Source organism: Solanum stenotomum, chromosome 5, assembly GCF_019186545.1.
Source record: "Solanum stenotomum isolate F172 chromosome 5, ASM1918654v1, whole genome shotgun sequence".
In the NCBI taxonomy this organism is placed as follows: domain Eukaryota; kingdom Viridiplantae; phylum Streptophyta; class Magnoliopsida; order Solanales; family Solanaceae; genus Solanum; species Solanum stenotomum.
This window is the reverse complement of record NC_064286.1, coordinates 46,072,763-46,144,851: the sequence shown is the minus strand read 5'-3', so window position 1 is coordinate 46,144,851 and position 72,089 is coordinate 46,072,763. Positions and strand designations below refer to the sequence as shown.

Genomic DNA, 72,089 nt, shown 5'->3' with positions numbered 1-72,089 from the left:
AAGTAAAGATTGAACAAGCAACTTTACGTGGAAACCTCCTTTCTCAAGGGAGTAAAATCACGACCTGTCTCAACAGGACTTTTCAAACTGCTTCCACTAATCTTCTCCAATCAAAAGTAAAAGCCAGTTTATAGAATGAGATTAGCCTGCTAATCTCCATACTAAGCAATACCTCATATCACTTAGCTGAGCCAGAGCAGATACCACACTGCCCACTAAGCTATCACCCCTAGATAACTTAGACTTTGCTAAGCGGATACCACACCGCCCACTAAACCACCTAGAATTTGACTAAGTAGATACAACACTGCCCACTAAATCATTTAACTTTAATCGACTTAGACCTTTTAGAAAACAAAACAAAATATCTGAATCCTTTATAGAATAGGAACAGATTTACAATGTAAGCACATAAGACACAAAGCTCTAAATATAACAAGATGATTTAGCACTCTATCTGGTCCTTTATTGATATGAGCAGTGTTCTTCTTTGAAGATGGACTTCTCTTTTCAAGCTTATGAATTTTAAGAGAAAATCCAAGTTTTTGTTTGCCAAATATTGAGTTTGTGTGTTGTTGGAAGAGACTATATTGAAAATGAACACAAACCCTCGGGACAGCCCATTGGCTAAGAGTCTGCCTTCTCTGTAAAGACGTGTACCTGTCACATCAGAAGTGACAACTTTACAGTTGTACTGTCGTCCTTTCACATACATAGTCTTGCAGGGACCAGGTCCCTTACAGACTTTTCTTAGTAAGTTCTTGAGAAGACGTGCTGGCTCTCTCCCCTTTTGAATGAATGAATTAGTTTGTTGTTTGTCATGTTGACTAAGTCAACCATAAAGAGTTAATACACATTGGACAAACAACCTCGTCCCTTTTGATTGGTGTAGTACTTCTGACGGCTTCACCAACTTCTAATGCGGGCAACTTTCCAGCTGTACCCCATTATAGATCTGGATGAGAAAACTCTGCTTGGGACCAGGTCCCTGCATTTGTGTGACACTGAAGCATACAATCTCGTCCGCTCTTCCTATTGGTGTAGGACATTGCACTTTTCACCTACCACCTGACATGACAGCTTTACAGCTGTACTCCATTTGTATCTGGACGAAAACACTTTGCCAGGGACCAGGTCCCTGCATTTGCGAGGATCATCAAAACACCTAGTATATAACACCACACACTAAAGTGCTAATGGAAATCTTTCAGTTGCTTTGATTAAAAAAAAGGAAGTATGATAAATAGAGGTCAAACTAATCAATTATTCATATATTTTGAAAAAATCAAACCTCACATTTATTCAAGGACATGTGTGTAACGACCCAAAGTATACCCTAGGTGTGGCATGACGTATAAGACCACGAGAGCTCCTACACAACCCATTTGACATACACAATGCATAAGGAATTACAACAAAAGATAGAGAGAATAGGTAAAAATTGTCTCATAATATAAAAGAAAGTTTCGAACATAAAGGCAGAATCATAACTATGTCTTGACAAGCTATTCTAAATCAACATAAGAGTGGTTGGTACATAACCCATACACCTCATACAAAGTCTCAAAGAAAAACGACAAAAGTAATAAAAGTCTTCATGACCTTGCCCTCGAATGTATGAGGACTCACCAACCTAATAGTAAAGTAGCAACCTAAGCTAGCCACGAGCGGAAGGAGAAGCGTCGGATCCTATATTATAAAACAATATTGATACAAGTATGTATTAGTACATGGATTATACCAAGTGGGGAATACATAAAAGACATAAACATGATCATACGAGGATTTAAACATGATTTGCATGACCAAACTAAAACTTGAGTAAAAACTTTTAAAGAATTGTATGTCAAAAACAAGGTCAATGAATTCTTAAAAGATAATGAAAACTTTCGTAAAAACAGGTAACATAGTTCATTTTGTGGGATAATTATCGTTAACCGACACTAAGACCATGCGAGCTACAACATGGAATTCGATGCAAGCCTAACATCGAAAAAGGGATTCAAATTTCCAAGGTAATCTCCGTAACATTCATTCATATTCTATTTGTGGATCCACTAGCTAGGCCATTTAAGACAATCCAAAGGGGGCACGTAGTTTGACACAAAAAGATTGCTTCTAGAGACCCAATTTCTACTAATGGGAGAGCTTCCATCTCAAAGTCCTTTCGATGCTAAGTAAAATTCCAATGAAATTAGTCATGATCATTTTCATAATATCATACTTGAAAAGACACAATTAAACTACCAATCCAATCATTAGTCATCGTAGAGTAGCTTCTAATAATCATAATTCATATATGTGTGAGAAAATCTTTCACAACTATGATTTCATAATATGTGAGAAAACCTTTCACAGTTTCATTTATACTTATCTCAAAAGCATCCTTAGTTCAAAAATATAATTTTCATAAAACTTGCATAGCTTTCCTAAATCATAATTCATAAGTTTATGAGTTTTCTTCATAAATTCATCTTCATAATCAAGTAAGCAGAATGCGTATATATGAAATCAATTGGAAATCATGTAGCTTAATTAAATCATGCCTAATAAGATTGAAATTGAACAATTGAAGCATAATCAAATATACTCATGGATATTGCATGAAACCCTAATCAAATTAGATGAAATTGACTTTGGAGATTGAGATTCTTTTGGGACCCAATGGATGAATGAAATCCATTGGTGAATTCCCACATACCTTGATAATCAAAGCCCTGAAATGCAAACAGAATAAACAATTGGAGCTTCAAACCCTAGATTTTCTTCCTTAAGCTTGAGAAAGAGAGTTGGAGATGATGAAATTGGATGGGAATTAGGCATTGGAGAGAATGAGAGGGTTTGGGTAGTTTTAGGAGTTGAAAGGTAGTTATAGGACTTAGAAGTAGGGTCAAAACGAAATAGTATGAGTATTAAATGCATAATAAAAGACCCAAATACACTTAAGAAATAATTACTGGAGTGACCTGCGGGTTGGACCTACGATCCATATGAGTTTCTACGGTCTGTACTGGTCAATCATAGAGTCATTTATTGGGGCCTAAAATCTATCCAACTTCTAAGAGACCTTCCTACCACTCGTCAACCTTTCTACGGCTCGTAGAACCAAAGTTCAAGCCCAAAATTTCACTAAGCCTGGAACACTCCTATGGAACCATCGACGACCAGTAATCCAAAAAACGATCTGTCATGTTCACTAGTAGGTCAATTTACAGGGGCTTGAAAATTTCAAAACTCAACCGTGATCCTACGACTTCCTTTCTATAGTCCATAGATTAGACTCGTGGTTCACTACTTTAGTGTTACAATGCACAATAAAAAAATACTCATTCAATTTAGATGCCACTATTGACATGTCCTACTTCGAAGGTGCTAAACTTGAAACATTGTTATACTCTATCAACGTATTAAAAATAAGTTATAGTGTGCCAAGTATAATCTCGAGATGCTTATTTAAAAAAATTATAGACTCAAAAAAAATAATCCAAATTAGGTGTATGGATTTTCAATCTCAAGAATCTTCAAACAAACACTTCTTCACTCCCCTTGTTTTCTATTTCTCTAAACTACTTTTTCATGAGTCGAGGGTCTGTCAAAACAATTTCTCTAATTTCAAAGTAGGGTTACTTGTGGGATTATCAGAAACATGTTGTTGATCTATAATTGTATTTGAACTAGCTCAACATAGCACCAACTTTAGCCCTAACATGTATATTCAATCCAATACAACACAGCAAAAACAAAATAATCCTAAAAATTTGTTGTGAACAGAAAGCTTACCAGACTGAGATGCTTCTTTTGGATCCAGCAAAGGGGTAGTTGTTTTCTGATAAATCCTTTCATTTTGTTTTCCTTTGCCAATGTTACTACCAAAATTGATCTTTTCACAATCACTTGTTCCGAATATTTGAACAATGAAGTGGTGATCATCCGGAACATAATGGAAAAGCAAAAATTCACCCACTTTTAGATCATGCTCAGTTGAAAATTTGTCCCATCCCAGTCGGATAGCAAGTGAACCATTATAGTTGCACACTGTTGCCATCCATCGTTGTCCACATGAGTCCTCCAAATAAATCTCCTGATCAGTTAGGTGTGGAACTGAACGAGCAAACTTTGGAGGAAAAACTGAAAAAATATTAATGAAATTATAACTAAGAATAATCTTGAACCTAGTGGGTATGCTCAAATGTTCACATTAATAAGCAGACAATTAATAACTATAATAATAGCTAATTACACATATGGTTATCAAAACCAATTATACATTTAAACAAGTACTTTAAACTAAGTAGGAAAAACAAAGTGTACACAAAGAATCACACTTTACCAGAACTTCCACGAAAATTTCTGCAATCATTACTTTAAAGAAAGAAATAACTCTCTTTCCATTAATCAACAAGTAGTGCTTCTTGCACTCATCATTGTATGCTTCCATCTTCTCCCTATGCGGAGTTTGTTTCCCCAACAACTTCTAAATCCTACAAAGGATATGAAAGTATTAATTATAAATTTAAGTTAAGAAAAATAATACTAATAAAAACAACAGATTAAATAGTTGACCAAAGCATATTAAGATGTCAAAAATAAATAATATAACACTATCTAGTCAACTTATTAAAGTTCAACTTGACTGTCCATCTCTCTTTTGCAAATATTTTGACAACCTTTATATTCTTAAGTACAAATGCACGTAGTCTAGATCGAACCTTATACTATACACACAACATTAATCACCAAATAGAACTTTAAACAATAAATGTTATCAATCGAATCGATGTGTTGATGCAACAATGATCCATTCATGTTTCATCACTTAAATCCGTTATTAACATTAGTTTTTTTTTAAATAACCCTATTTTTTCAAATCACGGCTATTAACTGTTGAGAGCTAGAATAAACACAAAGATTGATACCATCTGAAAACAGAAAAAATAACAAGCAAAACACCAAGATTTCCAATATATACACACATGAGGAGGATTGAAAATTAAAAAGGAAAACAAAGAAGAAGAAAAAATTAGTACCAGAGTGAGAGCAAGCAAAACTCTTTGTTGAGTCAGAATCAGTTTGCTAATTTGGTTTAAATAGCAAAGCTTTCTCCGTTGCACTGTCCAAAAAAAACAATTTTTTTGTTCTTTTTATTTGTCCATATACAAATGCATAGTGTTTATTAATTATGAGTTAATATCAATAGATTATAATAATCTCTACTTGTGATACACGTGCACCAATTCTATCAACAAGTGTGTTGTGTAAAACATGTGAAATTTGACAACACGAGAAAATGATAGTAAAAAATTAGAGTTTGTGTATGAAAATAATATAAATTGAGTCAATATTAATATCATCACGATTTTCTCTCTATGTCACACCCAATACACGTGCACAGCTTTTTATTGATGGTGTTTGTACATAAAAATTATGAAATTTGAAAAAAGAAAATATAATTGTATTTGTTTTTTAGTTGATAAATGATATTTGAACATCAGATTTGTTTATGAACATTATATATATTGAGTCAATATTAGTAAGATTATGATAATCTCTATTTGACACACCAAATACACGTACACAATTTTTATTAGTTGCATTTGGACATAATAATTGTGAAATTTGAATTTTTTATTTATTTATTTTCAAGTCAAAAATGATATTCTAAATTACAGTTGTGTTTTAACATAACATAAATTGAGTCAATAGTAGTAGAATTATAATATTGTCTATGTGGCACATTTAGTGCACTCGCACCAGTTTTATTGCTGGTGTTTGAACTAAAAAATTGCAAAATTTGAAAAAAAAATTGTTTTCAAGTTAAAAATGATAGTAAAAAGTTAGAGTTGTATGTAAACATGATACAAATTGAGTCTATAATAGTAGGATTAGGATAATTTGTATGCTGACCACCACCCATTATACCTGCACAACTCTTATTAGTTGGGGTTTGGACATAAAAATTGTGAAATTATAAAAAGAAAAAAATAGTATATGTTTTCAAGTTGAGAATAATAGTCGAAAATTACAATTGTATATGAACATAATATAAATTTAGTCAATATTAGTAGGATTGCCATAATCTATATGTTGCACGCCTAATATACTTGCACAATTATGAAATTTTAGAAAGAAAAAAAGAATTGTAATTGTTTTCAAGTTAAAAATAACAATAAAAATTAGAGTTATGTATGAATGTAAATTAAACTGAGCCAATATTAGTAACATTACGATAATCTCTATGTGGCACAATCAAAACAAATTATAAATTTTCATCAAATTGAGTAAAACGAATGACGTCTTAAATATTAACACTGATAAAATGTGTGTAGCTCTATTAACATTTACGTAGGTATGCTAGATGAGATTAGTGATTGAAGAAAGAAAATATACATCATACATGGTTGATGCAGAATCAACAACAATTACATCAACTCTAGGAGTTTCACCTGTAACTACATTTGTAAAATCAGAGAACAAAGAGGTGGCATGACATGAATAATAAAGATCATCATCAAATTTTATTTCTTATTGTGTTTTTTTTCACACCTTTAATTACTATTTGTACATTTTTGATATTTTGATATATTGATGTTTTTTCTTATTGTTAAGAAGTGTCAAAACACTGTGTTTCACTTTATCATCAAATTTTATCATGCATTTTTCATGAGTTATAAAAAATAAAATAAACGTAGACCTAACAAGCAATTCATACTTCGTTGAAGTTGGACCTCAGAAAATAAAGTCAAACAAAAATGTAACTAGGCTCAAAAAGATTTAGTCTTACAAACTTTTATGATTGAGTTGCAATTTTTTTTTGAATAAGTTCTCATGATTGTGAACCAAACTTAATTGAGATTGCAATTTTCAAATTTCTCCATGTTGAAATGACAATTTGTGAAGAGTATTAGCATAATAATTGCACAAAAAATGCAGCATCAAAATGATAATATAAAATATATGCCCCAACAAGGTAACAATTAAATTGGGGGACAGTTTTAATCTGAAGTTAATGGTGGAAAAAACCCTAATTTGGAAATTGGGATCATGGGTTGGTCTTGGGTTATTGAATTTGTTATAAATCGGGTAAATTGGACCTTAATTATTGATCCATGCATTAAATTATTCGTTTGTAGACCAAGAACAAGCGGAAAGAATCCAGAAAGGGAAGAATCAAGTTTCTTAGGAGGATTCAAGCTTGGGTTTGAGGTAGGTGATGGTTTGATTTCATGTTTGTGTGATGTATGTGGGTATTTGCTTCATTGTAACGCATGTATGTATGTGAATGTATCACTATTGATCAAACCTAATGTAAATGAGTATGAATGAATGATTGTATGCCATGAATTAACACTTGATTGTATGATTATGAGAATGTACATTGTGATTGTGATTATGGTATGATGATTGGACTGGGTGTCACGTTCCCACACACTAATTGGGATCAGATATCACATACCGACATACATATTGGATCAGGTGTCACGTTCTGACACACTAACTGAGATAAGATGTCATGTATCGACATACATATTGGATCGGGTGTCACGTCCCGACACACTAACTTAGATCGGGTGTCACGATCCGGCACACTAACAGTTTGGGTACCATGAGAGGACCATTGACTTGTCATATATGTGTATTGTTGAGAATGTGGAATTGTTCATTGCTCCTGAAATGATAATTGATATTGTATATGTTCGGTATATGCGTGTTTACTATGTTCTGACTGCTTTTATATATGTTTCACTTAGTAAAATAGCCACGTGATCCTACCAGTACATTGTGGTTGTGTATTGATATTGCACTTGCTCTTTCCTTGTTGCTTACAGGGCATCTTCAGGCGGCTACTGACAGACCTCAGCTAGGTGACTATTGAGTGTGACCAGATTCAAGGGTGAGCCAGTTTTTTCAGGCTGTCATGGATCTCTCTTGTTTAACTCCACTCTTTTCGGACTCAGGCTATTTGTTTAGGGTGTTTTGTTTAGTTACAGCCCCCTTTTCTTAGACTTGTTAGTTAATCAGAGTTTTGGTTCAGGTTCTAGGGGTTATTTTCGCATTAGTTGTTAGATGTTAGTTGAACTTTTGGAGTTTATGGGGACTCTATATTAATTATATAGTTATTTAAACTTGCTTGCGTAGCTTTAAATGAGTAGTACTTTGGTTAAGTTGATTAGTTGGGCTGTAGTTTTGGTTCTCCCATCGGAGGGTTAGTGTGAGTGTCAATTACGACGATCTGGGTCGTGACAATGCCACATCACTATCCTAACACCTAGCTTTATATTATATATAGATTTTGTCCTAATGCCACTACTAAAAATTACGCACGTGTATTGGGTGTGTCAAATAGAGATTATCATAATCCTACTAATATTGACTCAATATATATCATGTTCATACATAACTATAGTTTTTGAATATTATTTTCAACTAAAAAACAAATACTATTTCCCTTTTTCAAATTTCACAAAATTTATGTCCAAACACTGGTGTTTGACCATATATGGTAAGAAGTTTGAATTTTTTTTTATGAAAAATGATATTTGAAAATTAGAGTGATATTTAGCCATGAATACATATTAGAGTTGTTTTTGACTTTTTGTGAGTAATTTGGAGTTTTTTTTTAAAAATAAATTTATACCACTAGACAGGGCGTCTAGCGGTCTTTTATTAATAGTAAGATAAAATCCTCAACGTGAAAAAGTACAAGCAAGGGGGGCTAGGCCTTACCTTACCAATCCTAATGAGGTAACAAACCTCTACTAAACAAGCATGAATAAAATAAGAGCTAGAGAAAACTAAGTATTTTATGATCATCACAGAGTTTATTATACACTCTATGATGATATGACAAATGAAGATACTTAAATAATGCAAAAATATATACGTCAAGAAGAAGGTTGAGTTATCAACCTCAAATTTCTTTTTATATATGTGTGAACTAAAAAAGATAATTTGCCCATCTAGAGTAACCTGAAGTATTTTTCTCTTTTCTTCTTCTTCAAATTTGTCCAATAACACTTGATAGTTCATCACTTCTTCTTGGACTTATTGGATCTTGTCAAAGTTGTTGGGACTGTCATATGATTCTGCTTTGCCTGTCGCGTAGGTAGGTGCCTTGGAATAAATTCTTCAGTCACCTTACCATTCCAACTATGTTGTCTTCCATGTGTCTTTTTTTTTACTTCCACTTCTTTGTTGCCTAGGTGAAAGATCCCCATCCCTAGCCACTTTATCAAAACATATATCTAACATGTTATCTTCTTCGTCCTCTTCAAAGAATTCCTTTCCCAAATCAATACATTGGATAATTCTTGATGCTAAGGCCCCTGAATCATTCTTCTTTGCGATCACACTTTTAGGCACAAATATAGTAGACTCTGGGCTTAATTTGCTATTCAGAGGAGGAGGTGAAACTTGTTCTTCTTCATCAACCAAATCAGCCCACCTAGAAACACTTATCTCTCCTTGTTTTTCTTTAGAGATAGTCAAATCATGTGTCGATTTATCATGAGAGAGAGAGAGATGACATACCTTTCTCCATACAATGCTCTAGTTAATTTTTTCGAGTAGCCGACAATGGTTCAAACACATTTTGAGTTGGTAAAGTTAAATTAGGATCAACGCACTCAGTCGCACCTTTTTCATGACTTGAAGAATTACTTCGACTTGTCGAGGAACCAATACAACTACCAACTGAATTTTTGTGTGCAATCACAATCCAATTTCCAGATGCATTTTCTTCTCAATTGGAATTTTTAGCTTGTAATTCAATAGGTTTTGAAGCTGTGGCAATTTCAATATTAAGCCTCGCACTAGTAGCGCTTTGATTTCCAACACCATTGCCATTTAGTTGCTTCCCAGAATCGACTTGTGACGCTATGACCAAAGCTTTTGTAATCGTTTCACTATTGTACTCTTTAACTCCAACATCATCAACTATATAACCAATAACCACACCTTGTTGATTATTGCAGCCACCCGAAACATCCATTTGGTGCTATAGTATCTCTCTACTGGGAACAAGAATTTGATTCTCCGTTGTCGCTACAACATAAGCATTTAGTTCTGAAGTTCTAATTTCAGTAGGTTTGGTTATTTGATTTCCACCAGTTACCCCCGCAGAAATAGCCAAAGAATTATCCTTGTTCGAATTGATTTTCTCAGTCAATTGCTGCTCAATATTTTGATCACCTACATGTTTTTCAACGTCTTTTTGCCCAACTCTCTTATCATTCAAAAAATCACGTGCATCTCCCTTTAATTGCTCTGTATTGTTAGCCTCAGAATCAGCCTGCATAAGTGCAAAATCTCGCCCAACTTCATCACCTAATTGATCACCTTGAGACACTGTTTTCCTCATCAACAAGCAACATTTATTTTCTTCATGCCCTTGATGTTTACAATGAGTGCAATACATCAGAAGATTATCATAGACAATTTTATGATAATGTTCAACAATTTTACTCGATTCTTTCTCCAAAAATTGTAGTCTTACACGATTTGGATGCTTATATAATAAGTCTTGGGTTATCTTAACCCTAGCAGTACTTGGCCTGGTTCGATCTTGTGTTGTTTTATCCATCGCAATAGGCTTTCTTGCCGATGTCGCAATTAATCGATAATAAGGACCTCCTCGCAAAGAGATATGTAGGTAACTCTGGCAATGAAATCCATACCCAGGCTTTAGGTGTTTCCTCTTTAGGGTTGAATGATGGCGTCCACAGAAAAATTCTGAACAAATATTCTTCACCATCAAACTTAAAATATCCATAAGAATTTGATAGAACCTGTACAAAGTCCTCTTATAAATCAAACCTAATCAAAAGGTGAAGAAAATCAAGTTGTCAAATATTACACTTTCCTTTAGAATCAAATTGCTTTGGTAAAGCTTTCGCAACTCAGATGACACCGATTTTCCATAAGCAAATTTGATAATCACGGCTTGATGTAAACCTTCTTCCCTAACAAATTGTTCTATTTCTTCCATTGTAAATGTCACAGTGGGTTTTCCATGAATAAACTCAATGGACTTTGGTACGGTTTTAAACAGATTTTGGGTCACTTGTTGTGGTTTAAGGATTGCTGCATACGGTGCTTTTGTATTAAGGTTGATGTTTGTCTCTCCCATAACCATAGGCTGGGGAGAGGGCGAAGCAGCCATGGCTTCTATTCAAGTCACCATAGAGAGAGGGAAAGGAAAGAGGGGGGGGCTAGGGTTTTTGTCGAGTAATCTATCTATATATAAAAGGAGAAGAAAAAATGACACATGTCAACACAACAAAATTTTCAGAATTTTAAATAATTTTAAATATTTAATAATCAATAATTAAATAAATAAATATAGACACATGTCAATAATTAGAATTAGAATGACACATGTCAACATCACAAGAAATTTAACAATTTTAAAATTCAAAAATTAATTAAAAATGTTTTAATTATCTATCTTAAATTAACCAAAAAGAAATAAAGGTTACTGTTTTTAATTTGGATTTTAAAGGAATCAGTTTCCACGAAAACTATTTTTAAATTTGAATTTAAAATTTTTCTTTTTGAAATACAATTTTAAAATTGAAGTACAATTTAATATAATAATAATAATAATGATAATAATAATAATAATAATGATAATAACAATATAATAATAATAATAATAATCTATCTATATATCTATCTATACATAATAGGAGAGAAAAAAATGTCACGTGTCATTACCACAATTATTCTTAAATTTTAGTTTTAAAACTGATATTTTTAGTTAATTTAAATAATAAATTCAATATTAAAAACAAAGAACAATATAAAACATTTTTTTTTTAAAAAAACGTTTTGAAACTTAACATTTAAATTCAATTTTAAAAACAAATAACAATATAAAACTACTTTTAAAAAAAAATCTATTTTGGAAATTAATATTTAAATTCAACTTTAAAAATAAATAACAATATAAAACAATTTTTTTTTTTTTAAAAAAAACATACATTTTGCAACTTACCGTTTAAATAACACTAAAGCATATTTAAGCGATATACAAAATTGTAAAGAAATCTAAACCTATCTAATTATCTATTCTTTTTTAACTTTTTTTTTGTTTAAAAATAAAATAAAAAGAAACTTCAACTATAAATAATTATCCCTAAAATTCCTCACCCACTTACTTAACTTCCTTCCCAAAAAAACTCAACCGTATTAACTCACTAAATTTAAATACAGTAGTCTTTTCTTTAGTTTTTTCAAGAAAAAAAATGCATCTCAATAAAGAAAATTCAAAACAATAATAATCCTTACCATTCATGGAAAGGTAATTTTTATTATTTTTATTATTATCTTTTTCTTCTGTTTTATGTGGTTTACATTATCAATAATTGTACTTTATTTTGGAAGTTCTAAATGTTGAAGATGATCAATTGATGAAGTTACGATCAACCCATTTATGTGATGAATATATGTTGTTGTAGAAGGAGAAACTTTTTTAAGACTATATTCGATAACTATGCCAAGCATGTAATATTTTAATTTTTTTCATCTTATGTTTTGTTTTAAAATCAAACTGTGTTGATGTATTTACATATAATTTATGATTCTTTGCTTACTGCATATTTCATATTTATAATTCTTTAATCTTTTTTTTTTTTAACATGCAGTTAATGATGAAACTATAATGGAAATTTTGAATTGAAAGATTAGAAGTATTTGAATTAGAAGATATTATATTTTCAAAAGAAAAAAAAAATATTAACTTAATTAAAACTAGAAACTCATGTTTATAGAATTCTAAAAAAACTCTTACTATTTCACAAATTTATCTTTTCATATGTTAATAAATGTATTTAACTATATTTAATTTACATATAAATGAAGATAATAGTACTATCTCTCTATATTAATATAAATGAAAGTTGACATATATCTGCTTGCAATTTATTTATTTATCGGATGATGTTGAAAACGTTAATATGACAACGATTTCAACAACGACTACAATGATAATGACGACGACGTTGATGTTATCGATATTACAACAATGACGATTAAAGTGGACAATAAAAGAAATATTAAGATGACGAAGGAGATCAAGAAGAAGAAAAAGAAGATAAAAAAGGAACACACAATGACTGAAATGATAAAAGAAATACAACAAAGTATATCATCATTTTTCATTTTGGATCATTTCAAGATTATACCGGCAATGGTAAAGGAATAATTGATAGTTTCATTTCATCACCATAATGTGATGATTTGTATTTGTCGGACTATCACACTTCATTCGTTCTTTAAATGTCCAGGTAAATATATCAATGTTATGTTGAAAATTCATAAAGTAAAACATAAATATAAGTGATAATTTGTAAATCGTATAATATATAATTTGCATAAACTTTCTTTTCTTTATAATATGTAAAGAGATAAGATTTATTACCCACAAAAGTTTTATGTGGGTAATATAGATTTTCTTATGTGTTTTTTTTTTTAATTGTTGTTTGTTAGTTTGTATTAAATGTGTAAGATTTGTTTCTGAGTTCTAAAAATTACATTAAGTTATGGAGAAACATTTTATTTTGACAAATTTTAAAAGATCTAAAGAAAGAGGAATATTTACGAAAAATTACATATTTTTAAAACAAATTAAAAATAAATATATTTCCTTTTAATTTTTAAAACATTCAAAAATTTAAATTCATTATTTTAAATAATAATCAAGAAATGAACAATTCCATGTAATTCTAATCATATTTTCATCAAATATAGCTAGGATATAAGAATGAAAATTAACTTAAATTAAAATAAAAGCTAAGTAAAGACTTTCACTAGCTATCCATGAATTATGGATCCCATTAATATGAAAATTGGGAGTTTTAAATTTTTAAAAAATACGTTATAATTTTGTGTATAACTTTTTTTAAAAAATATGTTTTAAATTTGTGTTGCAAATTTACATAGGTGATAAGTTTGAAAATTAATTTAAATGGAAAAAATGATGAGTAAAGACTTTCACCAACTATCCACAAATTATGGAACCGTACTGTGAAAATTGATAGTTTTAAATTTATTTTATATTCTAAAAATATTAGCAATTTAATTCGTCTTTTTTTCTTTTTCTTTTTTAAAAAAGAGTTGTTCCAAATAGTTACAACTATACTTTCATCAAATTTGGCTAGGAGATGATTTTGAAAATTATTTTCAATTAAAATAAAATACGACATAAAGACTTTCACCAACTAGCCATGAATTATGGAATCCTATTAACTGTGAAAGTTGAGCATTTTAATTTCTTTTTTAAAATAAAAAACTGACAATTAAATCCTAATTTTAAAAATAAAATAATTTAAACAATTTCAAGTTATAATAACCATATCTTCATCAAATTTGTCTAGGAGATAACTGCACACACAATTTGAAATAATATCAACTCAAAATAAAGATATTAATGTTGTTATCTTTTTACTTTTTAGTTAATAAAAACAATGACAAATATAATAAAACTAAACATAAAATAAAATATTTAAAACATTAAAAATAATAATCAACCCATTTGGATTATTTACAAATATCCAAAAGAAAAAACTATTTTTAAAATTACCTCAACTATTGTTTCCTTTTAATTTATTTAAAATTAATTTTTCTAAAAACTAACAATCTCAACAATATGTCAGTTTTACCTTTATATTTGGTTGCTTCTTTTTAAAAAAAAATTACTTTCACTGGGGTTGTATTTATTAAGATTATTTTTACCTTAAATCAATTTTCTATCATATTCTAGCACAAATTTAATACAGATTTTTTTTTTTGTAAAATCTTTTGATTTTCAATAAAATATATATAGAAAATGTATCAACATACCATCTAATCTTTTGATATCAAATATTTCTTATGAAATGTTAGAATTAATAAATTAGTAACATACTTTTTTATTCAAACGATATGAATAAAGTACAAACAAATAAAACTATTTGAAGTATTTGATATTTGATCAAAGATATGATGATCATAAAATTAATAGTATCCTTACAAAGAATTTAACCTGATATATTATAAAACTAAAAGCGTAGCTGATATAGTTATAGTTAAAATAAATTGTGTACTAATAATATTAATTCAATGTGCTCAAATAAATAAGTTAATGATTTGTATTATTATTATATTATTATTATTATAACAAATTAAATATATTATTAAGTGCATAATATATTTTATTAATTATTTTTAATTATAAAATTATTACATTTTAAATCATCCGCGCAACGCGCGAGCACGTATACTAGTTTGGAGTTAAAAAGTGAAGAAAAAACTTTTTCCTTCTTTTAAAAATTCTTGAAAATTCTGAAATTCAACTTTGAGATGAATTTTAAAATTTTATGGCAAGATTTTGTATTTAGGTGTTTGGACATAAAAATTGTGAAATTTGAAAAGAGGAAAAATAATATTATTTTTTTCAAGTTGAATATGATAGTTGAAAATTAGAGTTATGTGTGAACATGATATAAATTGAACCAATAATAGTAGGATTACGATAATCTGTGTGTGGCCTACCCAATATACCTGCACAACTTTTATTAGCATCATTTGAACATAAAATTATGAAATTTGAAAAAGAAAACAAATTTATATGTTTTCAAATTGAAATTTATATTCGAAAATTGCATATAGTTGTGTATGAATATGATATAAAGTGAGTTTATATTAGTAGGATTACGATAATCTCTATGTGACATGCCCAATTTACTTGATCTGTGACATTTGGACAAAAATTGTGAAATTCTAAATGAAAAAATAATTGTTTTGTTTTTAAGTTGAAAAATGAAAGTAAAATTTGAGTTGTGTATGAACATATAAATTTAGTCAATATTAATAGGATTACGATAATATCTATGTAGAAGACTCAAAAAAGTTATGAATTTCATAAAATTGAGTCCACAACTAAGGGCCTAATAATAGTCACTTTAACACTGATGATGAAGTGTGTAAAACTTTATTAACATTCTTATACATAGAAGTATAAAAATCATAGGATAGGGTAACCATGCATATATCATGAGTCATAAAAAGAAATTTATCCTTCCTTGAAATTGGATGACAGAAAGCAAAGTTAAACAAATATGTAACTAGACTCATAAAAGTTTAGTCTCAAATTACTGTGAACGTCTATAATTGAGTTGCAAAAACTTTTAAATAGATTTTCATGATCGTGAATCGAACTTAATTCAAATTGTAAATTCCAAGTTTCTCTATGATGAAATGACAATTTAAGAAGAGTACTTGCGTAATAGTTGCAACAAAAGTTCTGCTTCAAAATGATAGTACAAAATATATAACCCAACAAGGAAACAATTAAATGTTTTTTAAAAACCATTAATGAAAAACTAACGTAGGTCTTGCTTCTATATGACTTCTTCCTCTTTAGATTATAAACCAAAGAAGCAATATTTCTTATTTGTAAAGAGAAACCTAACAAAATGTCTGCACACGTAAGAGTTGATGGAAATCCTTTAGTTGCTTTGATAAAAAAAAGAAGTATGATAAATAGAGGTCAAATTAATCAATTTATTCATATATTTCGGAAAAAAATCAAACCTCACATTTATTCAAGGAAATATGTGTCACAACCCAAAGTATACTCTAGATGTGACATGACGTATAAGACCACGAGAGTCCCTACACAAGTCATTTGACATACATAATGCATAAGGAATAACAACAAAAGATAGAGAGAATAGGTGAAAATTGTCTCATATTATAAAAGAAAGTTTCGACATAAAGGCAGAATCATAATTATGCCTTGACAAGCCATTCTAAACCAACATAAGAGTGGTTGAGACATAACCCATACACCACATACAAAGTCTCAAAGAAAAATGAAAAAAGTAATAAAGTCTTCATGACCTTGCCCTCGAATGTATGAGGACTCATCAACCCAATAGTAGAGTAGCAACCCAAGCTAGCCACGAGCGGAAGGAGAAGCGTCGGATCCTATATTATAAAACAATATTGATACAAGTATGTATTAGTACATGGATTATACCAAGTGGGGAATACATAAAAGACATAAACATGATCATATGAGGATTTAAACATGATTTGCATGACCAAGCTAAAACTTGAGTAAAAACTTTTAAAGAATTGTAAGTCATAAACGAGGTCATTGAATTATTAAAACATAATGAAAACTTTCGTAAAACCTTTGAAGGTAACATAGTTTGTCTTGTGGAATAATTACCGTTAACCGACACTAAGACCATGCGAGTTATAACATGAAATCCGATGTAACCCTAACATCAAAAAATGGATTCTACTTGCCAAGGTAGTCTCTGTAACATTCATTCATATTCTATTTGTGGATCCACTAGTTAGTTCATTTAAGACAATCCTAAGGGTCACGTAGTTTGACACAAAAAGATTGCTTCTAGAGACCCAACTTTTACTAATGGGAGAGCCTTCATCTCAAAGTCCTCTCGATGCTAAGTAAAATCCCAATGGAATTAGTCGTAATCATTTTCATATTATCATACTTGAAAATACACAATTAAACTACCAATTCAATCATTAGTCATCACAGAGTAGATCCTAATAATCATAATTCATACATGTGTGATAAAATCTTTCACAACTATGATTTCATAATATGTGAGAAAACCTTTCACGATTTCATTTATACTCTCTCAAAAATATTCTTAGTTCATAAATATCATTTTCATAAAACATGCATAGCTTTTCTAAATCATAATTCATAAGTTCATAAGCTTTCTTCACAAACTCTTCATCATAATCAAGTAAGAAGCATGAGTATATATGAAATCAATTGGACATCATGTAGCTTAATTAAATCATGTCTAATAAGATTGAAATTGAACAATTGAATCATAATCAAATAAGACCCATGGAGATTGCATGAAACCCTAATCAAATTAGGTGAAATTGACTTTGGAAATTGAGATTCTTTTGGGGCCTAATGGATGAATGAAATCCACTGGTGAATTTCCACATACCTTGATAATCAAAGCCCTAAAATGCAAGCAGATTGAAGAATTGGAGCTTGAAGCCCTAGCTTTTCTTTCTTGAGCTTGAGAGAGAGAGAGAGAGAGAGAGTTGGAAAGGATGAACTTGAATGGGAATTAGGCATTTGAAAGAATGAGAGTATTTTGGTAATTTTAGGAGTTGAAAGGTAGTTATTACAAGTAGGGTCAAAATATCATAGTATGAGTGTAAACTGCATAAGAAAAGTCTCAAATACACTTAAGAAATGATTGTTGGAGTGACCTACGTGTTGGACCTACAATCTACGGTCTGGACTGGTCAACCGTAGAGTCACTTATTGTGGCCTAAAATCTATCCAACTTCTAAGAGACCTCCTATGACCCGTCAACCTTTCTACGGCTTGTAGAACCCAAGTTTAAGCCCAAAATTACACTAAGCCTGGAACACTCCGATGGAACCCATCTACGATCCGTAATCCAAACAACGATCCGTCATTTTCACTAGTAGGTCAATTTACCCGGACTTGAAAATTTCAAAACTCAACCATGATCCTACAACTTTCTTTCTATAGTCCATAGATTGGACTCGTGGTCCACTGCTTTAGTGTCAAAACTGAACTTTTCTCTTTTAATCCATCCTTTTAATTTCCTAGGTGTTACAATGCACAAAAAAATAATACTCATTCATTTTAGATGCCACTATTGACATGTCCTACTTCAAAGGTGCTAAACTTGAAACATAGTTATACTCTATCAAAGTATAAAAAATAAGTTATAGTGTGCCAGGTATAATCTTGAGATGCTTATTTTATAAAAATTATAGACTCAATTTTTTTTAAAATCCAAATTGGGTGTATGGGTTTTCAATCTCATGAATGTTCAAAAATATTTTATAGTATTTAATTAAGCTCAAACCTATTCTGAAAAAACACATTATTTCCTCTATAACATATTAAATGAAAAAGTTTGATGGAAAAAAAAAATCTTAAAATGCATGCATCTTCAATGGTAAACTAAAGACACATAGTTGAGGGCGTATTTTAGGCTCATTTCCGTACTAATATTGACTCAATTTATATTATGTTAAAACACAACTCTAATTTTTGAATATCATTTTTTTACTTGAAAAAAAGTACTATTTTTTCAAATATTACTATTATTTTGTCCAAATGCCACTACTAAAAATTGCGCACGTGCATCGGATGTCTCAAATAGAGATTACCATAATCCTACTAATATTGACTCAATATATGTTATGTTCATACATCATTGTAATTTTTGAATATTATTTTCAACTAAAAAATAAATATTGTTTTTCCTTTTTCAAATTTCACAAAATTTATGTCCAAACACTGGTGTTTGACCATATATCGTAAGAAATTTGAAAAAAAAATATTTATGAAAAATGATATTTGAAAGAGTGGTATATAGCTATGAATACATATTAGAGTTGTTTTTGACTTTTTGTGAGTAATTTGGAGTTAATAAGTGGTAAAAAAAACTTTTTCCTTATTTTTAAAATTCTTGAAAATTCTAAAATTCAACTTTTTTTGGCAAAATTTTGTATTTAGGTACTTGGACATAAAAATTGTGAAATTTGAAAAGAGGAAAAATAATTTTTTTTTTCAAGTTGAATATGATAGTAAAAAATTAGAGATATGTGTGAACATGATATAAATTGAACCAAAAATTTGTAGAAGTTTCACCTATAACCACATTTACCGTTCATAGGATAGGGTAACCGTGCATATATCATGAGTCATAAGAAAAAAAAACATAGAACCCAACAAGAAATTCCTAGTTCCTTGAAATTGGATCACAGAAAGCAAAGTTAAACAAATATGTAACTAGACTCATAAAAATTTAGTCTCAAAATACTGCGAATGTCTATGATTGAGTTGCAAAAACTTTTAAATAGATTTCCATGATCGTGAATCGAACAAAACTCAAATTGTAAATTCCAAGTTTTTCTCTGATGAAATGACAATTTAAGAAGAGTACTTGCGTAATAGTTGCAACAAAAGTTCCGCTTCAAAATGATAGTACAAAATATATAACCTAACAAGGAAACAATTAAATGTTTTTTAAAATCATTAATGATAAACTAACGTAGGTCTTGCTTCTGTATGACTTTTTCCTCTTTAGATTATAAACCAAAGAATCAACATTTCTTATTTGTAAAGAGAAACCTAACAAAATGTCTACACACGTAAGAGTTGATGGAAACCCTTAAGTTGCTTTGATTAAAAAAAGTATGATAGATAGAGCTCAAACTAATCAATTTATTCATATATTTCGAAAAAATCAAACCTCACATTTATTCAAGGACGTGTGTGTCATGACCCAAAGTATACCCTAGGTGTGACATGACGTATAATCCCAATGGAATTAGTCATAATCATATTCATATTATCACACTTGAAAAGACACAATTAAACTACCAATCCAATCATTAGTCATCATCATGATTCATACATGTGTGAGAAAATCTTTCACAACTATGATTTCATAATATGTAAGAAAACCTTTAGCAATTTCATTTGTACTCAAAAACATTCTTAGTTCATAAACATCATTTTCATAAAACATGCATGGCTTTCCTAAATCATAATTCATAAGTTCATAAGCTTTCTTCACAAATTCATCATCATAATCAAGTAAGAAGCATGGGTATATATGAAATCAATTGGAAATCATATAGCTTAATTAAATCATGCCTAATAAGACTGAAATTGATCAATTGAATCATAATACCCATGGAGATTGCATGAAACCCTAATCAAACTAGGTGAAATTGACTTTGGAGATTGAGATTCTTTTGGGACACAATGTATGAATGAAATGCATTGGTAAATTCTCACATCTCTTCATAATCAAAGCCCTAAAGTGCAAATTGATTGAAGAATTGGAGCTTGAAACCCTAGGTTTTGTTCCTTGAGCTTGAGAGAGAATTGGAGAGGATGAACTTGGGTGGGAATTAGGCCTTTGAGAGAATGAGAGGGTTTTGGTAGTCTTAGGAGTTGAAAACTAGTTATAGAACTTAGAAATAGTGTCAAAACGATATAATATGAGTATTAAATGCATAAGAAAAGACCCAAATACCCTTAAGAAATAATTGCTGGAGTGACTACGGGTTGGACCTACGATCCATAGGAGTTTCTTCGGTCTGTGCTGGTCAACTGTAGAGTCACTTATTGGGGCCTAAAATCTATCCAACTTCTAAAAGACCTTCCTACGACCCCGTCAACCTTTCTGCGGCTCGTAGAACCCAAGTTCAAGCCCAAAATTTTACTAAGCATGGAATACTCCTATGGAACCCATCTACGATCCGTAATCCAAACAACGATCCGTCATGTTCACTAGCAGGTCAATTTACCAGGACTTGAAAATTTCAAAACTCAACCATGATCCTACGACTTCCTTTCTATAGTCCATAGATTGGACTCGTGGTTCATTGCTTTAGTGTCAAAATTGAACTTTTCCCTTTTAATCCAACTTTTTAATTCCCTAGGTGTTACAATGAGCAATTAAAAAAAAAACTCATTCACTTTAGATGTCACTATTGACATGTCCTACTTCGAAGGTGCTACACTTGAAACATAGTTAGTGCTAAACTTGAAACATAGTTATACTCTGTCAAAGTATTAAAAATAAGTTATAGTGTGCCACGTGTAATCTTGAGATGCTTATTTTAGAAAAATTATAGACTAAAAAAAAATTAATCCAAATTGGGTGTATGAATTTTCAATCTGATGAATCTTCAAAAATATTTTATAGTATTTAGGCTCAAAACTGTCCTGAAAAAACACACTATTTCCTCTATAACTATTTTTTCTATTTCTCTAAACTATATTTTCATGAGCCGAGGGTTGTCAAAACAGTTTCTCTAATTCCAAAGTAGGATTACTTGTGGGATTATCAAAGACATGTTGTTGATCTAAAGTTATATTTGAACTAGCTAAACATAACATCAAAAACATCATGCTTTAACTAATCCATTATTGCCTCAACTTTAAAGCCCTAATATGTATAGTCAATACAATACAACACAACAAAAACAAAATAATCTTAAAAATTTGTTGTGAACAGAAAGCTTACCAGATTGAGATTCTTCTTTGGTAGTTATTTCCTGATAAGTCCTTTCATTTGGTTTTCCTTTGCCAATATCACTACTGAATTTGATCTTTTCACAACCACTTGTTCCGAATATTTGAACAATGAAGTGGCGATCATCCGAAACATAATGGAAAAGCAAAAAATCACCCACTTTGAGATCATGCTCAGCTGAAAATTTGGCCCATCCCTGTCGGATAGCAAGTGAACCATTATAGTTGCACACTGTTGCCATCCATCGTCGTCCACATGAGTCCTCCAAATAAACCTCCCGATCAATTAGGTATGGAACTGAACGAGCAAACTTTGGAGGAAAACACTGAAAAGAAATTAATGAAATTAAAACTAAGAAATACATCATATTGATACATAACTCAAATGTTCACATTAATAAGCAGACAATTAATAACTATAATAATAACTAATTACGCATATGGTTATCAAAACCAACTATACATTTAAACAAGTACTTTAAACTAAGTAGGAAAAATAAAGTGTACACAAAGAATTACACTTTACCAGAACTTTCAAGAAAGTTTGTGCAATCATTACTTTAAAGAAAGAAATAACTCTCTTTCCATTAATCAACAAGTAGTTCTTTTTGCACTCATCATTGTATGTTTCCATCTTCTCCCTATGCAGAGTTTGTATCCCCAACAACTTCTAAATCCTACAAAGGATATGAAAGTATTAATAACAAATTTAAGTTAAGAAAAATAATGCTAATAAAAACAACAAATTAAATAGTTGACCAAACCATATTAAGCTGTCAAAATTAAATAATATAACACTATCTAGTCAACTAATTAAAGTTCAACTTGACTGTCCATCTCTCTTTTGCAAATATTTTGACTACCTTTGTATTCTTAAGTATGAAAGTATTAATAACAAATTTAAGTTAAGAAAAATAATGCTAATAAAAACAACAAATTAAATAGTTGACCAAACCATATTAAGTTGTCAAAAATAAATAATATAACACTATCTAGTCAACTAATTAAAGTTCAACTTGACTGTCCATCTCTCTTTTGCAAATATTTTGACTACCTTTGTATTCTTAAGTACAAATGCACGTAGTCTAGATCGAACCTTATACTATACACACAACATTAATCACCAAATAGAACTTTAAACAATAAATGTTATCAATCAAATCGATGTGTTGATGCAATCATGATCCATTCATGTTTCATCACTCAAATCAGTTATTAACATTATTTTTTTTACATAACCCTATTTTTTCAAATCAGGGCTATTAACAGTTGAGAGCTAGAATAAACACAAAGATTGATACCATCTGAAAACAGAAAAAAAATAACAAGCAAAACACAAAGATTTCCAATATATACACACATGAGGAGGATTGAAATTTAAAAATAAAACAAAAAAGAAGAAAAAATTAGTACCAGCGTGAGAGCAAGCAAAACTCTTTGTTGAGTCAAAATCAGTTTGCTAATTTGGTTTAAATAGCAAAGCTTTCTCCGTTGCACTGTCCAAAAAAAACAATTTTTTTGTTCTTTTTATTTGTCCATATACAAATGCATAGTGTTTATTAGGAGTTAATATCAATAGACTTGTGATGCACGTGCACCAATTCTATCAATAAGTGTGTTGTGTAAAAAATGTGAAATTTGACAACACGAGAAAATGATAGTAAAAAATTCGAGTTTGTGTATGAAAATAATATAAATTGAGTCAATATTAATATGATCACGATTTTCTCTATATGTCACACTCAATACACGTGCACAACTTTTATTAATGGTGTTTATACATAAAAAAATATGAAATTAAAAATAAAATAAAAATTATAGTATTTATTTTTTAGTTGAAAAATGATATTTGAAAATTAGAGTTGTTTATGAACATAATATATATTGAGTCAATATTAGTAGGATTATGATAATCTCTATTTGATACACCAAATACACGTGCACAATTTTTACTAGTTGCATTTGGACATTATAATTGTGAAATTTGAAAAAAAAAATAGTATTTATTTTTAAGTCAATAATGATATTCGAAAACTATAGTTATGTTTTAATATAATATAAATTGAGTCAATATTAGTAGGATTATAATATAATCTCTATGCGGTTGTGCTAGATGAGATAGGTGATTGAAGAAGGAGAATATATACCATATATGGTTGATGCAGAATCAACAATATTTGCATCAACTCTAGGAGTTTCACCTATAACTACATTTGTAAAATAATCAGCAGGGAACAAAGATTTAATAAGTGCATGCTTTGATTTTGTTTTCGGGGGTTGCGGGGTTGAATTTGAGAAGTTGGGTTAAAAGTAGGCACGTTGGGTCGGTTGGCGAGCTGGGTCGAGCTTACCGAACCACTCGGTGGTTCATCAAAGTTCCCCATCTCGCCTTTATTTCATGCTATACTTGAAGTTTGACTCAGTAACTTTCGGCGAGAAGCTTGAGGTCGCCGATGGCACTCAGCGACTCGCCGAAAGTCTTCTTGATCGCCCTTTGTCTGCACCCTTATAGCTTAAATTGGACTGTAACTTTCGGTGGGCTAATCCTTGCTCGCTGAATGATGTCGGTGATTCACCGAAAGGCCTTCCCATCACCGACTTGTCGAATTTTTCTGAGATTTTTGAGCCAATCCCTTCGGCGAGCCCGATCTAGCTCACCAAAGTGATTCGACGACTTGCTGACCTGTTTGGCAAGTATGTCTGCAATTATTTTTCAGTGTTGTTGATTGGAATATTTCTAACTTATACCTAATGTTTTGCAGACATGGTCAGGACCAACATTGACATGCCACCCCGGAAAAGAGTATATGGTATCACAATCAACGAAGAGGGATCAAATCCTCCAAAAAGAGGAAGGCAAGAACCTCTAACGGGAGGTCAGAACAGGGGCAAGAGGCCCATATCTGATAGGGTGACTACTGGTTCGAGGCTACTTTATCTGAGACTGAGGACGACCAACCTTTGTAGTCCTAGAGGGATGAGATTCGAGCTCGATCTCACCCTGACGCAGCCAGAGCCCCTCCAGCTCCTACACCAGCAGACTCGATGCCAGCTCCGACACCCCCTGTGGCTCATGTGCCTCCAGTAGTCCCTCCCTTAGGTTTCTGAACAAATTGAAAGGTGACAGTTTGCGAACCATTCTTGGGGAGAAGTTGCTTTCGATAGAAGTCCTGGAGGGCAAGTACTTAAATGTGAGAGACACCCTCCATTTCCACAGATTTAAGTAGTTCACCAAGCCCCGTGGACCCTATATTCTTTCATGGGTCTCGGAGTTCTATACAGCTTATGGTGACCTATTTCCAAAAAGCAAGAAGAAGTCCAGCGAGTTTAGATCAGTTAAGTCAGTTGTGGTCCGCGAGTAAGGAAGTTTAATGCAACAGTGAGTACATCAACACCGTAATTGACAGGGGGTATGACTTTGACTACCCCAACCTGACTACTGCCACATCTTCATTGGATGAACTTAAGGGCTGGCTGGCGCCACTCATCTCAGACACCAACCCGAGGTGGATAGAGGCAAGAGTCCTGCTTGAGAAGAGGGACTTAAGTGTAGCTGCACATTATTGGCTTGGATTTATCAGTAGCTCCATTATGCCTTTCCAAAATGAGTCTATTCTCCGTCATCCTAAGGCGGCTTGCCTTGGGACAACTATTTCTAGAAAGAGCATCGATTTGGGACTTATCATTGAGCAAGAAATGGCCATGAGGGACAAGCAGAGACAGGCTTCTCTACCATTTCCGGTACTGATCATGGAGTTATGCAGGCGTGTTGGAGTTCCTAGGGATCTAACTAGAGATACCGAGGTCACCCCTTCTTCCTCCACTGACATCCGGCGTTTTAAGACCGAGTACACTTGTGAGGAGGCTGATAGGAGGAGGGCAGCTCTGGTGGATACATCCCCATAGGTAGATATTGGTAAAAGTTGATTTCTATTATATAACTAGGCCCAAGTTATGGCGGGCTCTTTCTATTCTTATATAGCGTTAGCGTTGTTTGCAAGTCACGTCAGTGCAGGCGCAGCGTTTCGATACCTGCAGAGGCATCTTTGCCTACACCGGCCTCCGGGTCTTCAGGTACTTTTGCCCATTCTACTTCTTCATCGGTTTCGGGTACCTCCACTTCCTTCCAGTCGGCCAGGATTACTCAGGCAATGATCCTGAAGATGGGGCACCTGGCCTATTCAGCTGATGTGAGGGCTATCAGACTTGAGAGAGACATCCCTTGGATGATCGAGCGTGCCATCAATGCTGCACTGACCCCCTTCCAGACTTCTATTGACACTCTCACCAGGATAGTTGAGGCTTGTGAAAGCAAGTAGGGGGAGACCTCCGAGGTTACGGCTTTAAAAGGTGAAGTTGTTGATTTGAGGAAGGACGTAGACTATCTTAAGTCTACTGACTTCACTTCATTACTGGAGGCTACAAATGATTTGGATGTGCCCGAGACTTCAGAGTTTCCTCCGGCTACCACTGGAGATGGGCATTGGGATGATGCAGCTGTTGAGGAGTCGGATGCAGAGACCGATGAGGAACTGATCGAGATCAAGGAGGAGAACATATATAGAGACCTGTCGGACCTTGAGGAGAAAATTGTGCAATCGGTGATACAAACATCGTTGACAGAGACATCCATGGGTGGGTCCAGGGAGCTGGTCCTTCTGAGGTGAGTCTGGGTACTGAGGCCCGAGACCAGAGCACTACTCCAGGCACTGATACCCAAGTCTAGATTGATGCACCGGGCACTGATTCCCAGAAAAATGGAGTGATTGAGTAGACATGATCCTTTCTTTACCTCCTTCTTTGTCTTTCTTTATTTTGACTTTAGGATTATTTTGATTGCATTTGAGGACAAATGATTTTTATTTGTGGTTGGGGTGAGGCCCACCTTTTGTGACTCTCTTGTTTTGTGTATATATTTGGGTATTGAGCTATAATTGTGTGTTACACTGTTTTTGTGGACGATTGAGCTTGTGGCTCCTTGTTTTTAATTCCAAATGATTTTTGGACCCTTCCAAAAAAAATTGTGCCACCTCTTGTTTGTGTTTGAATGTGGTTGTTCTCTTGCAAATTTGAGTATCGGTCTTGATCAATATCGATGACTTGAATAGTGCCCATAATCAAACAAAAGTGAATGTGCGGCTACGATGAGGCCAAATGAAGTTGCATAGACAATATGTGAACTTTTTGCATCTCGTTGTGACTAGCCAAGTATCAAATTGAGTCTCTTGTGATGAACATTGCACAGTTGTGAAAGTGTGGAGTCTTGTTTGACATTGGTGTTTATGCCTTGTGTGATGAGCTTACTGTGAACCATGTGTGACGACACCTAAAATTTGCCCCGTTGGTCCGGTTGACTAAGTGATGCAATCTCTTGATATGATCTTAGGCAACTTTGAAGAGTGAAACAACTTGACATTATACATCTTTTGTGACCTACCTTGTGAGTGTGTGAATCCCATTTGAACACCCTTTGAGCCTTAGCCTTTTCTTAGAAGAAACTTGATAAAAATGTGACCTTTCTTGACCCATTACCCATAATCCTCATGATTTGCGGTTTCTGTGAATAGCCAACTTAGGCCAAAAGCCTAAGTTGGGGGTGTGGTGAAAAAAGAAGGTAAATCAATAAGTGTAAGAAAGTCACCTTTGACCCATGGTTTTGAGAAAAATGGAACCTTTCCATATTAAAAAAAGAGAAAAAGAAGAAAAATAATGATAAAGTTGTGAAAGTGCAAAGAAAGTGGGGTGTCCAAGCAATCCATGGAAAATGAAGAATGGGTGACTTTTGAGCTTGAATGAGAATGATAAATAAGAGGAAAAGAAGTGTTGTGCAGACAACATTTTATGAGGATAGAAGTCACTAAGCCTAAATGACCATACCTTTACACTCAGCCCCGTTACAAGCCTTGAAAAGACCTTTTTGATCTTGGGTGAGTTGAACAAGGGTTGATTCGAAAATACGGGAAAACCTATGAGTGAAGTCATGCATTGTGTTCATCTTTGCGAGTGTGAGCGTTGCATTTGATTCCAGAGCTTTAAAATTGTTAACTATTGTGTGTGAATATGGAATCATTCTTTGTGTGAGAGCATTTGAGTACCTTTGTTAAGCTTGAACTTGCATTTGAAGCAAGTATTGTGAGTTTGAGATTCTTTGATAATGGTGAGTCACAACTTGAATCTTTGAGTTTACAATTGATCTTTGCCTGAGTAAGTTGAGTCTTTTTGTGTGCATTCATGATTGAGTCTTGTGTGACACTGTTTGAGACATCCTTTTTGAACTACTGAACTTGAGTTTTACTTGAGGACAAACAAAAGTTTAAGTTGGGGGTGTTGATGAGTCCACGATTTGTACTCATTTAGACATTTATTTTAATAGATTTAGTGTCCTTAAATGCATATTTTATGCCAATAACTGATGTAAATCCTTAAATTTCAGGTATTTGGATTGAGGAACAAAGCATGGACACTATTGAGCAAAAAGGAACAAGGCAGTTGAAAGAACGAAGAAAAGAAAGCCTAAGAATCGCCTAACCCATTGGGTGAGTCACCGAACGGCCATGGTCTCCCCTAATGTTCCAGTGTGCCAAGCCCTCAAGGAGAAAATCAAGTCAGTGATAGAAAGGAGTAGTCGGTTTGTCGCCGAACGGTTCCGCGATATAGTGCCATATCGCCCAAAGTTACAGAGCTTGAAGTTGCTGAAGGCCAAAGCAAAAAGGCAATGAAATTAACCAGAGGACGGATCGACGATCCCAAATTATTACGCTGAATGGTCCTTCGCAGCACATTTTTGGGTGACTATAAATACGTTTTTTAATTCTTAATTTAGGATCTAACATTCAATAATTTTCATTTTTATTCAATTTTCAAGTTTGAGAGCTTAGAATTGAGTTTTAGAGACATTATTTCCTTAACTTTGAAGATTTCTATTTCTAAGAAATTGGAAGTGGGTGTTGAAGATTCTTCATCTTAGACCTTTGTAAAGACTATATCAGTCCTACCCAGTTGATAGAAACACAACTTGGTAACAATTTTTACCTTTTTATGATGTCTAGCTAAAACCCCAATTCTTGGGGTGCGATTATGTGATTATGAGTTGATTTAGCTGTTGGGTATTGTTAATTGATAGTGTAAATACTGTTTAAAAGTGATTTTGTTCTGTAATTGTGGTTGAAATTAATGGGTTGTAGTTGCAAATACAATCCTAACTTCGTGTTTTTGGCTTGCTCGACAAAGAGGTTTTAAAACCAAAATTTATGAATCGATGGTCTATGGGTATTCTCTTGTCATGGGTTCAGCTCGAGAGAGTGAGCCCTAAACCCTTTTCCACACATTCATCTCGAGAGAATGAATGGACTAAAGCGAAGGCTATTCTTAATTGCTGCTTATTGGTGTTCGAGAAAAACTAATTTTATTCGGGGTAAATTGTTCAAGAGAAAGTTTACCCCCATTAAAGTTGTCATGACCCGAGAGCACTCCCTAGTTGTAACCGGCGTACTCGACCTCTCGGAGGTCTAATACAAGCCTCTTAGCATTCATTCATCCCATAGGCACTAAAACCCACAAGGAATAAAAAACTTTCTTCACACGGGAAGAAACTTTCATCAAATAACAAGCGGAAGACTTTCTAGACTTTATACATGATGTCTCAAAATCTTCTAATACTTGAATACAACATTGGGACTAAGCCCACTCAAAACTATAACAAAACTTCAAGACATAAAGGAACATATTGGTTATTGTCCTCGAATCTATAAGGACTCACCAAGTCTTCATCTTCAAAACACCTCAGAAACCTATCCATCAACCCTGGAATATCAAAATCTCCAAATCACTACACTTTCGTCAAAAGGGAAAGAAAAGGGTTAGCACAATTAAGTACTAAATATGGAAACCATGCAAAAACATGCTAAAAAAGACATTTGGTTGAAAGTCATGCCTTATGCCATTTAGTAAAACTTCATGAAACTTGACATATTAGGCATATTATAGAACATAACCAACATATAAGACATTAACCACATTATAGACATACTCAACAGTTTCACCAAGTAACTCATTTCATCATCCAACGACCCTTATCTAAAATTACCCACTTGAGTGAGACATGAAGTGGCCGCCTATACAACCTCTTCATACACACCTAAGTTTTCCTCAAGGCTACTATAGACAAGAACCATCACGCTTCAAGGTAACACACTAAGTAACTCACTTCATTAACATACGCTATTCATTCAACAAATCATTTAGACAATAAGTCAACACTCTTCTTTAAAGTCATTCAAGACACGTTCATGCATTTAGGGGACTTCACACTTTAGTCATATAGACTTAGGGAACTCACTTTAGCACCTTCAAAGCCTACTCGTGCCATGTGTAGATAGCATCCCATACTACTACCTGCTACACGTTGTAGAACCTATCAAGTAACTAGAGTTCACACTAAGGGTATCAAGTTTTACATTTAAAGATCCAAGTGTCAAGAACGCTCATAGCACAAATTACCAAGAGATTCAATAACAAGGCTCGCCCAATATGTACATCATGTCTTCGCACCAAGCACACACAAGTATCAAGAAGGGTCGACGCTCTGTATCAAGAAGGGTCGAAGCCTAATAATCAAGAGAACCAAGAAACATATTAAAAATGACTTTCTAGTTCGTACTTAAAATGGACAACTTCCATTCTTAAGACGGACTAAAAATTCAGAGTCAAGATGGCAAATGATCCGAATCAAGAGGCATGCCAATAGTGACAAAGTCACATCCACAAGAAGGACAAGGTCCCAACAAGAGTGCCAAGGGATCAAACAATTCGTACGAGTGGGCGAGTTACACAAGCATCTTTAACGTTTTAAAGGATACCAACACGACAATGCAAAGTGAAAAGAGGTAACCAAGGTACCAAGATCAACTTTCAAATATTCCGACAGTTAAAAGAGTGCAAGTACAAGTTTATACATAAATCTCAGTACTTTAACAAAGAAACAGTCCACACAACTTTGCGAGTTCAGACTGTAGACCAACCAACGTTTCAAGGTCCTCAACTTGTTCACGAGTATATACAACCTTAAAAATACAATTACATAACTTGTTTAACTTCTATTAGCTCACTAATGTTGACATAAAACAGGATCATCATCACAAGTAAGCCTAGCATGTACAAATATAACTATGCTCCCAAAACAGTAAATTTGTCCAGCCTGGTACCTCAAGTAGCAAGTTAGATTTGAAAAGGAAAACGGCGAAAATAGACTCTATAACCTTCATGAAAGATGTAACTACATCTCTAAAGGTTGCAAACAAACAAGAATCAGCACAAAATAGATTTTGTACAAAAAGATATATTCAAAACACTAACAGCTGATCATACAAGATTTTAATTTCCGAAATCTGGGCAGAACTTGCCCTATGTTGCGTCTCATATTTCGTATCCATAATAGTTAAATTAGAGTTTTACATAAGCATAAGAGTTGTAGGTATACAAGTTAGCTTTCCAAATCATATTTATTCATTGTAAACAAAGTTATAGAGAACGAGATATGCATAAATTACTAAACATTACCCAACTCAGAAACAGATTTCATCACTTACTTGTGAAAGGAATGCCATTGCCAATCGATTTATATTCAACATAGCTTTTCATTTATCAAGAAGAGGACCTAAGTCTACCATGTCAATAGATGACATTCAACAATATAAGGCACTTCACATTCCATCATCTTCATTCATAAGTGTTAAGAGAGAACATTGTTTCAATCACAACACCCTTGCATTTACACATAATTACCTTTACTTTATTAGATTCTCATTCAACTCCTTCACATCACATTCACAACACAATATCATGGTAATACTCAATTATCATATAATGCCTTTAAGGCCATGATCATAATACATTCAATAAGTAAACACCTCCACCATAAGTGGATCACACATCAATCTATCACAATCCTAAATCAACTTTACATTAACAATGAAGTTAGGTCAACTTAATATACCCCAAAGCCATAATCACCTTTACTAAATTCTACCACAATTCACCATAAGATAGGTGTAGATGACAATAGAAACCAATAGTACAATTCAGTCTAAACATAATTCAATAATCATCATGAGGATTAATTCACAAAATGCCCATTCAAGGCTATGAACCCAATTACTCAATTCACTATCAATTCCACACAATTAGATATAGTTAATGGCATAAATCAACAACCCACAACAATCTAAACATAATTCTATTATCATCGAATCAAAATCAATATACCCACTTTATGACGAAATTTAGGAAACTTGGAAAGACATGGGTTCATGGAATTTTCTTTCTTAAAAACCATCAATAATAACATAAATCATCATTAAAAATCATTTAATGCAAGAACTCATGCTTAGAATCGAAATTTGGGTTTTTCTGTTTTTGGAAGAACTTTGAAATCATTTGGATTGAGCTCCTTGAAAGGAAGAATAATCAAGGATAAAGGATCCCCATACCTTAACCTTCATGAATCCCACGAATTTTGAGAAGAAAACACTTGAAACCTTCAACCCTAGCTTGATTTTGGACCTTGACCTTTAATGGAGTTCTAGAGAGAACTTTTAGGAGAGAGGGGTTTTGTTTTTGAGAAATATGAAGAATGAGTTCTAAAATACCATTTTAAATGTTTTAATACCTTTTTTAAAAAATACCTTAACCATGCATCTTGACCACACGAAATACCACCAACACTCAAGACGATCACAAACAAACACACGTTAGGCTCTAGTTACTCTAGTTTGTTTGTAGGGTCGTTACAGTATCCCCCACTTGGAAACATTCGTCCTCGAATGACACTTAAAACACAGTAAGGGTAATGACTCAAGACTAGCAGCCCACAATCAATCATGCAACCTCAATATAAGGCACATAACTAGGAGGAACATCAACTCCACATTATTAAGCTTAAAACACAACAAAAAGGTAGGAACTACATTTACAAACTCATCATGCATCAAAGCTTTACATTCTCATTTCATTGGAGGAGCTTCATTCTCCAAATAAACTCATGCTCACAAACAACTTCACTAGGCACATTATGCAATTCTTCATAAAAGCACAATTATGCAACATCTTTCACGAACCCATCTAAGCGTGCTCACATTTTCACCTCATAAAGCAAATAGACAAATGCTAAATGCACATTTAACAAGAAAAGTACAATTTATGAAAACTCATTTTTTTCTCATTAAACAAGAATTCAACTAAAACATGCATAACATAAGGAGACCATGGAACTCTCTTTCACACAAGACTCCAAAACATGCTACCATCTACTAGAAACTCTTTGTCTTAGGCTTGAATATGCACATAAAGAAGGAGGTAAGGATATCAACACCTGTCAACAACTTTACTACTCAACATACCATCCCCCACTTAAGGAAAAACCCAACTAAGGTCAACATAACATAACCCAAGAACCTCAATCAAGACATTCCCAACGAAACCATCAACATACCGGAGCTTTTAAACTAGGAAGGTCCTCATTAAGCAACTCTTGCTCATCTCAACCTTACTGACACCACTCAAAGGTCTCATATGAGTCTACCACATCGGGTCTAAACTCCACAACTCACTACACCTCTTAAAATAAAAACATCACTCAACCCTAACTCATGAACATCAAAGACACTCAAGGGCCTTACCACTACTAAAAAAACAGCGTTTAGCGATGGATTTTAGCGACAAATCAAATTCCGTCACTATATAGCGACAAATTTGTAACGAAATATCAATTTCGTTGCAAGAATAACAAATAATTTTTTGAGCTATGACATAGCGACGGATTGACGATGGAATATTTATTACGTCGCTAAATATTAGCGCGAAATTTTGGCGCTCTAATTTTCCTACGAATTTAGCAACAAAATAGGTGTCACAAATTCAATTAATATTTCGCAACGGATTTACTGACGAAAATGATGTTGCTAAACTTTTAAATATTTTTTTATAAATTTTATACTATATAGTGACGGAATAATCCGTCATTAAAATTTATTCTGGATAAATATATTTATTTGTTAGCGACGAATTTTATAATCCGTTGCTAATGTATTTTTATGTGCCATTTATTCTAGGGCTTAAATTCATTTGCATTGTTTTTGGTCTCCAGAACTAAGCTCTCTCCTTCTTCAATGGAGCTCTCATATGAGAACTGAGCTCTCTTCTTCTTCTTCTTCCATCCGTGATAAAGGATCAAGTAAGCCCTCTTCTTTTTCTTCTTCTTCTTCCATGCTCATTCTTCTTCACCTCTTTCTATCTATAGATCGGGGTTTATATTGAACTCATTTTTTTCACTTTATCTTCAGCAGCTCAACCTTTAAATTTTTGGAGAAATCGTCAATATTTTCTAAGAAGTAAGTACTCTTAGTTTGATGAATTAGTTACGAAATCAATGTTTTTTGTTTGGTTTTTATTTTTCTTTGAGGAACGTTATTTTCTTGCATAGAACAAGAACAAAATCAACTATTCAACGATTTTTATGTAGTATTTGAAATGGGGTTTTGTGAGTTTTTAACTCTCAACTCTTTCACTTCATTAAGCTCGAAGTGAGGTTGGGGTCTTTTTAAATTAGGGTTTTAGAAGTTTGGGTGTACTGAAATTAGGGGTTAGAGTTTTCTTAAAATAGGAGTTTCAGAAGATTGGATGCACTGAAAATAGGGGTTTTTAGAACTTAGGTTTTCAGGAAAAAAGGGGTTAGGGTTCTGATTTGGATGCATATTGCTGATTTGCTGAAAATAGGAGTTTTTAGAACTTAGATTTTCAGGAAAAAAAGGGTTAGGGTTCTAATTTGGATGCATATTGCTGATTTAATGAAAATAAGAGTTTTTTTTTGCGTGCCTGCCATAGTTTGCTGTGTTTCTCATCCAAGTGCACATGTACGTGCTCTCAGTACATCAGTTCTTCGTGACTTTATGTATGCTGGTTCGGTAAAACCAAGTGTGAAAGAAGTAGAAGATGTAAATGGCATCCACAATCCTGCTTATCAGTACCTTAGCATAAGCATCATTGACTAGAAAACAGATATTGGGAAGTCTTTGATGTGTGAAGCTAATAACCGGCTTGAAAATGGAATGTCTGCTCAATTTCTTGATACTGCTGCTAGGGAATTAAGATGTACTATATCAGTCTGAAAACACACTTTTCTGGGGCATATATTAGGTCTCGTTGTACCATACCTATCTTGTAAAAGTCACTTTTAGTTTAGAAAATATATTTTAGAGTTCTTTCACTCATCCGTGATTGTTGTACAATGACATGTAGATAGTCCCACTTGTTTTGTTTTTCATTTGGCACATATTATGTTTGTTGTACTTCCAAATACAAACATGATTGTGGAAATAAGTAGATGTAGTTGTCTAATATTTGAGAGACCTACAAAAGGCTGGCTCAACTTTAGAATTAAATTTTTCTTACCATGTAATAACCGTCTTACTTTGTATTATACATTCAGCAGATAAAAATCATCTATGCAGTTTTGTTTTCCTTTCATTTCCTTGTTGATCTGCTTACTGATTTAGATAACTAATGGTTATGTGAATAGTCTTGTGATCTAGTAATGTGATTAACTTTTGTGCTAACTAGTCTCACATTCTTCCATTTATTGATGACTTAGGAGGAGTCTTGTCTAACTTTCATTATTTGTGCATCCAACTCGTGACTCAATCTCTCCGTTAGAAGGTATCTCTTTTTTTCTCTCCCTCCCCTGCCCCTACAGTAGCTTTTTTCCCCAGAAAAGGTGGTGATTTGATTTTCTATTTATATGTTTGTTTGGTTCATTATTTGTGGTAATAAATATTGTTGGTGTAATATTGCTTAGAAGACTACTTTTAAGGTTGATTTTGATTCAATTTTAGGCTTTTTGGAATTCTATGATATAGAACTTCTATTTGGTTTGTGAGTGATATCCTGAAGAGATTCTTTTTATTTTTCTCAATTAAAATGTTCTCGAGCTGAGAGTAAAAGAAAGCAGCCTCTCTATCTGATTAAAAAAGTATTAGATTAGATATTTGATAAACACCAAAGTTTTCTATCCAACAAGAGAATAATCAGTTTATACATTATAAAGTATAGTCTAGAGGTATTATAATGAGTTGCTATGTTCAATCATTTAGAGATATGTGGGAAAGACTATCAACAACAAATTGCCCAAGATCTTGGCTAGTCACTGAAGTCGTTAATGCAATTATGCAAGCTCATGATAGATTATATGAAGCTTAAAAAATATATGTTGAAATACAAGATTCAGGCAGTTAGATAGTGATCCTTACAAAGGGATTACTGATAAGTTAAATGCATCCTGACAACAACTCATTAATATTAAGTGTTTGGTGGTTATTTTTTCTATTGTTGTTGTTCCTTGTTCTTGTTAATAGCTAAGGTAATATAATGTTCAACTGTTGTAGACAACTACTACTAAAATCTTATCATCAGGATCTGGTTGATATTAGCTCGAAGTAAGCCTTGATCTTCACATGTTATCTGTTAGTTGGCTTTAAACATATATTTTTAGATTTTATTCACCTTTCTCTTACCATATAAGGGTAGAGGGACTAATCTGATAAGTCCCATAGTTAGACTAAATTCTTTATTAATTGGAGGTAGTGGTAGATATTAGAAACTGATTATGTAGTAAATAGTATATATTTATACAATTATAAAAGAATATGATCGTTACACTTAAGGAGTAAAAGTGAAGTCAAGGGCATATATATACATACCTTGATAGTTTGATAATTCTCTTATGTTCTATTTCACTGTTCCTATTTTGACCCAAGGCTTTGCTACTTCAGGTATTTTAACTGAAATACACCAATCTGGAATATTGGTACCTGCTCTTCAATCTTTAATTGACTATAAACATATTTTTTTCAAATTTTATTCACCTTTCTCTTACCATATAAGGGTAGATGGACTGATTTGATAGGTCCCATAGTTAGACTAAATTCTTTATTAATTGGAGGTGGTGGTAGATATTAGAAATTGATAAAGTAGTAAATAGTATATACTTATACAATTATAAGAGAAGCTGAATCGTTACACTAATATGGAACAAAAGCAAAGTCAGGGGTATATATATACATACCTTGATAGTATGAGAATTTTCTAGTGTAGTTGTTTTTGGTGCTTTTCTAGTCGTGTTTGAGTGTATTTGTTGCTGCTATTTTGGTATAATGCATGTGTTGTTTTGATGCTTTTCCGCTGCAATTTTAGTGTTGTTTTAGTACGATTCTAGTGTTGTTTTAGTGTGACCCTAGTGCAATTGTTTTTGGTGCAATTCTAGTCGTCTTTTAGAGAATATTTGTTGCTGCTGTTTTGGTATAATGCAGGTATTGTTTTGATGCTTTTCCGCTGCAATTTTCGTGTTGTTTTAGTGCGATTCTAGTATTGTTTTAGTATGACTCTAGTGCAATTGTTTTTAGAGATTTTCTAGTCATTTTTTAGAGTGTATTTGTTGCTGCTATTTTGGTGTAATTCTAGTCCAATATGCCACTGAAGTCACAGCTTATGTTGAGTCCAATAAGATCAAGAAACTTACTGTGTTGAGCTGCATATTTATCCCAGCTTATTTTGCTTTTGCCTCTCCTTCATATTGTATTACCATAGCTTGCCATGATCCTATGACACACTGAACATGAAAATTAACACAATCAGAAAGGTATCATTTAGTCATTTGCTATTCTTATTTATGATATTTTATCAGATGCATTATTTCGTATACCATGATTTCTTAACCATTAGTTTGTTGTCAATTGCATTATTCACACCAAATTACTTGAAATGGTTTCATAAATATGATTGAAGTTGACTAAAGATTATGTTTATGGTCTCATAATCTAAGTTATGAACATTACTGTCTTAGTACATATATCTTCTAGCTTTTGCACAACAAAAAACAGTCTAGGAATCTAGTGTTGCTGCTGTTTTGGTGTAAGTCTGGTGCTTTTTTTAGGAACATATAGACATCTATGAGTAGAGGAACATATACCAGAGTAAGGATGTAATTCGGGTGCTGTTTTGGCTTTTCTTGTGCAATTTTAGTGTTGTTTAGGTGCGATTCCAGTGTGTTTCTTGAGCTGTTTTGATGGTTTTTCTTACATTATTTTTTTCCTTGAGAAGTTGTGTACTTAAGGAATGTGTAGAAGGCAGTGCCTGCGCGATTTCTGGCTAGAATAGTATATTGGTGGAGTCCTTTTATCAGTGTTATGTATAGTTTAAGTTGGTAGAGTAGCATATTTCACGTGATCTTTTAGTGGGTAAATGCGACAATTTGGGCATTTATGCTAAGAATTGTGCCCAACAATGTCTACTTACATCTCAACAGTGGAATGGTCTAGAGATTTCAAGTGCTTTTAAATTATGAAAATGTGAAACTTGATGATTTCACACCCATAAACAATAATATAAGATGTTCTACTATTTTAATTATCTTGTAAGAGTAGATTTACCTCTATGGATACTTAAGATGATCCCAATATAAGAGTGCTTGCTGAAATTTCTAGGAAAAATTGGTTCAGATTTATAATTGTCAATTCAATTGTCCATGGTAGTTGTAGATTGAAAACCACAGGGTAAATATCATGCTAGAATTTATACCTGGACCTGTATGTCCTTTGCCTTAAAAAATTATTTTGTTCCTATAGGAAAAATATGAAGAAATATTAAGGGAAATAACAGTGTCTCAAACTGATATTGATCAATGTGAAGCATATTACCAAGCTGCGGGGCGAGAAAAGAAAGGAAGAGTACATGGTCTTGGATCTGAAGGAAAAAACTACTACAAGAAGAATTCTTGTGGCTCATCATCATTACCACCTTCATTTTCTCAAGCAACATTGACAACAAACATGGATGAGTTTGTAAAGCAAATGATGCTTGTACATACTAATCATCTTCTTCCTATTCTTGTTGAGCGGGTGCAAGCAAGTATTACTCTCACAGTGCCTCCTGCTACTACTAATGTGGATGAGGTTGATCCCTCAATTTCAAGTGATGATATCCCTTACTCTCCCTCAACTTTAATTTTTGATATTGTCATGTTTTTTTTATAACTACAAATTGTGTAGGAACAATTTTTGATGAACCTAGAGGTTCATTTAAGAATAGTTTATGGATTGCTTTGGATACTTTGAACCAAAAATGTGGGGTTTGGATTTCGCTTTTCATATATTTTGAAACGTCTATGAGTATTACTTTATATTAATGTTGGTTTGTATGGAGTATTTAGTAATTTATATTGAATTCATTTCAGCAGTGCATATTTAAAATAAATAAATCAAATAGTTTTAGAAGAAGTATTTTTAGCAACAAATTTAGGGACTATTTGGTTGTTGCTATGACAAGAATGTTGGCGACGAACTAGCGACAGACTATATTATGACGGACTAGCGACCAATATTTCGTCTCAAATTTATCCAGGATAACGAAATGAATTATGAAATTAGCAACGAAACTATACAAATATAATGACGAATCAGTCCGTCACTAACAAGTGGCAACAAAAATCTTTCGTCACTAAGACGTTGCTAAACTTGCGACGGAACTCATTTTTTCGTCACTAAGTGATTACTAATGAGCGTAATAGCAACAATCAACAATCCGTCGCTAATTCGTCGCTAATCATGTGTAGTGACGGAATATCATAGTTTAGCGACGAATTTTGCCCGTCGGTAAACACAGATTTTTTTGTAGTGTACCATCTAGTCACATTATCCCCCATTTGGGAGAATATTCATACTAGCTCTTCTAAGATTCACTTTTGTTTTTCAATTCTAAGGTCGGAGCAAAACCTCACTAAACCTTCATACCCATCACACCTAAGCATTTCTAAAACACCACATTTCACTAACTTTTTCAATACTTCTCCAAACTCATCATAACTATGCCGGCTTCTACCAACAACTCATACTCACAAGGCATCTCATTCAATCTCAAGTCAATATCACAATCTTCCACCTCCAATCTATCAAGTCACTAAGCAATAGTAGGCATCACAACCAACCTTTCCTCTCTCTCAACCCTTGCAACACAACCTCTCAAGGGAAATCACATTATAAGGACCATCACATAAGGAACAAGGGAAAGACATTATAGAGCAAACCTCCATGGCACAACCTGAATAATGAAGAGGTGAAACATTCTTAGCACCTAATAGCCTCCTATTCATAATGTGGCGCGCTTCACATTATGAACAAGACTCTACTAGATGGGGTTTGAGACAACCTAAGACCATTCCCAAAACCTTATGCTCTGATACTAAGTTTGTCACGACCCGAGAGCACCTCCTAGTCGTAACCGGCGTACTCGACCTCTTGGAGGTCTAATACAAGCCTCTTAGCATTCATTCATCCCATAGGAACTAAAACCCACAAGGAATAAAAAACTTTCTTCACACACGAAGAAACTTTCATCAAATAACAAGCGGAAGACTTTCTAGACTTTATACATGATGTCTCAAAACCATCTAATACTTGAATACAACATTGGGACTAAGCCCACTCAAAACTATAACAAAACAACAAGACATAAATGAACAAGTCGGTTATTGTCCTCGAATCTTTGAGGACTCACCAAGTGTTCATCTTCAAAACACCTTAGAAACCTATCCATCAACCATGGAATATCAACATCTCCAAATCACTACACTTTCGTCAAAAAGGAAAGAAAGGGGTTAGCACAATTAAGTACTAAGTATGGAAACAATGCAAAAACATGCTAAAAAGGACATTTGGTTGAAAATCATGCCTTATGCCATTTTAGTAAAACTTCATGAACATTGACATATTAAGCATATTATAAAACATAACAAACATATAAGACATTAACCACATTATAGGCATACTCAACAGTTTCACCAAGTAACTTATTTCATCATCCAAGGACCCTTATCTAAAATTACCCACTTGAGTGAGACATGAAGTGGCCGCCCATAGAACCTCTTCATACAAACCTAAGTGTTACTCAAGGCAACTATAGACAAGAACCATCACGCTTCAAGGTCACATACTATGTAACTCACTTCATTAACATAAGCTATTCATTCAACAAATCATTTAGACAATAAGTCAACACTCTTCTTTAAAGTCATTCAAGACACATTCATGCATTTAGGGGACTTCACACTTTAGTCATATAGACTTAGGGAACTCACTTTAGCACCATCTAAGCTTACTCGTGCTATGTGTAGATAGCATCCCATACTACTACCTGCTACACGTTGTAGAACCTATCAAGTAACTAGAGTTCACACTAAGGGTATCCAGTTTTACATTTAAAGATCCAGGTGTCAAGAACGCTCATAGCACAAATTTCTAAGAGATTCAATAACAAGGCTCGCCAATATGTACGTCATGTCTTCGCACCAAGCACAAGCAAGTATCAAGAAGGGTCGACGCCCTGTATCAATAAGGGTCAAAGCCCAATAATCAAGAGAACCAAGAAACATATTGAAAATGGCTTTCTAGTTTGTACTTAAAATTGACAACTTTCATTCTTAAGACTGACTAAAAATTCAGAGGCAAGATGGCAAATGATCCGAATCAAGAGGCATGCCAATAGTGACAAAGTCACATCCACAAGAAGGACAAGGTCCCAACAAGAGTGCCAAGGGATCAAACAATCCGTACAAGTGGGCGAGATACACAAACGTCTTTAACGTCTTAAGGGATACCAACACGACAATGCAAAGTGACAAGAGGTAACCAAGGTACCAAGATCAACTTTCAAATATTCCAACAGTTAAAAGAGTGCAAGTACAAGTTTATACATAAATCTCAGTACTTTAACAAAGAAACAGACCACACAACTTTGCAGGTTCAGACTGTTGACCAACCAATATATCAAGGTCCTCAACTTGTTCACGAGTATATACAACCTTAAAAATACAATTACATAACTTCTTTAACTTCTATTAGCTCACTAATGTTGACATAAAACAGGATCATCATCACAAGTAAGCCTAGCATGTACAAATACAACTATGCTCCCAAAACAATGAATCTGTCCAACCTGGTAGCTCAAGTAGTAAGTTAGATTTGAAAAGGAAAACGGCAAACATAGACTTTATAACCTTCATGAAAGATGTAACTGCATCTCTTAAGGTTGCAAACAAACAAGAATCACCACAAAATACATTTTGTACAGAAAGATATATTCAAAACATTAACAGCTGATCATACAGGATTTCAATTTCCGAAATCTGGGCAGAACTTGCCCTATGTTGCGGCCCATATTTCGTATCCATAACAGTTAAATTGGAGTTTTACATAAACATAAGAGTTGTAGGTATATGAGTTAGCTTTTCAAATCATATTTATTCATTGTAAGAAATGTTTTAGAGAACGAGATATGCATAAATTACTAAACACTACCCAACTCAGAAACAATTTTCATCACTTACGTGTGAAAGGAATGCCATTGCCAATCGATTTATATTCAACATAGCTTTTCATTTTTCAAGAAGTGTACCTAAGTCTGCCAAGTCAAGAGATGACATTCAACAATATAAGGCACTTCACATTCCATCATCTTCATTCATAAGTGTTAAGAGAGAACATGGTTTCAATCACAACACTCTTGCATTTACAACATAATTACCTTCACTTTATTTGATTCTCATTCAACTCCTTCACATCACATTCGCAACACAATATCATGGTAATACTCAATTATTCATTTAGTGCCTTTAAGGAAATGATCATAATACATTCAATAAGTAAACACCTCCACCATAAGTGGATCACACATCAATCTATCACAATCCTAAATCAACTTTACATTAACAATGAAGTTAGGTCAACTTAATATTCTCCAAAGCCATAATCACCTTTACTAAATTCTACCACAATTCACCATAAGATAGGTGTAGATAACAATAGAAACCAATAGTACAATTCAATCTAAACATAGTTCAATAATCATCATGAAAATTAATTCACAAAATGCCCATTGAAGGCTATGAACCCAATTACTCAATTCACTAACAATATCACACAATTAGATATAGTTAATGGCATAAACCAATAGCCCACAACAATCTAAACATAATTCTATTATCATCGAATCAAAATCAATACACCCACTTTATGACGAAATTTAGGAAACTTGGAAAGACATGGGTTCATGGAGTTTTCTTTCTTAAAATCCATCAACAAACATCAATAATAACATAAATCATCATTAAAAATCATTTAATGCAAGAACCCATGCTTAGAATCAAAATTTGGGTTTTTGTGTTTTTGGAAGAACTTTGAAATCATTTGGACTGAGCTCCTTGAAAGGAAAAATAATCAAGGATAAAGGATCCCCATACCTTAACCTTCATGAATCCCACAAATTTTGAGAAGAAAACACTTGAAACCTTCAAACCTAGCTTGATTTTGGACTTTGACCTTTAATGGAGTTCTAGAGAGAACTTTTAGGAGAGAAGGGTTTTGTTTTTGAGAAATATGAAGAATGAGTTCTAAAATACCATTTTAAATGTTTTAATACCTTTTTAAAAAAATACCTTAACCATGCATCTTGACCACACGAAATACCACCAACACTCAAGACGATCACAAACAAACACACGTTAGGCTCTAGTTACTCTAGTTTGTTCTTAGGGTCGTTACAAAAGTCTAGCTTATTCACTGATTTACAATTATTCACTATTAATTGCAATTACCCAATTGTCTACCTTAGCCCATAATCTGATCACATCCCAAGAACCCTTCTCTATACTTGTTATTTTTGTATTATTTGCTATTGTAGCTGATAGTTGAAACCAAATACCCCTGATATTTGACACTTATGTCACCCCAAATTTAAACCATGCTTTTATTCGTAAATGTTTTTAGCTATGATTGACTTGAGCATATTCTTACTTGCCTATTGATTCTCAATTACAAACCACTCCCTTGGGACTCGACCCCAACTCACTTAGTTGGGTTATATTACTACTTTACAATCATTGGCACTTAGTATTGGATGAAGTGTCCTGATACGTGAAATCAAACAAGGCACAAGAAATAATGTCATTAATCACAGTGCTGACCACAGAAGTTAGTCAAAATAGTACACTTGCCACTAGAGTTAGATAGAAAGACTAGAGAAACGGGAAACATGACACATTTAGGACGGAGGGGGAAGGGTAGTGACAAATCTCATCAGCAAAGTCATATGCCCATTTACATCGACATGAGCTTAAATGATTTGATTTTTGAGAGCTTGGACTTCCTCACTAAGTTAGGCATTTGTCTTCAGCAACTATTCATTCTCAGCTCTCAACTTTTCAACCTCTTTTGTATCCACATCACTGGTACCAGGTCCCTTGGAGATAGCCCTTTGCAACTAAGCCTTAAGTTGTGCAATCTGAACCTACTTATCATTCAGGATCACTGTAAGGTCAGTTAACTCTAGTTTGAGAGAGGCTTGCTGCTCTGGAAGATCTGACACACGAGACCTACCCTTTGCCTTTCCCTCAACACATTCACACTCCAAGAGGGTTATAGCAGTGAACATATGCTTGATAGTACTAGGTACGCCTCTTTCAATAGGTACTTCAAAGTGTTTGAACACATAGTTCAACAGATTCCCATAAAGAATGCCATGTTTGGTGGACTTCCAAGTCATTATCATGTGCATGTGTTCGAGCATAATTGCAGGAAGATTGATGACCTCAAGTTCATCCTGTTTTTCCATGAGAAACATATCAGCAGCAGATGCAACAGTTCTCTTCTTAGTCCTTGGTACCAAAACCTTGTTGATGAACTCAAACATTAACTGGTACTCCCCTTTGAGAAATATCTTAGGCAGACCTGCTCGTTTGATGTCCCCTCGCTTTGTGTCCTGTTGATTAAACTCACTAAAGGGCTTGCATCCTTCAATGGATCGGATCCGGTACACTCAAAATGATGCCCAAGATTTCATCATTCAGAGAGATGTCGACCCCTCACATTGTTGTCTTGATTCCTCCATCACTTAGAAGCTCTATTTTGTAATAGAATTCACGCACCTCACGTTCATACAAATAAGGTGATGGGGCTTCAAACAGGTGATCCCAACCTTGTAGAGAGACAAAGTCAAAGAGAGTAGACATACCAAATTTTGTAAGAATTTCAAGATCGAAGAATCTTCCATTCAACACCTTTTGTTTCTCCATTTCTACAATGCATTCTTCCCTAGTCAGTACATTTTCTTCCACTGGCTTTTAAACAGAAGGACCTGGTCCCTTAATAGGTTTCGATTTCACAGTAGCCCGTTTAATTACACTCTCCTTCTTCACGGGAGCTTTTTTCACTGACTTGTGACCCCCTTTTGCTCTGACTCGTTCAACCTCTGCTTCCTTCTTTCTTTTAACCACAGCTCGAATAATGTCATCAAAATCTGTCTCACTTGACCCTATATGTAGAGGAGTTGAGGTAGGTTCCTTAGGCACATGACCATCCCTTCTTATTTTCCTGATTCTTTCAGTTTGGATTTGATTTGCTGCTATGGCACTTCCCATTATCGTCTGAACTGCTCCTCTGGTTGCATATTTTTTTCTTGTCTCCTTTGGTGTAAGATTGTACCATCTTTCCCTTGCCCTTTACTTTTCTTTCTCGTTCAGACCTTGTAGGCTCATTGTCGAGTTTAGTCTCAGAAACATCATCAACTGCCTCTAGATCTGGGACAACCATTGTCAAGGTCTTAGCAGCTCAAACCCTTTTTCTATGCCACACCAAGGAAGTTTCTTCTTCCTTTTCTTCCTCACTGTCAACATCAAATAACTTAGGAGTTTGGTCGAACACAGGTTGAGCACTGTAAGGGACCGTTCCGATGATCTCAACTCTTGTTCCAACAGAGTTGGTTGAACATCTCCTCTCAGGTATGCCAAACTTTGTACAACAACCAGTTCCTTTACTGCTGCTAAGATATTGGACTCTGGACCCTTCATTCAGGCAAATCCCCTTCAAAAGCCTCACAAACATGGTAGATGACATAGCCCTAGACACCACTTCAAGTTCTTCAGAGGGTGTTCCAAGACTGAGCTTCATAACTGACTGGGCCTCGAAATTTTTAGATTTCTCATCAGATAAGACTAAAGTGGAAGAACAGGAAAAGACTTCCCCATATTGGAGTGCAGGAGACACCGCCACATCAGTGTGTGGTGTGTTGAATTCATCAGTCTCACCAACCCCACAGACTGGTATGGATGGATATTCTACTGGGGGAGAAATTGAATGAACTGGGAGTTTCAATTTCTTGGGAAATAGGGAGTTTTGAAGAAGAAGACGAGTTAGTCATTTTGTTTAATAAAGAGGATAAGAAGATTTGAAGGAAGAAATGTGAATTTAGAGAAAAAATTAGGTAGAATTTTAGATGTTTGGATTCACTCAAGAGATTGTATTTAAAAAGGGTATCGCGTCCCTAAACAGTAACGACGCTTGGATTTAAAGTGAAAGGACGTCTGAAACTGGCATAATGAATGGGGGAAGGACACGTGGAGTGACCGTTGACTGAAAAAAATGTGTAGCATAAATGATACTAACCTTTGGTGGACCAGGTCCCTTTCTATAGATATTCCTGCCTGTATGATTTGATATTCCCTCTAGCCAACATGCCATGAGTGTGTACCTATAGTAAGGTACCAGATGTGAATTCTCAAACGATAAGAAATACAACCTGTATAGATACCCGCCCTCCCTAACATAGTCAGAAAAGGAGATTTCATGCAGGCTTGCTATAAAGTCAGGTGACTTTGTGCATTCCCAACTTCAGTCTGTTCTTGACGAAGTTTTCTTTGCTCAAGGGCTTTGTAAAGTTATTAACCACCTGTTCTTCTATCTTGTAAAATCTCATTATCACATTTTTCTTCTCAATATTATCCCTTAGAAAGTGATGCCTCACATCTATATATTTAGTCCTCTTATGCTAAACAGAGTTCTTGGACATGTTCATTGCACTTCTATTGTTGCATATGAGGGGAATAGTGTATGTGAGAACACCAAAATTTTTGAGTTGCTACTTAATCCATAAGAGTTGAGCACAACAAGATGCAACAGCCACATATTTTGCTTCTGCTGTAGACAATGCTACTGAATTTTGCTTCTTGGTGCCCCATGAAATCAGTGATGATCCTAGGAAATGTGCCATGCATGAAGTACTTTTTCGATCAAAAAGAAAACCTGCATAGTCAGCATCAATATAACCAATTAGATCAAAGGAGTCCCCAGAAGGATAGAAGAGGACCAGGTCTTGTGTTCCCTTCAAGTATCTCAGTATTCGCTTGGCTGCCTTCAAGTGTGATTCCTTTGGTGCTGCTTGGAACCTTGCGCAAATCCCTACACTGAAAACTATGTCAGGCCTGCTTGTAGTGATGTCGAGAAGTGACCCAATAATTCCCCTATACATGTTCTTATTAACATCAATTCCTTTTTCATCCATGTTAAGTTTGACATTTGTGTTCATGGGAGTGTCAAGAACTTTTGCCTCAAACATTGTGAACTTTTTGAGCAATTATTTTATGTACTTCTCTTGGCATATTGACGTGCCCTGAGGGGATTGTTTGATTTGCAACCCCAAAAAGAATGTAAGCTCCCCCATCATGCTCATTTCAAATTCATTTTCATCAAATCTGCAAACTTTTTGCACAGTGAATCTGAGGTAGCTCCAAATATGATGTTATCTACATATACCTGCACAATCAACAGCTCCTTACTTCTGGATCTTAGGAATAGAGTATTATCAATTTTTCATCTTTTGAACCTGTTTGCAAGCAAGAATTTTGATAGGCGCTCATACCAAGCTCTGGGAGCTTGCTTTGGACCATACAAAGCTTTGTCCAGCTTCAGCACACGGTTTGGGAGATCAGTTTCTTCAAAACCTGGAGATTACTTAACATACACCTCCTCCTTTAGATACCCATTCAAGAAGTCACTTTTGACATCCATTTGGAATAGTTTGAACTCCATGTAGGCAGCAAAGGCTATTAAGATTCTGATGGCTTCCATTCTGGCTACAGGTGCAAAGGTCTCATCATAGTCAATACATTCTTCTTGATTATATCATTGTACCATGAGTCTTGACTTATTTCTGGTGATGATCCCATGCTCATCAAGTTTGTTTCTGAAGATTCATCTAGTTCTGATAATGGTTTTGTTGAGGGGTCTAGGGACCAGGTGTCATACCGTGCTACTATCAAACTGATGGAGTTCTTTCTACATTGATGTTACCCAATCAACATCATTTAATGTTTCCTTGATGTTCTTGGGCTCAATAGTGGATATGAAGGCTGAATGTGCAACTAGATATCTTGTTTTGGATCTAGTTTGTATTCCAGAGTCAAGTGGAGAAACAAGATTGTCCAAAGGATGAGAAGATTAATGTTTCCATCCGGACTTCCTAGTTATATCCTCTTCAGTATCAACAACAGATTCATCTTCTTCATGCTCTTTGTTCTGAGAGTCTCCCTCCTGAGCTGTACCAGAGGGACCAGGTTCTTCTGTGAGTTCTGCACTTTTTCCTTCTTTGGAACCGTTCACTTCCAGGAGTTTGGATTACTTTATTTGGTTGACCCTTCATGAGTTCCTCCAATTCAATGTCTTCATTATTTTCATCCTTGTTCTTATCATCAGAATCGTCAAAAATCACATTTATACTCTCTTCAACACACATATGTCTTTTATTGAAAACGTTGTATGCCTTGCTGGTAGAGGAATACCCAACAAACACCCCTTCATCAGTCTTGGCATCAAACTTGCCAAGATCATTCTTTCCATTATTCAATACGAAACATTTTCAACCAAAAGGTTTCAGATGAGCAATTAAAGGTTTCCTATTGTTCAACAAATCATACGGGGTTTTCTTGATTACTGACATGATGAGACACGTGTTTGTAACATAGCAAGCTATGTTGACTACTTCTACCCAAAAAATCATTGCAAGCCCTGAGTCAACCATCATGGTTCTAACAATATCCACCAAGGTCATGTTCTTCCTTTCCACAACCCCATTTTGCTGAGGAGTTCTTGGTGCAGAGAAGTTGTGATGAATTCCATTTTCAACACAAAAGCCTTCAGATTGTGTGTTTTCAAACTCTGTGCCATGATCTGATCTGATGCTTGCAATCTTGCAGTTAACCTTCAGTTGAATTGCCTTGGCGAATGTGATCTGTAGTCCAAGTGTCTCATCCTTGGTCCGCAAAAACATATTCCAAGTGAACCTAGAGAAATCATTAACAATTACCATAATGTACTTATTACCTCCCCTACTTTGGATTATAACAGGTCCACATAGATCAATATGAAGAAGTTCTAGCGGTCTGGTTGTGCTTACACCTTTCTTGGGTTTGAAAGATTATCTCGTTTGTTTCCCTTTTACGGAGGCCTCACAGACTTTGTTGTTAGAAAACTTCAGCCTTGGCAGTCCATGAACCAGGTCCCCCGTAACAAGCTTGTTTAGCAATGAAGAGTTCACATATCCCAATTGTCTATGTCATAGATTTGCATTGTTAGTCTGAGCACTTAGACACGTGAGACTATCACCTTCTATTGAGTCAATATCTGGAACATACATATTTTTTACTCTTTTGGCAGACATGACAACTTTGTGAGTAACACAGTTGATAACCAGGCACCTGTCAAATAAGAATTTAACTTCATTTCCCTTGTCGCAGATTTGAGATACACTTAACAAATTGTATTTCAAACCATTCACATAATGAACATTGTCTATGGAATGTTCTGTTGATCTTCCTATTTTGTCAATTACGAGAATGAAACAATTTTTTCCATCACCAAACGACACACCACCGCCCTGGTGTGCTTCCAAAAAGAGAAAGTTTTGAGTGTCTCCAGTCATGTGCCTTGAGCATCCACTGTCCATGTACCAACACTGACTATTTTCTCTCTTCTGCACAAGAATCACTTATTAGACTTAGGAACCCACTTGAGATGGAGTTCCCAAAACTGTCAAAAGGTTTAATGAGAAATCTTCATGTCCACGGAGGCAAAGTGTTCTTACTAAAATGGTATTTAGGACTAGGTACCTTTTTCTTTTCTACATATCTTTTTCTTATCTTGAGAAAATTATCCTGCCTTTCTTTTACTCTCTTTAGAGACTCAGATTTTTCTTTCAGATGCCATTTCTTCCACAATGGGTACAGAAAAGAATGTCATAAACAGAGACATATTTGCTGTGAGGATTCTAGAGAGGTTCTATCTACCTAAAACCTAAGCTCTTTTTGCTGTTAAAGTTCTGATTGGCTAAGTTCGAAAGGATCTTAGATGAATCAATCCATTTCAGGGAATGATTCAGCTCTTCTTTGATCTTGCTAAGGTCCTTCATTAGTTGAGAATTCTTTTCAAGAGAAGCCACTAATTTAAACTCCGATGCCTTTAACTTTTCTTCTAATTCAACCTCAAAGCTACTGAGTTTCCGTTTCCTACCCTCAGAGGTCCTCGTTGGGCAGCGTGTTCTCATTTTCTATAATACTTAACCTAACACTCATTTCAGACATTTGAGAATTAAGGGCTGCATTTTCATCCTCACACATACTCAATGTTTCACTTATCATCATATTCTCAGTGGTTAGTTCATCTACTGAGTCAATTAAAAATGCAGCAAGTTTTCTTAGCCTTTTAATGGATAAAGTATCTATATCACTTTTGAGATAAAAAAGGGTTACCTCATCCTGGTTCTCTTCATCGTCCGATTTTTTCATAAGTGAGATAATGGAATTGAACACAGTTTCATCGTCTTTGACGGCCATCATCAAGACAACTTCGTGACTGTCCTCTTCTTACTCTGATTCACTTGATCCATTTCTCATACTGCAAAGGCTTTCTTCACTACTAGATAGGCGTGAGCCTTTCTTCTGGCATGATTTGGACCTGGTCCCTTCTGCGAGGTTTGAAGTCCCGAGCTTCCTGCTTCTGAATTAGATAGTCCCTAATGAAATGTTCAAGCTTCCCACATTTGTGGCAAAAATCATTTGCATTTGTTGCTCTGCTGGTAGATCCTTTCTTTTGGAACTCTCCATGCTTTTTTATTATCTTCTTAAACCTCTTAGTGAGGTAGGCCATCTCATCCTTATCTTCTGACACATTATTCAGAGAAATTTTCAAGGCCACTGATTTCTCCTTCTTTCCTTCCTTCACGTTTGACCCCTGTTGCATGTTCAGCTCGTAGGTTTGAAGGTTTCCGATCAAATCATCCATGGTGAGTGTCTTTAGGTCTCTTGCTTCAGTGATACCATTCACTTTACTCTCCCATGACTTGGGAAGCACCCTGAGAATCTTTCAAACTTATTTTCTTGGGTGAATGGGCTCACCAAGACAACTTAGTTCGTTGGTTATGAAAGTGAATCTTGTATTCATCTCGTGGATGGTTTCGCCTTCCTTTGTGAAGAAGTTCTCATATTGAGTCGTTAGCATATGTACCTTAGACTCTTTCACTTGTGTCGTTCCTTCATGAGCTGTTTTGAGACAATCCCATATTTCTTTAGTTGTCTCGCACGTAGAGCTTCTGTTGTACTCATTTGGACGAATCCTGCACACTTGCAAATTTTTTGCTCTATAGTTCTTTTCTATCTTTTTCCTGTCAGCTTTATTGTACTTCCTTCTGGTTTTGGGAATCACTTTGGTAAGTTTTCCATCTACTACATCTTTGGTAGGAATGTAAGGTCCGTCAAGAATCACATCCCATAGCTCAATGTCTTTAACATTGATGTAGTCATGCATACGCGTCTTCCACCTTCCATAAAATTATCCGTTAAAGCGAGGTGGTCTGGTGGTGGATTGACCTTCTTTTAGGCTAGGTGGAGCAACCATTCCTTCAGGATCTTTTCTTTTCCTGGTGTTACCCAAATAGACAACTCAAGCTCTGATACCACTTGTTGGAATGTATGCGTCCACTAACTACGATAGGACCAGGTCCTTAGCACAGTTAAGATAAACTGAAGTAAATGTAGAAAGTAAAGATAGCACACACAACTTTACGTGGAAACCTCCTTGCTCAAGGGAGTAAAATCACGACCTGTCTCACAAGATTTTCAAACTGTTTTTACTAATTTTCTCAAGCAATTGTAAAATACAGTTTACAACACACACGACATTAACCTCCTAATCTCTATTATGAGTAATACACTATCACTCAATGAGCCAAATCAATGCCTGCATTGCCGACTATACTAACCCACCTGATTAATATAGATTTTTAACGTAAGATACAAAGTTTCTCTCAACTAAGCTCCTACAGTGATTCACCCAAGGTTTGAAACATTTCTAACACAAGTGAAACAAATCCTACAATATAAGCATAAATACAAGCAATCAAAATAACAGCTGGTTTAGGAAGCAATACGTCAGTTTATGAGGTCCCTTGTTATTTTATTGAAGCTTGAATATTCTCTTTTTGAATGAAATGAGTGATTTGTTGTTTGTCATGTTGACTATATCAACCATAAAGAGTTACTGACCGTTGGACAAAAGAACCTTGTCCATTCTGATTGGTGTGGTACACTGGCGACCTCACCAACTTCTGATGCGACAGCTTTCCAGTTGTGTAGCACACAGACCTAGACGAGCAAACTCTACAGAGGACCGGGTTCCTGCATTTGTAAGGAGATCATCAAAACATCCAGAAATAGTAAGACTTATCAAAAGATATTTCCATTGATCTACAAGATGTTAAAGATAATCATCTCCACCATTAATGACATAAATTGCAGTAACTTGTTTCCATCCACATTTCAAAGCATCAAAATCTTATCTACTATGATAAAGGTAGGCCTGATCCTTTTATCCAGTCCTTGAAGATATATAATCCACTTTCCCTGGTTTTCCCTTTTCACTAAAATTTTCCTCTAACATTCTGATAAATCTTGCACGGACATAAACAAGGGCTAGATTCAATAAGAGAAAAATTAAATATACAAATTGGGAAACAAAGAGAATCATAGCCAAGCAATTAAATGAAACATAGAGTGGAATGGAACCTAATCACAACAATGTAATGTAAGTTCAGGTTATGAAAAGACTAGAAATATAAGAAATAAATGTAACGCATATGGAAACCATATCTTGAACAACACATCACTTTGTGATCTTAAGCATGTGGAATTTTCTGAAAAATTAATCATTTCCTTTATCTATTCTAAGTGTAAAGATCATCTCAGGAGGCCCCTTAACAACATTTATTTCATAGAAACCCATTTGTGCATTAAAAAACCCTTCAATGATTAAAGAGCAGAAGCTCTTTCAACAACCCAATTTCTCAATGCATTATTGGACATTGAAACAAGTTGCTTGATTTGTAGCTGGGTGGATGGCAACTTCAATTTTTTATTTTTTATTTTTTTTTTGTCAAAATGCCACATGTACGTCATTGATTTGTCAATTTTCCATGACATCGTGAGTGTATTACACACATTTCATACTTTTAGCTGATTGTCAAAAAAGTGTTCAAAAGGTTTAAATTCGAATTAGTAGAGGTGTTCAATAGGTACAAGTCCTAGTTAAGGTGTCTAAATGAATTATGCGGACAACTTTAAGGGGCCGTTGATGACTTAAGCCTTTAAAGTTTGTACCTCAAATTTATTAAAGCTTATTATGAAAATTAAGGGTTAGGCCTTTTTTTGAGAAGTTAGATATTCACATTGATTTCAATACTAAAATTTTCTATTTTTAGGTCACTAGCTTATGTTTATCTAAGACAACCTATGGAGGAACATAGTTATGGGACATGTTTATTATGTGTTGTGTAGGTGGAATCCTGCAAAGGATGCTGGCGTATTCAAGATTTCATAAGGATGGGTGCACTATTACGAAAAGATACATCTAAATTATGAATTTGAACGGTTTGGCCTTTAGGTTCTTAATATGAACCATTAATTTTTTAAACTTATAGGTCCAAAATACATAATATTACTAGTTTTAAATTTTAATATACAAATTTGATTTAATTTTATATAATTATTTTAGGAATTTTCAATGTAACACTCTTGAACTTTGAAAGATTAAAGTAAAAAAAAAAATAAAAGAAAAAATTGTTGAAACGTCAAAAGTATTACTGATATATATATATATATATAAAAGATTTAAATTTCTATCATCACTTAGAGAGGTGCACCCACTCATCGTCGTATTTGTATATGATACTTTGAATGTGGGTTCACACATCTATATTTAAGTATTTTTTAAAAAAAATATAACACTACTATATATATATATATAAAATCCAAAGAGGGGAGCATGGGTTCATGTGAACACACAAAAATCCCCTCTAGATACGCCTCTGGCTACCCAAACTTTAAAAGAGTCTGTTAGGAGTTCTTTTACACAAGCTTATCACTCCTAGAGTGAGATCCCAAACAGTGTACGTTAGACGATGTTTAATGAATTTAAGGTATATATATGTTTAATTATATATTTTTTAGTTAAGTTTAATAATTTTAGTATACTTTATTTTTTTATCATCCAACGCTATTCATTTTTTTCAGACTATGTGTACTTGGAAACTGAGGTACAATATGGTCATTACAACCACATTTGAGAGGAGGGCATCCATAAGACTGTCTAGTTGGCTAATGAAAGTCCGGGATGTTGATCAATGTCGGACTTGGATGTTGCCTCATATTTTTGATGAATTACGCCAGTATTAAAACACAGATAAATTCAAGGCAATGTCTGAAAAAGTTAAAAAGGCTAGAGGCAGTATTAGGGTGGCTCGTTGAACACCGGGGGTGAAAAGAGCTTTGGAATGATTACAAGAGATGATAAGTTCTAATTCAAACTTTTAAATAAATAAAAAGTTGATTAAATAAATTAGTTAACTATTATCATCAGTATTTTATTTTATTTATATGAAAAACAATTGGGGCACACTCCCCTTGTATCATAGGTTTTCAAGAAGACTAATGTGAAGAAGAAAGAAAATGAGTCGGATCCGGATGTGTGGGTGGAGGAAAGGGCCGAACGAACATTATTTAATATGAAAAGTGAATATGAATATATATATATATATATATATTTATATATTGATGCTAATTTTTATTTTTAATGTGGAGGGAGAGTATTATCAATACATGAATGAGAGTATAGATAGTTCGATCCAAATGACGTCTGAATTTGTCCACTCAATTTGGACAGAAAAAGTGGTTGGGAGCACACAAGGGTAGAGTCTATGGTCGAGGCTCTGGAATGACCTACGACGACTCCAGTTAGGCTTAGAAGGTATTGGTTCGTTACTTCAAGTCGAGTCACTTGATGGTGTTCCGATAGTTGTTATGTTAGATCAAATAGCTAAACTTACAGCAACACTGGCAGAGTCTGAGCGAAGAAGAGTAGCTGAACAAGAAAGCATGAGTGCACCGTTCAGCAAATCAAAGAACAAGTGCTAACCTCGCTCGTCGACCTACTACATCTTCTCCTGCCGAGGACACCGATGACGAGAGTGTGGAGAATGATGATGATTTTATAGATCGCACCCTTAGCTTCCATCTCTTTATTTTATGAACGTTTTTGAATTTTGAAATAAATTTGAAAGACTTTACAAGTCTTTAAATTGTGATATAAATACTTTTGAATGTTAATTTAAGTTTGTTGTTTTATATTTTGTGTATTATGTTTATTATGTATTTTGCTTGATTGGGCTGAATTGATTTTGCAGGTGGGCAGCAGAAACTGGCTGTCAAAAAAATGCAGAAAAAGCGACATATAGGGTGGTTTTGTCCGTCGCTTTTCTACACTTTTTTTAATAAAAAATAAACAGGAAAGCGATGGACAAGGTCCTTTAGTCTGGCGCTTTTTTAAAATTTAATTTCAAAAAAAGTGGCAGACTGCGTCGCTTTTTGGTATTTAAAATAAATAAATAAAAGCGACGGATAGAGTCTCTTTATCTGTCACTTTTTAAAATTTTAAAAAATTACAAATTAAAAATAAATGACAGACTGCGTTATTTTTTAGAAATTTAAAAAACTAAAAATTATAAAAAAAAGCGACGGATGGTGTCGCATTTTCAAGAAAACTTTTTTTTTTAAAAATAAAAAGCAACGCAGTCCATCGCTTTTTTGCGACGCTGTCTGTCGCTCTCTAAAAAGTGTCCAGCCAAAAAGTGGTGGACCTGACTGCGTCGCTATTCCATTTATTTTGACCAAAAAAGTGATGCAGTCCGTCGCTTTTGACCATCATTTTTTGCCTCTTTTTTAGTAATGGATGATCCATCCAAGGGCAGTTGTGCATTTTTGATAGTTTGATGCTCTTTCTTATCATTAAGATAATTCAAAATATTGTGTTTCACTTCATAGAATAGGGTTACCGTGCATATATCATGAGCCATAAGAAAAAAAAACATAGACCCTAACAAGAAATTAATGCTTCCTTGAAATTGGATCATAGAAAGCAAAGTTAAACAAACATGTAACTAGACTCATAAAGATTTAGTCTCAAAATACAGCGGACGTCTATGATTGAATTGCAAAAACTTTTACATAGGTTTCCATGATTGTGAATCGAACATAACTGAGATTGTAAATTCCAAGTTTCTCTATGATGAGAAATGACAATTTAAGAAGACTACTTGCATAATAGTTGCAACAAAAGTGCTGCTTCAAAATGATAGTACAAAATATAGGACCCAACAAGAAAACAATTAAATGTATTTTAAAAATCATTAATGATAAACTAACGTATCTCCTATAGATTATAAACCAAAAAAGCAATATTTCTTATTTGTAAAGAGAAACCTAACAAAATGTCTGCACACGCAAGAGTTGGTGGAAATCCTTCCGTTGCTTTGATTAAAAAAGAAGTATGATTAATAGAGGTCAAACTAATCAATTTATTCATATATTTCAAAAAAATCAAACCTCACATTTATTCAAGGACATGTGTGTCACGATCCAAAGAATACCCTAAGTGTGACATGACGTAGAAGACCACGAGAGCCCCTACACAAGCCATTTGGCATACATAATGCATAAGGAATTATGACAAAAGATAGAGAGATTAGGTAAACATCGTCTCATATTATCGAATAAAGTTTCAAACATAAACATAGAATCATAACTATGTCTTGACAAGCCATTCTAAACCAACATAAGAGTGGTTGGGACGTAACCCATACACCACATACAAAGTCTCAACGAAAAACAACAAAAGTAATAAAAGTCTTCATGACCTTGCCCTCGAATGCATGAGGACTCACCAACCCAATAGTAAAGTAGCAACCCAAGCTAGCCACGAGTGGAAGGAGAAGCGTCGGATCCTATATTATGAAACAATATTGATACAAGTATGTATTAGTATATGGAATATACTAAGTATGGGGAAATACATAAAAGACATAAGCATGATCATATGAGGATTTAAACATGATATGCGTTACCAAGCTAAAACTTGAGTAAAAACTTTTAAAGATTTGTAAGTCATAAACGAGGTCAATGAATTCTTAAAACATAATGAAAACTTTCGTAAAACCTTTGAAGGTAACATAGTTCGTTTTGTGGGATACTAACCGTTAATCGACATTAAGACCATGCGAGCTATAACATGGAATCCGATGCAACCCTAACATCGAAAAAGGGATTCTACTTGCCAAGGTAGTCTCCGTAACATTCATTCATATTCTATTTGTGGATCCACTAGCTAGGTCATTTAAGATAATCCTAAGGAGCACGTAGTTTGACACAAAAAGATTGCTTCTAGAGACTCAATTTCTACTAATGGGAGAGCCTTCATCTCAAAGTCCTCTCAATGCTAAGTAAAATCCCAATGGAATTAGTCATAATCATTTTCATATTATCATATTTGAAAAGACACAATTAAATTACCAATCCAATCATTAGTCATCACAGAGTAGCTCCTAATAATCATATTCATACATATGTGAGAAAATCTTTCACAACTATGATTTCATAATATGTGAGAAAACCTTTCACGATTTCATTTATATTTATCTCAAAAGTATCCTTAGTTCATAAATATCATTTTCATAAAACATGCATCACTTTCCTAAATCATAATTCATAAGTTCATAAGCTTTCTTCATAAATTCATCATCATCATCAAGTAAGAAGCATGGGTATATGTGAAATCAATTGGAAATCATGTAGCTTAATTAAATCATGCCTAATAAGATTGAAATTGAACAATTGAATCATAATCAAATAAGACACATGGAGATGGCAAGAAACCCTAATCAAATTAGGTGAAATTGACTTTGGAGATTGAGATTCTTTTGGGACCTAATGGATGAATGAAATCCATTGGTGAATTCCCACATACCTTGATAATCAAAGCCCTAAAATGCAAATAGATTGAAGAATTGGATCTTGAAACCCTAGCTTTTCTTCCTTGAGCTTGAGAAAGAGAGTTGGAGACGATGAACTTGGATGGTAATTAGGCATTTGAGAGAATGAGAGGGTTTGGGTAGTTTTAGGAGTTGAAAGGTAGTTATAGGACTTAGAAGGTCAAAACGACATAGTATGAGTGCTAAATGCATAACAAAAGACCCAAATACACTTAAAAAATAATTGCTAGAGTGATCTACGGGTTGGACCTACGATCCATAGGAGTTTCTACGGTTTATACTGGTCAACCGTAGAGTCACTTATTGGGGCCTAAAATCTATCCAACTTCTAAGAAACCTTCCTAAGACTCGTCAACCTTTCTACGGCACATAGAACCCAAGTTCAAGCCCAAAATTTCACTAAGCCTGGAACACTCCTATGGAACCCATCTATGACCCGTAATCAAACCACGATCCGTCATGTTCACTAGTAGGTCAATTTACTGGGACTTGAAAATTTCAAAACTCAATCATGATCCTACGACTTCCTTTCTATAGTCCATAGATTGGACTCGTGGTTCACTGCTTTAGTGTCAAAACTAAACTTTTTCCTCTTAATCCAACCTTTTAATTTCCTGGGTGTTACAATGCACAATAAAAAAAATACTCATTCTTTTTAGATGCCACTATTGACATGTCCTACTTCAAAGGTGCTAAACTTGAGAAAAATTATAGTGTGCCAGGTATAATCTTGAGATACTTATTTTAGAAAAACAATTTCTCTAATTTCAAAGTAGGGTTACTTGTGGGATTATCAAAAACATGTTGTTGATCTATAATTATATTTATGAACTAGCTCAGCATAGCATAAAAAAAAATAAACTTTAACTAAGCCATTATTGCGTCAACTTTATTGCCCTAATATGTAAATTCAATACAATACAACACAACAAAAAACAAAATAATCCTAAAAATTTGTTTTGAATAGAAAGCTTACCAGATTGAGATGCTTCTTTTGGATCCAGCAAGGGGGTTGTTGTTTCCTGATAAGTCCTTTCATTTTGTTTTGCTTGGCCAATGTCACTGCCAAAATTGGTCTTTTCACAACCACTTGTTCCGAATATTTGAACAATGAAGTGGCGATCATCCGGAACATAATGGAAAAGCAAAAATTCACCCACTTTTAGATCATGCTCAGCTGAAAATTTGTCCCATCCCTGTCGAATAGCAAGTGAACCATTATAGTTGCACACTGTTGCCATCCATCGTCGTCCACGTGAGTCCTCCAAATAAACCTCCCGATCAGTTAGGTGTGGAACTGAACGAGCAAACTTTGGAGGAAAAAACTGAAAAGAAATTAATGAAATTAAAACTAAGAAATACATTATATTGATACATAACTCAAATTTTCACATTAATAAGCAGACAATTAATAACTATAATAATAGATAATTATGCATATGATTATCAAAACCAACTATACATTTAAAAAAGTACTTTAAACTAAGTAGGAAAAACAAGCGTACACAAAGAATAACACTTTACCAGAACTTCCAGGAAAGTTTCTGCAATCATTACTTTAAAGAAAGAAACAACTTTCTTTCCATTAATCAACAAGCGGTCCTTCTTGCACTCTTCCATCTTCTCACTGTGCAGAATTTTGTTCCCCAACAACTTCTAAATCCTAGAAAGGATATGAAAGTATTAATAAAAAATTTAAGTCAAGGAAAATAATACTAATAAAAAAAACAGATTAAATAGTTGACCAAAGCATATTAAGATGTCAAAAATAAATAATATAACACTACCTAGTCAACTAATTAAAGTTCAACTTGACTGTTCATCTCTCTTTTGCAAATATTTTGACTACCTTTGTATTCTTAAGTACAAATGCACGTAGTCTAGATCGAACCTTATACTATACACACAACATTATTCACCAAATAGTACTTTAAACAATAAATGTTATCAATCGAATCGATGTGTTGATGCAACAATGATCCATTCATGTTTCAGCACTCAAATAAGTTATTAACATTAATTATTTTTTTACATAACCCTATTTTTTCAAATTATGGCTATTAACAATTGAGAGCTAGAATAAACACAAAGATTGATACCATCTGGAAACAGAAAAAATAACAAGCAAAACACAAAGATTTCCAATATATACACACATGAGGAGGATTGAAAATTAAAAAGAAAACAAAGAAGAAGAAAAAATTAGTACCGTCTGAAAATAAAGGAACCAAAACTCTTTGTTGAGTCAGAATCAGTTTGCAAATTTGGTTTAAATAGCAAAGCTTTCTCCGTTGCACTATCCAAAAAAAAAAAAAAAACTTTTTGTTCTTTTTATTTGTCCATATGCAAATGCATAGTGTTTATGAACATGCAAGTGTGTTGTGTAAAAAATGTGAAATTTGAAAACACGAGAAATAACAGAGTGAGAGCAAACAAAAGAGTGTGTATGAACATAATAAAAATGTATTCTATGTGGCAACCCTATACACGTGCACAATTTTTTTTGGTGGTGTTTGGACATACAACATGTGAAATTTGTAAAAGAAAAAAATGAGTATTTATTTTCAAGTTAAAAGTGATTATCAAAAATTAGATTTGTGTATGAACATAATATAAATTGAGTCAATATTAATATGATCACGATTTTCTCTATGTGGCACACCCAATACTCGTGAACAACTTTTATTAATAGTGTTTATACATAAAAATTATGAAATTTGAAAAATAAAATAAAATAGTATTTGTTTTTAAGTTGGAAAATAATATTTGAAAACTAGAGTTGCTCATTAACATTATATATATTGAGTCAATATTATAAGGATTATGATAAATCTTTGTTTGACACATCAAATACACGTGCACAATCTTATTAGTTGCATTTGGACATAATAATTGTGAAATTTGAAAAAAAAATAGTATTTATTTTCAAGTCAAAAATGATATTCGAAAATTAGAGTTGTGTTTTAACATAATATAAATTGAGTCAATATTAGTAGGATTATAATATTGCCTATGTGGCACACTTAGTACACTAGCACAACTTTTATTACTGGTGTATAGACATAAAAACTATGAAGTTTGAAAGGAGGAAAAAATGTATTTATTTTCAAGTTGAAAATGATAGTCAAAAAATAGAGTTGTATGCAAACATGATATAAATTGAGTCAATAATAGTAGGATTAGGATAATTTGTATGTGGTCCACCCATTATACCTGCACAACTTTTATTAGTTGGGATTTGGACATAAAAATTGTGAAATTATATAAAAAAAAAATAGTTCATGTTTTCATGTTGAAAATGATAGTAGAAAATTACAGTTGTGTATGAACCTAACATAAGTTTGGTCAATATTAGTAGGATTACCATAATCTAGATGTGACATGCCTAATATACTTGCACAACTTCTATTAGTGGCGTTTGAACATAAAATTTTGAAATTCTAAAAAGAAAAAAGAATTGTATTTGTTTACAAGTTAAAAATGACAAAATTAGAGTTATGTATGAACTTAATTTAAAATTGAGTCAATATTAATAGGATTACGATAATTTTTACGTGGCACAATAAAAAAAATATGAATTTTCATAAAATTGAGTCAACGGATGGCGTCCTAAATATTAATATCGCTAAAATGTGTGTGGCTTTATCAAAAAAATTATACATGGATGTGCTAGATGATATTCGTGATTGAAGAGGGAAAATATACACCATCTATGGTTGATGCAGAATCAACAATAGTTGCATCAACTCTAGGAGTTTCACCTATAACTACATTTGTAAAATAATCAGCAGGGAACAAAGAGGTGGCTGGACATGAATAATGAAGATCGTCATCAAATTTTATTTTCTATTGTGTTTTTTCACACCATCGATTGCTAGTGTGCCACAATGATAGGGAAGGTGTGACAGATGGGTCATTCAAGGCCATTTGTGCATTTTTGGTATTTTGATATATTGATTTTTTTCTTATTGTTAAGAAGTGTCAAAACATTGTGTTTCACTTTATATTATAAGGTTATCATGCATTTTTCATGAGTTATAAAAGATAAAATAAACATAGACCTAACAACCAATTCATACTTCCTTGAAGTTGGACCTCAGAAAATAAAGTCAAACAAAAATGTAACTAGACTCAAAAAGATTGTCTCAAAATATTGCAGACTTTTATAATTGAGCTGCAAAATTTTTGAATAAGTTAACATGATCATGAACCAAACTTAATTGAGATTGCAAATTTCAAGTTTCTCTATGATGAAATAACAACTTGTGAAGAGTATTAGCATAATAATTGCACAAAAAGTGCAGCATCAAAATAATAGCAGAAAATATATGACCTAACAAGGCAACAATTAAATGTTTTTTAAAAATCATTAATGATAAACTAGCATAGCTGATTTTTCTTCATTCCCTTGTAACTACTTAAGGTTATCGACCAAGTAGGTTTTTGGCATCTTAATTACTTCTAAACTTTGAGATTTTACATACATTAAAAGATATTCCTGCTGATCTACAAGATGCTAAAGATAATCATCTCCACCATTAATGACATAAACAGCAGTAACTTGTTTCCATCCACATGTCAAAGTATCAAAATCTTATATGCTATGATAAAGGTAGGTCTGATCCTTTTATCAGGTCCTCGAAGATAAATAATCCACTTTCCCTGGTTTTCACGTCCTTTCAAGATTACAACTCAAAAGAAACTAACTCTAGTACCTTTAACTCTTCAACGATTAACTATAATCGAAGACTCAACTCTCCAAGAAGTCAAACTCGCTTCTTGTTACAATTCTCTCTTAACTCTATCCCCAAGAAGTCAAACCCACTTCTTGTTACAATTCTCTCAAGACTCTACTCTCCAAGAAGTCAAACCCACTTCTTGTTACACAATCTAGGAATTACTACAATTCAATAATAAACGTAGAACAAATCAACAAAGACTAATAACCCTAGACTTTAATTGATCGGACTTCAACAATCAATAGTTCAGACTCGAACACAACTCGTGAACATGGTCCTCCTGTTGTTGTGACGAAGCGTGAACCTGGTGGTCCTTGTGTTGCTGTGACGAAACCCTGCGTTTTTTCTCCCATAATTATTGCTCTCAAGATGATGTATTTCGTGAATATGCAATAGGTATCGTTATGGCTTTGCAGGAAAATTCTCTCAATTTCTGTTTATGCAAAGACGACTTTTTTTCTTCTTTGGCTTGAACCTTTTATAGAGTTTGATTTGCCTTCATCAACTTCTACAAGGAAAGGAATAACAAATCCTTTTCCTTCTTGAACTTGTCTATATTTACTTCTTTCCTTATTTGACTTGGATTGCTACTTCTTTATTTCTTTCCTTATTTGACTTTCTTCTTTTCCTTCTTTATTTCTTTCCTTATTTGTTTCTTTCCTTCTTTATTTATTTCCTTCTTTGCTTATGCATTTCAGCTCTTTCTTTATTTCTTTTTTCGTTCATTTATTTTTGAACTTTTTCATCTTTGCCGCAATCTCTCATATTTGTACAGATTGCTTGCAGTCATGTCTGAGAACTTGGTTCACCTGATATAGTACACATAAGACAACAAGTAGTGAACCATGTTCACTTTATCAATCATCAAAACTATTCTATATGTTCTCCTACTTCCTAACATTTTCCCCCTTTTTTATGATGATAAACAATACTTTGTAACACATCAAGAACTCTTTGTCAATCATCAAAACTATATACCATCAAGACTCTTTGTCAATCATCAAAACTACAAACTTCGTGTTCTCTCATTCCCCAGCAATTTCTCCCTTTTTGATGATGACAAACTATGCATAATATGTCACTAACCCCTTTTGGCATCATTGACAACCAATAACCAAAGAACTTGATTAACATACAATCAGTGCAATATCATTTTAACTCATGTCGACTTGGACAACACTTTGAAGTACACTTCTGATAACAATAAGGTAAGTTAATATGAGGATATTAACCATCTTAAACTCACACACAATTAAATTCTTCAATGAGAAATAAAATAAACAAATATGCACCAGCTTAAGCCCTTAGAGCCCTAATTCAAAAGCATATGATATCATGCGTATGAGACCAACACAAGCACATCAAAGAGTTTGGAAAAATGGAGGATACGGATTGGGACGAAGATTACTAAAGTGGGGAGAAAAAGAATGCTTAATGTCATCAATAATTTTTTCAGTACGCCCATTGTGCACCAGCTCCTTCGTTATAATCAGTTTTCTTAGAATGTGAAATTACATCAAGAGCAATATGAGGTCCATCATCACTTGAGCATAATCAGTTTAAGAAGGTTAGGTGAGTATTTTCATGCATTATGAGCAACAACAACTGAGTTATGGAGCTCTCTTTCTTTGAACTTTTCACTTTTTTTTTAATTCTACTCCATAACATTTTCACCCCTCCATGTTTTTTATAGCCCTTTTCTTGATGATATTTTGAAGGAGTACCAACTATAAGTAAGGGACTCATCACACTTTGGGGCAATAGAGATGGATTTATCAATAGTAAAGGCAAGCACCGATAATAGTATGTTACTAATAGATTGTTCCCTTGAGAGATAACTGGTTATACACTTGGAATAGATGGAATATCAAATTGGAATTTGTGAACCTGGTTCATATGTGAGAGGTAAAACAAGGTTCCCCTTAAATTAAAACAGGGGTGGCTTCAAGACTGAGATTTTCATCATTTGAATGGTTTGGGATTGAATGATGTTTATTGTCAAAGAAAGGATTCTTGGCGATTTTATTTTTTTTTTAATAAAAAGAATTGAATTTTTGACGATTGACCAGGTTCACTAGTGCTTATGTTTGACACAAACTCAGGAAATTCATACATTGAAAAAGGATGGTACATACCTGAGTATTACAAAGAAGCCAGGTTCCCCTTTTGTGCGCTCCTCAATGATTTGCTAAATGTTGTTAGTAAAAGAGTAGGGATAATATCCGCAGACCTTCTAAATATTGTTTGAGATGTGCCTGGAGTGTGTACCTGTTATAGTATGAGACTGAGTTAGCAAATATTCATTGTATAATCACTCAAGCATAAGATTATTAGTTTACTAGCCAATTATTAAAGGAAATCATGATAATGCATCAGCTTGTTTCGACAAGACCAAGCTTTGGATAATTTTTCTCAAGTTCTTCATATTCAAGGCCTTCATGAGTATGTCTGCAACATCATATTCTCCCATATCAAAGGAATCTCAAGTTGAGTAAGAGAGAACTAAGTCCTATCAATTTTCAATAACTTCCAATGAGTAACAAGGACTAGGTTCACATAACGAAGTTCCCCCTGAAGGTGTACCAGACTCTAGTCCTGATTGCTCTGTTATTCCCCCTATCTCCAAGACCATGGGTTAATCCACAACTCCTGTTGTAGGTGCATCAATGATTGTTAGATGTGAACCACATCCTTCATGACTAGTTTACTTAAAAGAGAAAAACTAGCATGACCCATTCTCTTATGCCCAAGTAGAGAAATATCATTAATGACGCTAAGGCAAGTAAGATTCTCTTCATGAAGGGGAATCTTATCAACTTTGTATACATTCTTGTGTCTTTTCAAAACTAGGTTCCCGGAGTTACAGTTTGGCACACGATATTCAACTGATGTGAACACTACATTATTTTCTTTGTCACAAATTTTAGAGATGATCAACGTGTTATGGTTCAATGCTTGAACATAAAACACATTATCTATGGCATGTAGCTATGACTTTTCAACTTTATCAATCTTGACTCTTTCATCTTTCTCGTCATTCTCAAGGACTTCACTGTCGCCTTGAAAATCAGAGAGTGAGAGGAAATTTTCTACCATTTTTAGCACATGTTTGGAGCATGCACTATCCATTTATCAGGTTGACCTTTTTCCTCTCACCTTCACCTGAAACACTAGTCAAAAATTAGCCTTGGGAACCCATATTAGCTTGGGCCCCTTTTTGTGAGTGAAGGGATGAATAAGACCTCTTCTAGTCCAGTAAGGCAAATAAGAAGATCTTTTATCTGAAGTATTTTTATTTGGAACCAGGTTTTTAACTGTTTCAGCCTTTTCCTTTTTGGTGAACTTAATATTTTTCTGCAGGGCCTCAAATAGAGCGTTACATTGATTCCTTAAATGACCTGATTTTCCACAATGAGTGCATAAATTTTTAGACATGTGAATAGTGTGTGCTACAAGATTTTTCTGTTTTCTAAAACCTATCCCACTTTGACTGGTGGTCTGCCTTTCTTGAGTCTAAGTTAAAATTTCAGAGGACCTGGTCCATCTAAGATTTTGTTCCAGATCAGGTTTGGTCTTATCAAGATTTTCTTGTAGCAACCTATTTCTTTCAGTTAAGACCTAACAATTTATGGTTAACCGTTGGATTTCTTCTTCTAGTGCTAATTGAAGTTCACTAGCAGAGTTTTTGCCTTCGTGACTTAATTATGTGGTATTAACCAGCTCTTTTAGATCATTGATAGTGTTATCACAGGAAGCAATTTGATCTTCCAATGTCATACAATCAAGTCTTAGGGATGCATACTCATCCATCAATTGATTCTTTTTGGATTTCACTAGATAGTATGCATTAATACGAACTGAAGACAGGGATTGCAATTGTTTCTTGGAATACATATTTATTTTAGACTTAGTTTCAAGAAAACTTACTTTTGGTTGTTTTTCCTCCTCTTCATCTTCATCAGAACCTGTTCTAGTCATTAGTGCCTGAATTGTTTCTTATGTTTAACAGGTGTTTCTCTCATCTTTTGATTTTGTTTCAGCAACTAGTGCAAGAAAGTCATATTTATTTGTTTCCTCTATTGCAAGTAGTGACTGATTTTTGAATCTCTTATCCTTAATTTGTTCTTCCGATAAGTCTCTCATAGCGGCAAAGGCATTTCTCATTGAGAGATCTGCTTCTTGCTTGGTCATTCGTCTGTTTGTGGGAATGTACTTATCATTCTTGATCTCTTTTGCTTTTTCTGAACTGTTCCTACTTTGAAATGCTTGTCCGCTTTTAACATTCTTGAGAACCTTTTGGTCATTAGCGCGATGTTTTCGTCCTCAAAATCTTCTGGTGTTCTTGCTTCAAGAACCAGGTTCTTCACCTTTCTTTTACCACCAATTTTCTTTTCTTGATTTTTCTTGAGTTCATAGGTCATGAGATTTTCGATGAGTTCTTCCATAGCTAACTTATCTAGATCATGTGCTTCAATGGCTTATACTTTGCTTTCCCAAGACTTTAGAAGAATACTCAAAAGTTTTCTGACTGCCTTCCCATTGGGAATTATTTCTCCTAGTGAGTAGATTTCATTAATGATTGCAGTGAACCTGGTATGCATATCTTGAATTGTTTCACCTTCTTCCATTAGAAACAATTTGTATTGTTTGTTCAAATTATCAATTTTTTATTTCTTTACCTGAGTTGTTCCTTCATGCGCAGTTTGCAAAGTTTCCCATATTGATTTTGCATCTTAACATGATGAGATTCGATTGTATTCATCTCGACCTATTCCACATACCAAGATCTTTTTAGCTTTAGTATCGTTCTGAATTGCATGTTTATCTGCATCATTCCATTCTTTCCTATCCTTTGGTACATGAGTAGTTCTATCAGTTCCGTTCTTCAAGGGTATGGTTGGACCATCCAACACGACTCCCCATAGGTTTGATTTTCTCATATTAAGTGATCTTTCATGCAGTTCTTCCACCATCTATAGTACTTTCCATTGAACAGTGGTGGTCGAGTTTGAGAAGCTCCTTCCTGTGGTGTAGGTGGTGCAGCCATTGATCCTTCTCAAGATGTGAGTCTTTTAATGAAAATGACTGCTCTGATACCAATTGAAGAAACCTTACCTCTATACAAGGACCAGGTTCTTGTACTTTTGTCGAGACAAACAAAATGTAACACAATAAAATGGAGATTTTATTGTGGAAACCTTCCTACCTCAAGGAAGGTAAAAACCACACCACAATCTTATTCACTTCAAGATTCACGTCCTTTTCAGGATTGCAATTCAAAAGAAACTAACTCTAGTACCTTTAACTCTCCAACGATTAACTATAATTGAAGACTCAACTCTCCAAGAAGTCAAACTCGCTTCTTGTTACAATTCTCTCACAACTCTCTCTTAACTCTCCCCCCCCCCCAAGAAGTCAAACCCACTTCTTGTTACAATTTTCTCAAGACTCTACTCTCCAAGATGTCAAACCCACTTCTTGTTACAATTTTCTCAAGACTCTACTCTCCAAGAGGTCAAACCCACTTCTTGTTACACAATCTAGGAATTACTACAACTCAATAATAGACCTAGAACAAATCAACAAAGACTAATAACCCTAGACTTTAATTGATCAGACTTCAACAATCAATAGTTCAGACTCGAACACAACTTATGAACCTGGTCTTTGTGTTGCTATGACGAAGCGTGAACCTGGTCCTTGTGTTGCTGTGAAGAAGCCTGCATTTTTGCTCCAATAACTATTGCTCTCAAGATGATGAATTTCGTGAATATGCAATAGGTATCGTTTTGGCTTTGCTGGAAAATTCTCTCAATTTCTGTTTATGCAAAGACGACTTTTTTTCTTCTTTGGCTTGAACCTTTTATAGAGTTTAATTTGCCTTCATCAACTTCTACAAGGAAAGGAATAACAAATTATTTTCCTTCTTGAACTTGTCTATATTTACTTCTTTCCTTATTTGATTTGAATTGCTACTTCTTTATTTCTTTCCTTATTTGGCTACCTTCTTTTCCTTCTTTATTTCTTTCCTTATTTGTTTCTTTCCTTCTTTATTTCTTTCCTTCTTTGCTCCTGCGTTTCAGCTCTTTCTTTATTTCTTTTTTGCTCAATTATTTCTGCACTTTTTCATCTTTGCCACAATCTTTCATATTTGTACAGATTGTCTGCAATCACGTCTGAGAACTTGGTTCACCTGATAGAGTACACACAAGACAATAAGTAGTGAACCATGTTCACTTTTCTTTTTAAAATGAATTTTTGGACCAGGGGTCCATTTATTTCACATGAAAAATCCTTACATCATATGACAAAATAAGCCCAAATAAACTAGAGAAAGATGGCCCAAAATAGGAAATAAAAGACTAGTAGGATTTCCTAAAAGAGTTCTTTCCTCTCTATCCTCCGCCTCCATTTCCTTTCTCCTTTATTCCACCACCTCCATATTTCTTGTTCCCGTTTCTTTGATTTTGATTCTTCTCCACCTCTGGGTCATCAATATTTTGCATCCATGGACAGTGAGGCGATATAACAGCTCACAAAGGTATTCACTTTGTTTTCTGTGCTTCTCCCACCTAGTTTCCCTATTAACTTTCCTCTTCTTGTAGATGTGCATGCTGGTGAAAGTGTTTGGAATTCTCGTAGAGATTTTTGTTGGGATTGAACAATGACACTCCTTCTAAAGGCTTTGAGGACATCGGCCTGCTGAATCAAGTATGTGCTTCATTGACCAGGTTTGAAATCCCCTTTTTGTGCTGATCCTTTTTTGTAAATTGACGTAGCCCTAACGTAGCTAGATCGTCTCTTAGAAGACAGAACCTGTAAATATTGTAGCTGAATGATTCTGGTTTGTAGATATTCTCACTTATCATGATGGATTGATTCTCCTTGCTTTAATTCTCAATGATGGAATGTGTTGTTTTTCTATGTTCAGAATTCTTCTTCCAATGCTTGGTAGATCATAAAAGTTATTTACTTGTATTTCCTCTACTTTATTTAGGGTCATTTTTGCCAGATAATTTGCTAATTGATCAGCTTCCCGAAATATGTGCTTTACATGAACCTGCTTCCTTGCTATGCTTTGCTGTATATTCTCTATATTTTCAGCATGTAACCAAGGAATCCTCCATTGTTTAACCAACATGTTTGTAACTACTAATGAGTTTGTCTCCAGAATTATCTTCTGAAAATTTTGTGTTTCACAATATTGCATTGCTTTTAACACACCCATAATTTCAGCTTCCATATTGGTGGCTTTCCCTATCTTCTGTGCCTTTGTATATATTAAATCTCCCTTGCTATCTTGTACTGTCCAGGATTTCCTTTACATGCACCATCTGTATTGCATTTCACCCATTCCTGATCTGGTTTCTCCCAATACACTATTCTATAATATAGTGTAGGTTTATATGCACTTAGAGAGGTAAGCATCTCCCTCCAATTCTGAATCCTTCCTCTTATCCACAGATACTTCACTCTAATGGACCATTGAACAGTTTGTAGACATTGCCCTAATAACCTCGCATATGTAACATTTTTTCATGACTTCTAGCATTCCTCCTTTTCCACAGCTCCCAAATAATAATTGTTGGTATGGCTTTAAAAGTTTGTTTAACCTTGTATTGTCCTGGCCAATCCTACCAGATAGTAATCAATTGTTGTAAGTGAACTCCTTCAATGCTAATACCTGCACATGAAACAAAATGCTTCCATAGCTTTTGGGCTATGGGAGCTATTAAAAATAGGTGTTGCATTGTTTCCTCCTTCCCCTCATTGCAACAATAGCATTTCGATACCACATGTACCCTCATCCTTTTAAGAACATCATCTGTGGGGATTCTCTGTCTCCATACTCTCCAGAAAAATAAAGAGATTTTAAATGGTAATCCCCCAATCCAGATATTATTTATCCATTCAAATTCTTCCCTTTTCTGTCTTGTTACATGAAATGTTGATCTCACAGTAAATTCTCCATGTGAATTACCCATTCACCAGGCCTTATCTTGAGTACCCACACTCAATTTAGGACTGATACTCTCCACAATGCATTATACCATATCTTGAGACAATAATTGTTATTGTCTTGCTATGTCTTATTGCCCATTCTGAATCAACTATTTGACCTCCACTTCTTCCTCTACTCCTTGCGGTTCTATATAATAAAGAGCGCCTTGTTTTGTCCAATTGTCCATCCAGAAACTAGCATTCTCTTACTTCTGCTACCACCAAATTTCATGCTCTACATCTTCCCTGACTCGTATCATTTTTCTCCACACCTAAGATGCACCTCTGTTATGCACCATTATGGGATTGTGTTTTTTTACAATACTTGTTCCACATAAATATGCTCCATAAAGATGTCTGAGTTCTAAACATCCACCAAAATTTAGCAAAGAGAGTATTAGATATATCAAAGAGCGATCTAAAACCCAGCCCCCCTTCCCTCTTTGGATAGCACATATCAGTCCATGTAACCCAATGTTTACCTTTCACCTCTGTCTAATTTCCCTAAAAGAATTTAGCAAAGAGCTGGTGAATTTATTCTATAACCCCTTTTGGTGAAGACATAGTTGATAGCATGTAAATAGGTATGGATTGTAGTACATGATTTATCAAAATGTATTTTTCACCAAATGATAAGAATCTGTTCTGCCAAGAGAAGATCTGGCAGCAACCTTCTTGATTAACCCTTCAAAGTAACTTTTTTTTTCCTCCATAGTAAATAGGACACCTAGGTATGTGAAAGGGAAATTTCTAGGACTAATCCCAGTCAGTTTTGTAACATCCGACAATTTGAAGTGGCTTTGAAGGAGGTTGATACTTGGAAAGTAGTCATTTTTGGAAAAATTTTAGAATCTGGAAATTTGGTTATGGAAAAAAAAATGAGTTTTTGGCCAACTTTGAGTAGTCGTAACTCCTAGCTCAGGATGAGTTAGGAGTAGTTCCAGTTATGGTTGCGAAGCTCGTGGAGCGATCTTTCC

General features: G+C 34.0%; 2 protein-coding genes and 1 pseudogene across 2 annotated transcripts; all 3 read right to left on the bottom strand.

The window, feature by feature from the left end:
* Positions 1–21,841: 21,841 nt before the first annotated feature.
* Positions 21,842–24,459, bottom strand: LOC125864055 (B3 domain-containing protein Os02g0598200-like). The gene is made up of 4 exons (XM_049543997.1): positions 24,427–24,459; positions 23,377–23,379; positions 22,068–22,401; positions 21,842–21,927 (listed from the first exon to the last, which is right to left on the bottom strand). The coding sequence occupies exons 1-4, from the start codon at positions 24,457–24,459 to the stop codon at positions 21,842–21,844; spliced, it is 456 nt and encodes a 151-aa protein (XP_049399954.1).
* A 30,898-nt stretch (positions 24,460–55,357) lies between these two features.
* On the bottom strand, positions 55,358–59,992 carry LOC125864054 (B3 domain-containing protein Os02g0598200-like). The gene is made up of 3 exons (XM_049543996.1): positions 59,897–59,992; positions 59,349–59,697; positions 55,358–55,410 (listed from the first exon to the last, which is right to left on the bottom strand). The coding sequence occupies exons 1-3, from the start codon at positions 59,990–59,992 to the stop codon at positions 55,358–55,360; spliced, it is 498 nt and encodes a 165-aa protein (XP_049399953.1).
* Positions 59,993–66,285: 6,293 nt separating this feature from the next.
* On the bottom strand, positions 66,286–67,302 carry LOC125864052 (uncharacterized; annotated as a pseudogene).
* Positions 67,303–72,089: the final 4,787 nt, after the last annotated feature.

Excerpts from the sequence above, each read along its gene's own strand:
- LOC125864055 (XM_049543997.1), bottom strand. The coding sequence starts at position 24,459 with ATGGGGAACTTTGATGAACCACCGAGTGGTTCG. Across the intron at positions 21,928-22,067 it reads CAAAGAAGAATCTCAATCTG|CTAGTTCAAATATAACTTTA; the intron begins GTAAGCTTTCTG and ends TGTTATGTTTAG.
- LOC125864054 (XM_049543996.1), bottom strand. The coding sequence starts at position 59,992 with ATGGAAGAGTGCAAGAAGGACCGCTTGTTGATTAATGGAAAGAAAGTT. Across the intron at positions 59,698-59,896 it reads AAACTTTCCTGGAAGTTCTG|TTTTTTCCTCCAAAGTTTGC; the intron begins GTAAAGTGTTAT and ends ATTTCTTTTCAG. Across the intron at positions 55,411-59,348 it reads AAAAGAAGCATCTCAATCTG|CTACTCTTCTTCGCTCAGAC; the intron begins GTAAGCTTTCTA and ends TTTCTTGTTCAG.